This window comes from Moschus berezovskii, chromosome 7 (assembly GCF_049115385.1).
Source record: "Moschus berezovskii isolate FMDL1 chromosome 7, NW_MosBer_1.0, whole genome shotgun sequence".
In the NCBI taxonomy this organism is placed as follows: Eukaryota; Metazoa; Chordata; class Mammalia; order Artiodactyla; family Moschidae; genus Moschus; species Moschus berezovskii.
The window spans coordinates 2,055,059-2,127,147 of NC_142466.1; positions in this window are offsets into that span (position 1 = coordinate 2,055,059).

A 72,089-nucleotide genomic window follows, 5' to 3' on the forward strand; every position below is an offset into this window, starting at 1 on the left:
AGTTCCTGAGGTCCCCGTCGCAACTCGAGAAGTACCCCCAGCTTCCGCCACAACTCGTGAAACACCACAACATTATCCCATCAATGCGAGATGAGGAAGTTTTGCGCTGCAGAATCCAAAGTGAAATACCATTTTCCCTATTGAAAGGCAAAAGGGTACTTGACACCCTTTACGCGTTTCAGAAATTTCACTACCATCAGTCCCCATTGGAGAGGAGAACACACTTTATGGACTCAATTCTACATGAGGACCTTTTCCCATTTAATGGCTCAATAGTAAATTGCAAGTTTCCCTCCCAACACAAAAGGGGACCTGACTTCCCTGAAGCAACCCGAGCGAGTTCCTGAGGTCCCTGTCGCAACTCGAGAAGTACCCCCAGCTTCCCGCGGCAACTCGAGAAACACCACAAGATTATCCCCTCAAAGCGAGATGAGGAAATTTTGTGCTGCAGAATCTAAAGAGAAATACCACATTCCCTCTTGAAAGCAAAAGGGAACTTGCCAACCTTTATGCGACTCAGAAAGTTCCCTAACACTGCCGTCCCCATTGGACATAAGAATACACTTTATGGACTCAATTCTAGATGAGCCACTATTCCCATTTAACGGCTCGAGAGTAAACTGGAATTTCCCCTACCAACACAAAAGGGGACCTGACTTCCCTGAAGCAACCCGAGCGAGTTCCTGAGGTCCCCGTCGCAACTCGGAAAGTACCCCTAGCTTCCGGCTGAAACTCGAGAAACACCACAAAATTAACCCCTCAATGCGAGATGAGAAAATTTTGCGCTGCAGAATCTCAAGAGAAATACCACATTCCCTTTTGGAGGCAAAAGGGTAATTGACACAATTTATGCGACTCAGAAATTTAGCTTACATCAGTTTCCATTGGAGAGGAGAACAGACTTTATGGACTCAATTCGAGATGAGGCCCTATTCACATTTAATGGACCAAGAGTAAACCGGAATTTCCCCTTCCAAAAACAAAGGGGACCTGACTTCCCTGAAGCAACTCGAATGAGTTCCTGAGGTCCCAGTCGCAATTCGAGAAGTACCCACAGCTTCCTCCGCAGTCGAGAAAAACCATAAAATCATCCTCTCAATGTGAGATGAGGAAATTTTGCGCTTCTGAAAATCAAGACAAATACCACATTCCCTTTTAAAGGCAAAATGATACTTGACACCCTTTATGCGACTCAGTAAGTTCCCTCACACAGCCATCCACATTGGACAGGAGAACAAACTTTATGGAGTCAATTCGAGATGAGCCCCTATTCCCATTTAATAGCTCGAGAGTAAACCGGAAGTTTCCCTTCCAACACCAAAGGGGACCTGACCTCCCTGAAGCAACACGAGCGAGTTCCTGAGGTCCCCGTCACAACTCGAGAAGTACCCCCAGCTTCCCGCCACAACTCGTGAAACACCACAAAATTATCCCCTCAATGCGAGATGAGGAAATTTTGCGCTGCAGAATATCAAGAGAAATACCACATTCCCTCTTGAAAGGCAAAAGGGTACTTGATACCCTTTATGCTTCTCAGAAATTTAACTAACATAAGTCCCCATTGGACAGGAGATCACACTTTATGGAGTCAATTCGAGATGAGCCCCTATTCCCCTTTAACAGGTCGAGAGTAAACAGGAAGTTTCCCTTCCAACACCAAAGGGGACTTAAACTCCCTGAAGCAACCTGAGGGAGTTCCTGAGGTCCCCATCGCAACTCGAGAAGTACCGCCAGCTTCCCGCCGCAACTTGAGAAACACCACAAAATTATCCCCTCAATGAGAGATGAGGAAATTTTGCGCCTCAGTATCTCAAGAGAAATTTCAAATTCCCTCTTCAAAGGCAAAAGGGTACTTGAAACCCTTTATTCGACTCAGAAAGTTCCGTCACACACCCATCCCATTTGGACAGGAGAACACACTTTATGGACTCAATTCGGGATGAGGCCCTATTCCGATTTAACGGCTCGACGGTAAACCGGAAGTTCCCCTTTCAAGAAAAAGGGGCCCTGACTTCCCTGAAGTAACCCGAGTGAGTTCCTGAGGTCCCCGTCTCAACTCGAGAAGTACCCCCAGCTTCCGACCGCAACTCGGGAAACACCACAAAATTATCCCCTCAAAGCGAGATGAGGAAATTTGGCGCTGCAGAATCTCAAGAGAAATACCACATTTCCTCTTGAACGGCAAAAGATTACCTGACACCCTATATGAGACTCAGAAAGTTCCCTCACACAGCCGTCCACATTGGAAAGGAGAACACATTTTATGCACTCAATTCGAGATGAGGCCCTATTCCCATTTAACGGCTTGAGAGTATACCGGAAGTTCTCCTTCCAACACAAAAGGGGACCTGACTTCCCTGAAGCAACCCGAGCCAGTTCCTGAGGTCCCCGTCGCAACTCGAGAAGTACCCCCAGCTTCCCGTCGCAACTCGAGAAACACCACAAAATAATCCCCTCAATGTGAGATGAGGAAATTTTCTCTGCATTATCTGAAGAGTAATCCCACATTCCATCTTGACACGAAAAAGGGTCATTAACATCCTTTACGCGACTCAGAAAGTTTTCTCACACACCCGACCCCATTGGAGAGGAGAATACAGTATATGGAATTAATTCGAGATTAAGCCCTATTTCCTTTTAAAGGCTGAAGAGTAAAACGGAAGTTTCTCTTGAAACCAAAAGGTTCCTGAGTTCCCTGAATCAACCCGAGAGGGTTGATGAGGTCCCCATCGCAATTCGAGAATTACACCCAGCTTCCCGCCGCAACTCGAGAAACAGCACAAAATTATCCCCTCAATGCGAGGTGAGGAAATTTTGCGCTGCAGAATCTCAAGAAAATACCACATTACCTCTTGAAAGGCAAAAGGGTTCGGGACACCCTTTATGCGACTCAGAAAGTTCCCTCACACAGCCGTCCTCATTGGACAGGAGAACAGACCTTAGGAACTCAACACGCGAAGACGCCCTATTCCCATTAAAGGGCGCGAGAGTAATACGGAAGTTCCCGTTCCAGCACAAAAGGGGACCTAACTTCCCTGAAGCAACCAGAGCGAGTTCCTGAGGTCCCCGTCGCAACTCGAGAAGTACCCCCAGCTTCCCGCCGCAACTCGTGAAACACCACAAAATTATCCCCTCAATGGGAGATGAGGAAGTTTTGCGCTGCAGAATATCAAGTGAAATACCACATTCCCTATTGACAGGCAAAAGGGTACTTGACACCCTTTACGCATTTCAGAAATTTCACTACCATCAGTCCCCATTGGAGAGGAGAACACATTTTATGGACTCAATTCTACATGAGGACCTTTTCCCATTTAATGGCTCAATAGTAAATTGCAAGTTCCCCTCCCAACACAAAAGGGGACCTGACTTCCCTGAAGCAACCCGAGCGAGTTCCTGAGGTCCCTGTCGCAACTCGAGAAGTACCCCCAGCTTCCCACGGCAACTCGACAAACACCACAAGATTATCCCCTCAAAGCGAGATGAGGAAATATTGTGCTGCAGAATCTAAAGAGAAATACCACATTCCCTCTTGAAAGCAAAAGGGAACTTGACAACCTTTATGCGACTCAGAAAGTTCCCTCACACTGCCGTCCCCATTGGAAAGGAGAACACACTTTATGGACTCAATTCGAGATGAGGCCTATTCCCATTTATCAGCTCGAGAGTAATACGGAAGTTCCCCTTCCCGCACAAAAGGGGACCTGACTTCCCTGACATAACTCGAGTGAGTTCCTGAGGTCCCCGTCACAACTAGAGATGTACTCCCAGCTTCCCGCCGCTATTCCAGAAACACCACAAAATTATCCCCTCAATACGAGATGAGGTAATTTTGTGCTTTAGAATCTCCAGAGAAATCCCACATTCCAGCTTGAAAGGCAAAAGTGAACTTGACTCCCTTTATGTGACTCAGAATAGTCCCTCACATCTGTTCTCTGTGGAGAGAATACACTTTATAGACTCATTCGTAAAGAGGCAATATTCCCATTTAACGGTTCTTGAGCAATCCAAAAGTTCCCCTTCCAACAGAAAAGGGGACTTCACTTCCCTGAATCCACCCGAGTGATTTACTGAAGTCCCCATCGCAACTCGAGCGTACCCCCTGCTTCCTGCCATAACTCGAGAAACACCACAAAATTATCCCCTCAATGCGAGATGAGGAAATTTTGCGCTGTAGAATCTCAAGAGAAATCCTACATTCCCGCTTGAAAGGCAAAAGGGTGCTTGACACACTTTATGCCACTGAGAAATTCCCTAACATCCGTCCCCACTGGAGAGGAAAACCCACTTTATGGACTCAACTCGAGAAGAGGCAATATTCCAATTTAATGGCTCGAGAGTAATCCAGAAGTTCCCCTTCCAACACAAAAGGGAACGTGACTTCCCTAACGCAACCTGAGAGAGTTCCAAAGGTCCCCGTCGCACCTCGAGCGTACACCTTGCTTCCCGCCATAACTCGAGAAACACCACAAAATTATCCCCTCAATGCGAGATGAGGAAATTTTGCGCTGCAGAATCTCAAGAGAAATCCTACATTCCCGCTTGAAATGCAAAAGGGCATTTAACACACTACATGTCACTGAGAAAGTTACCTAACATATGTCCCCATGGAGAGGAGAACACACTTTATGGAATCAACTCGAGAAGAGGACCTATTCCCATTAAAATGCTCGACAGTAATCCGGAAATTCCCCTTCCAGCACAAAAGGAGACCTGACTTCCCTGAAGTAACTCGAGTGAGTTCCTGAGGTCCCCGTCACTTCTGGAGAAATACCCAAAGCTTCCCGCCACAATTTGAGAAACACCACAAAATTATCCCCTCAATGCGAGATGAGGAAATTTTGAGCTGCATAATCTCAAGAGAAATCCCTCATTCCCGCTTGAAAGGCAAAAGGATACTTGACACCCTTTATACGACTTAGAAAGTTCCCTCAAACAGCCGTCCCAATTGGAGAGGAAAACACATTTTTTGGACTCAAAACTAGGTGAGGTCCTATTCCCATTTAACGGCTCGAGACTAATCCAGAAATTCCCCTTCCAACACAAAAGGTGACCTGACTTCCCTGAAGCAACACGAGCGAGTTCCTGACGTCCCCGTCTCAACTCGAGAAATACCCCCAGCTTCACGCCGCAACTCGGGAAACACCACAAAATTATCCCCTCAATCCGAGATGAGGAAATTTTGCGCTGCAAAATCTCAAGACAAATTCCACATTCCCGCTTGAAATGCGAAAGGCTACTTGACACACTTTATGCGACTTACACAGATCCCTAACATCTGTCTCCATTGGAGTGGAGAACCCTCTTTATGGACTCAAATCAAGAAGAGGCTCTATTCCCATTTAAGGGCTCGAGAGTTAACCGGAATTTCCCTTTCATCACAAAAGGGGACCTGGAATACATGAAGCAACCCGAGCGAGTAACTGAAGTCCCAGTTGCAACTCGAGAAGTACACCCAGCTTCCCGCCGCAACACGAGAAACACCACAGAATTATCTCCACAGTGCGAGATGAGGAAATTTTGGGCTGCAGAATCTCAAGGAAATCCCACATTCCCACTTGAAAGGCAAAAGGTATTTGACACCCTTTATGTGACTCAGAAAGTTCCCTCACACAGCCGTCCTCATTGGAAAGGAGAATACACTTTATGGACTCAATTCGAGATGAGGCCCTAAGCCCATTTAACGGCTCGAGAATAAACCGGAAGTTGCCCTTCCAACACATAAGGGGAACTGACTTTCCTGAAGCAACCCCAGGGAGTACCTGAGGTCCCCGTCGCAACTCGAGAAGTACCACCAGCTTCTTGATGCAACTCGAGAAACACCACAAATTATCCCCTCAATGCGAGATGAGGAATTTTTCTCTGCATAATCTCAAGAGTAATCCCACATTCCCTCTTGAAAGGCAAAAGGGAACTTGACACCCTTTATGCGACTCAGAAAGTTCCCTCACACAGCCATCCCCATTGGAGAGGAGAACACACTTTATGGACTCAATTCGAGATGAGGCCCTATTCCCGATTAATGGCTAGAGAGTAAACCGGAATTTCCCCTTCCAACACAAAAGGGAAACTAACTTCCCTGATGCAAATTGAGCTAGTTCCTGAGGTCCTCGTCACAACTCAAGAAGTACCCCCTCTTCCTGCCACAACTCGAGAAACACCAGAAAATTATCCACTCAATGTGAGATGAGGAAACATTGTGCTGCAGAATCTCAAGAGAAATACCACATTCCCTCTTGAAAGGAAAAAGGGTACTTGACACCCTTTATGCGAATCAAAAAGTTTTCTCAAACAGCCGTGCCCAATGGACAAGAGAACACACTTTATGGATTCAATTCGAGATGAGCCCCTATTCCCATTTAACGGCTGAAGAGTAAACCGGAAGTTCCCCTTCCAACACCAGAGGGGACCTGACTTCCCATAAGCAACCCAAGCGAGTTTCTGAGGTAACAGTCACAACTCGAGAAGTACCCCCATCTTCCCGCCTCAACTCTAGAAACACCACAAAATTATCCCTTCAATGCGTGATGGGAAATTTTTGAGCTACAGAATCTGAAGAGAAATACCACATTCCCTCTAAAAAGGCAAAAGGGTACTTGACAGCCTTATGTGAGTCAGAAATTTCACTAACATCAGTCCCCATTGGAGAAGAGAACACACTTTTTAGACTCAATTCGAGATGAGCCTCTATTCCCATATAACGGCTCGAGAGGAACTCAGAAGTTCCCCTTCTAACACAAAATGGGATCTGATTTCCATCAAGCAACCAGAGCGAGTTCCTGAGGTCGCTGTGGCAACTCGAGAAGTAACCCCAGCTTCCCGCCACAACTCGAGAAATGCCACAAAATTATCCCCTCAATGCGAGATGAGGAAATTTTGCGAAGCAGAATCTCAAGAGAAATACCACATTCCCTCTTGAAAGGCAAAAGGGTACTTGACACCCTGTATGCGACTCAGAAAGTTCCCTCACACAGCCGTCCCTATTGGAGAGGAGAACACACTTTATGGACTCAATTCGAGATGAGCCCCTATTCACATTAAACGGATCGAGAGTAAACTGGAATTTCCCTTTCCAACACAAAAGGGGACCTGACTTCCCTGAAGCAACTCGAGGGAGTTCCTGAGATCCCTGTCGCAACTCGAGAAATACCCCTAGCTTCCCGCCGCAACTCGAGAAACACCACAAAATTATCCGCTCAATGCGAGATGGGGAAATTGAGCGCTGCAGAATCTCAAGAGAATTCCCACATTCCCGCTTCAAAGGAAAAAGTGTACTTGACACAATTTATGGGACTCAGAAAGTTCCCTCACACAGCTGTCCCCATTGGAGAGGAGAAAAACGTTATGGACTCAACTTGAGAATAGGCCCTATTCCCATTTAACTGATCGAGAGAAATCCTGAAATTTCCTTTCCAACACAAAAGCGGACCTGACTTCCCTGAAGAAACCCAAGCGAGTTCCTGAGGTCCCCGTCGCAACTCGAGAAGTACCCCCAGCTTCCTCCGCAACTCGAGAAACACCACACAATTATCCCCTCAAAACGAGATGAGGAAATTTTGCGCTACAGAATCTCAAGAGAAATACCACATTCCCTCTTGAAAGGCAAAAGGGTACTTGACACCGTTTATACGACTCAGAAATTTGACTAACATCAGTCCGCATTGGAGAGGAAACACACTCTATGGATTCAATTGGAGATGAGCCCCTATTCCCATTTAACGGCTCGAGAGTAAACCGCAAGTTCCCCTTCCAACCCCATAGGGGACCTGACTTCCCATAAGCAATCCAAGCGAGTTTCTGAGGTAACAGTCGCAACTTGAGAAGTACCCCCATCTTCCTGCCTCAACTCAAGAAACACCACAAAATTATCCCTTCAATGCGAGATGGGAAATTTTTGAGCTACAGAATCTGAAGAGAAATACCACATTCCCTCTAAAAAGGCAAAAGGGTACTTGACACCCTTTATGCGACTCAGAAATTTCACTAACATCAGTCCCCATTGGAGAGGAGAACACACTTTATAGACTCAATTCGAGATGAGCCCCTATTCCCATTTAACGGCTCGAGAGGAACCCAGAAGTTCCCCTTCCAACAAAAAATGCGACTTGATTTCCATCAAGCAACCAGAGCGAGTTCCTGAGGTCGCTGTGGCAACTCGAGAAGTAACCCCAGCTTCCCGCCGGAACTCGAGAAATGCCACAAAATTATCCCCTCAATGCGAGATGAGGAAATTTTGCGCTGCAGAATCTCCAGAGAAATACCACATTCCCTCTTGAAAGGCAAAAGGGTACCTGACACCCTTTATGGAACTCAGAAATTTCACTAACATCATTCCGCATTGGAGAGGAGAGCACACTTTATGGACTCAATTCTAGATGAGCCCCTATTCCCATTTAACTGCTCGAGAGTAAATCAGAAGTTCCCTTTCCAACACAAAAGGGGCCCTGAGTTCCCAGAAGGAACCCGAGCGACTTCCTGAGGTCCCCGTCACAAAACGAGAAACAGCCCCAGCTGACCGCCTCAACTCAAGAAACACAACAAAATTATCCCCTCAGTGCGAGATGAGGAAATTTTGCGCTGCAGAATGTCAAGAGAAATTCCACATTCCCTCTTGAACAGCAAAAGGGTACTTGACACCCTTTTTGTGATCTAGAAATTTCACTAACATCACTCCTCATTGGAGAGGAGAGCACATTTTATGGACTCAATTTGAGATGAGCCCATATTCCCATTTAAAGGCTCGAGAGTAAATCACAAGTTCCCCTTCCAACACCAAAGGGAACCTGACTTCCCTGAATCAACCCGAGCGAGTTCCTTAGGTCCCCGTCGCAACTACACAAGTACCCCCAGCTTCCCGCCGTAACTCGAGAGACACCACAAAATTAGCCCCTCAATGTGAGATGAGGAAATTTTGCACTGCAGAATCTCAAGAGAAATACCACATTCCCTCTTGAAAGGAAAGGGGACTTGACAACCTTTATGCGACTCAGAAATTTCACTAACTTCAGTCCCCAGTGGAGAGGAGAACACACTCTATGGACTCAATTCGAGATGAGCCCCTGTTAAAAATTTAACGGCTCGAAAGTAAACCGGAAGTTCCCCTTCCAACACCAAAGGGGACCTGAGTTCCCTGAAGCAACCCGAGCGAGTTCCTGAGGTCCTCGTCGCAACTCGAGAAGTACCCCTAGTTTCCCGCCGCAACATGAGAAACACCACAAAATTATCCCCTCAATGAGAGATGAGGAAAATTTGCGCTGCAGAATCTCAAGAGAAATACCACATTCCCTCTTGAAAGGCAAAAGGGTACTTGACACCCAACTCCCAGATGTTCAAGCAGGTTTTAGAAAAGGCAGAGGCACCAGAGATCAAATTGCCAACATCCGCTTGATCATGGAGAAAGCAAGAGAGTTTCAGAAAAACATCTATTTCTGCTTCATTGACTATGCCAAAGCCTTTGACTGTGTCGATCACAGTAAACTGTGGAACATTCAGAAAGAGATGGGAATCCCAGAACACCTGAGCTGCCTCTTGAGAAACCTGTATGCAGGTCAGGAAGCAACAGTTAGAACTGGACATGGAACAACAGACTGGTTCCAAATAGGAAAAGGTGTACGTCAAAGATGTATATTGTCACCTTGCTTATTGAACTTATATGCAGAGTACATCATGAGGAACGCTGGGCTGGAAGAAGCACAAGCTGGAATCAAGATTGCTGGGAGAAATATCAATAACCTCAGATATGCAGATGACACCACCCTTATGGCAGAAAGTGAAGAGGAACTCAAAAGCCTCTTGATGAAAGTGAAAGAGGAGAGTGAAAAGGTTGGCTTGAAGCTCATCATTCAGAAAACAAAGATCATGGCATCTGGCCGCATCACTTCATGGGAAATAGATGGAAAAACAGTGGAAACAGTGTCAGACTTTATTTTTTTGGGCTCCAAAATCACTGCAGGTGCTGATTGCAGCCATGAAATTAAAAGACGCTTGCTCCTTGGAAGGAAAGTTATGACCAACCTTGATAGTATATTAAAATGCAGAGACATTACTTTGCCAACCAAGTTCCGTCTAGTCAAGACAATGGTTTTTCCCGTGGTCATGTATGGATGTGAGTGTTGTACTGTGAAGAAAGCTGATCGCCGAAGAATCGATGCTTTTAAAATGTGGTGTTGGAGAAGACTCTTGAGAGTCCCTTATACTGCAAGGAGATCCAACCAGTCCATTCTAAAAAAGATCAATCCTGGATGTTCATTGGAGGGACTGATGCTAAAGCTGAAACTGCAATACGTTGGCCACTTCAGGCGACAAGGTGACGAACTGGAAAAGACTCTGATGCTGGGAAAAGTTGGGGGCTGGAAGAGAAGGGGACGGCAGAGAATGAGATGGCTGGATGGCATCACCGACTCTGTGGACATGAGTTTGAGTGAACTCCGGGAGTTGGTGATGAACAGGGAGGCCTGGCGTGCTGTGATTCATGGGGTCGTGGTGAGTTGGACACGACTGAGCGACTGAACTGAACTGAACAGATGCGACTCAGAAATTTCACTAACATCACTCGACATTGGAGAGGAGAGCACACTTTATGGACTCAATTCGAGATGAGCCCCTATTCCCATTTAACGGCTCGAGAGTCAAGCGGAATTTCTGCTTCCAACACCAAAGGGGACCTGACTTCCCTGAATGAACCCGAGGGAGTTCCTGAGGTCCCCGTTGCAACTCGAGATTACAACCAGGTTCCCGCCGCAACTCGAGAAAAAGCACAAAATTATCCTCTCAATGCGAGATGAGGACATTTTGCGCTGCAGAATCTGAAGAGAAATTCCACATTACCTCTTGAAAGGCAAAAGGGTACTTGACACCCTTTATGCGACTCAGAAATTTCACTAACATCAGTCCGCATTGGAGAGGAGAGCACATTTTATGGACTCATTTCGAGATGAGGCCCTATTCCGAAATAACGGCTAGAGAGTAAACCGGAATTTCCCCTTCCAACAAAAAAGGGGACCTGACTTCCCTGAAGCAACCCAAGCGAGTTAATGAGGTCCCCTTCGGAACTCGAGGAGTACCCCCAGCTTCAAGCCGAACTTGAGAAACACCACAAAATTATCCCCTCAATGCGAGATGAGGAAATTTTGCGAAGCAGAATCTCAAGAGAAAACCCAATATTTCCGCTTGAAAAGCAAAAGGTTACTTGACTCCTTTAGGTGACTCAGAATGGTCCCTAACATCCGCCCTCATTGGAGAGGAAACACACTTTATGGACTCAGAAGGAGAAAAGGCAATATTCCCATTTAAAGGCTCGAGATTAATCCGGAATTTCCCCTTCCAACACAAAATGGGACTTGACTTCCCTGAAGCAACCCGAGCAAGTTCCTGAGGTCCCTGTCGCAATTCGAGTAGTACTCCATGCTTCCCGCCGCACCTTGAGAAACACGACAAAATTATACTCTCAATGCGAGATGAGGTAATTTTGCACTGTAGAAACTCAAGAGAAATGCCACATTCCCGCTTGAAAGGCAAAAGAGTACTTGACACTCTTTATGCCACTCAGAAAGTTCCCTAACATCCGTCCCCATTGGAGAGCAGAACACATTTTATCGACTCAAATCAAGAAGAGGCCCTATTCTCTTTAAAGGGCTCGAGAGTAAACCGGAAGTTCCCCTTCCAAAACAAAAGGGGACCTGACTTCCCTGAAGTAACTCAAGTGCCTTCCTGAGGTCCCTGTCGCAACTGGAGATGTACGGCCAGCTTCCCGCCTCCATTCGAGAAACACCACAAAATTATCCCCTCAATGCTGGATGAGGAAATTTTGCGCTGCAGAATCTCAAGAGAAATCCCACATTCCTGCTTGAAAGGCAAAAGGGTACTTGGCACACATTATGCCACTCAGAAAGTTCCCTAACATACATCCCCATTGGAGAGGAGAACACACTTGAGGGACTCAGCTCGAGAAGAGGCCCTATTCCCATTAAAGGATAGAGAGTAATCCGGAAGTTCCCCTTTCCAAAACAAAAGTGAATTGACTTCCCTTCAGCAAACTGAGCATTTTCCTGAGGTTCCCATTGCAACTAGAGAAGTACCCCCTATTTCCCGCTGCAACTCGAGAAACACCACCAAATTATCCCCTCAGTGCGAGATGAGGTAATTTTGCGCTGCAGAATCTCAAGAGAAATCCCACATTCCCGCTTAAAAGACAAAAGGGTACTTGACACACTTTATGCCACTCAAAAAGTTCCCTAACATCTTTCCCCATTGCAGAGAAGAACACACTTTACCGACTCAACTCCAGAAGAGGCCCTATTTGCTTTAAAGGGCTCAAGAGTAATCCGGAAGCTCCCCTTGCAACATAAAGGGGACCTGACTTTCCTGAAGTTACTTGAGGGAGTTCCTGAGGTCCCCGTGGCAACTCGAGAAGTACCCCCAGCTTCCCGCCGCAACTCGAGAAACACTACAAAATTATCCCCTCACTGCGAGAGGAGGAAATTTTGCAATGCAGATTCTCAAGAGAAATACCACATTCCCTCTTGAAACGCAAAAGTGTACATGTCACCCTTTATTCAACTCAGAAAGTTCTCTCACACAGGCATCCCAATTGGAGAGGAGAACACATTTTATGGACTCAATTCGGGATGAGCCCCTTTTCCCAATTCACGGCTCGAGAGTAAACCGGAAGTTCCCCTTCCAACACCAAAGGGGACCTGACTTCCCTAAAGCACCCGAGCGAGTTCCTGAGGTCCCCGTGGCAACTCGAGAAGTACCCCCAGCTTCCCGCCACAACTCGAGTAACACCACAAAATTATCCCCTCAATGCGAGATGAGGAAATTTTGTGATGCAGAATCTCAAGAGAAATACTACATTCCCTCTTGAAAGGCAAAAAGGTACTTGACACCCTTTATATGACACAGAAAGTTCCCTCACACAGCCGTCCCTATTGGAGAGGAGAACACACTTTATGGACTCAATTCGAGATGAGCCCCTATTCACGTTAAACGGATCGAGAGTAAACTGGAATTTCCCTTTCCAACACAAAAGGGGACCTGACTTCCCTGAAGCAACTCGAGGGAGTTCCTGAGATCCCTGTCGCAACTCGAGAAATACCCCTAGCTTCCCGCCGCAACTCGAGAAACACCACAAAATTATCCCCTCAATGCGAGATGAGGAAATTTTGCGCTGCAGAATCTCAAGAGAAATACCACATTCCCTCTTGAAAGGCAAAACGGTACTTGACACCCTTTATGCGACTCACAAAGTTCCCTCACACAGCCTTTTCCACTGGACAGGAGAACACACTTTATGGACTCAATTCGCGATGAGTTCCTATTCCCACTGAACGGCTCGAGAGTAAACCGAAAGTTCCCCTTCCAACACAAAAGTGGACCTGAATTTCCTGAAGGAACCTGAGCGAGTCCCTGAGGTCCCCGTCGCAACTCAAAAGTACCCCTAGCTTCCCGCCGCAACTAGAGAAACACCACAAAATTATCCCATCAATGCGAGATGAGGATGTTTTGCGCTGCAGAATCTCAAGAGAAATTCCACATTCCATATTGAAAGGCAAACGGTACTTGACATCCTTTATGCGACTCAGAAATTTAACTAACATCAGTCCGCATTGGAGAGGAGAGCACACTTTATGGATCAATTCGTGATGAGCCTCAATTCCAATTTAACGGCTCGAGAGTAAGTCGGAATTTCCCTTACAACATAAAAGGGGACCTGACTTCCCTAAAGCAATAGGAACCAGTTCCTGAGGTCCACAACGGAACTCGAGAAGTACCCCAAGCTTACCGCCGCAACTCGGGAAACACCACAAAATTATCCCTTCAATGCGAGATGAGGAAATTTTACGCTGCAGAATCTCAAGAGAAATACGACATTCCCTCTTAAAAGGCAAAAGGGTACTTGACAAACTTTATGCCACTCAGAAAGTTCCCTCACACAGACTTCCCAGTAGCGAGGAGTTCACACTATATGGACTCAATTTGAGATGACCCCTATTCCCATTTAACGGCTCGAGAGGAAACCGGAATTTCCCTTTCTAACACCAAAGGGACCTGACTTCGCTGAAGCAACCCGAGCGAGTTCCTGAGATCCCCATTGCAACTCGAGAAGTACCCCCAGCTTCCCGCCCCAACTCGAGAAACACCACAAAATTATCCCCTCAATGCGAGATGAGGAAATTTTGTGCTGCAAAATCTCAAGAGAAATTCCATATTCCCTCTCGAAAGAAAAAAGGATACTTGACACCCTTGATGCGACTCAGAAATTTAACTAACGTCAATCCGCATTGGGAGGAGAGCACACTTTATGGACTCAAATCGAGATAAGGCCCTATTCCGAAATAACGGCTCGAGAGTAACCCGGAAGTTCCCCTTCCAACACAAAAGGGGACCTGACTTCCCTGAAGCAACCCGAGTGAGTTCCTGAGCTTCCCGCCGCAACTCAAGAAGTACCCCCAGCTTCCCACCGCAACTGGAGAAACACCACAAAATTGTCCGCTCAATGTGTAATGAGGAAATTTTCGGTTGCAGAATCTCAAGAGAAATACCACATTTCCTCTTGTTAGGCAAAAGGGTTCTTGACACCCTTTATGCGACTCAGAATGTTCCCTCACACAGCCATTCCCATTTGACAGGAGAACACACTTTATGGACTCAATTCGAGATGAGCCCCTGTGCACATTTCAGTGCTTGAGAGGAAACCGGAAGTTACCCTTCCAACACCAAAGGAGACCTGACTACCCTGAAGCAACCCCAGAGAGTTCCTGAGGTCCCCGTCGCAAATGGAGAAGCACCCCCAGCTTCCCGCCGGAATTCGAGAAAGACCCAAAATTATCCCCTCAATGAGAGATGAGGAAATTTTGCGATGCAGCATCTCAAGAGAAATACCACATTCCCTCTTGAAAGGCAAAAAGGTACTTGACACCCTTTATTCGACTCAGAAAGTTCCCTCATACAGCCGTCCCCTTTTAGAGGAGAACACACTTTATCGACTCAATTCTAGATGAGCCCCTGTGCACATTTAAGGGCTCGAGATTAACCCGGAAGTTCCCCTTTCAACAGCAAAGGAGACCTGACTTCCCTGAAGCCACCCCAGCGAGTTCCTGAGGTCCCCATCGCAACTCGAGAAGCACCCCCAGCTACCCGCCGCAACTCGAGAAACACACCAAAATTATCCCCTCAATGCGAGATGAGGAAATTTTGTGATGCAGCATCTCAAGCGAAACACCACATTTCCTCTTGAATGGCAAAAAGGTACTTGACAACCTTTATTCAACTCAGAATGTTCCCTCACACAGCCGGCCCCTTAGAGGAAAACACACTTTATGGACTCAATTGGAGATGAGCCCCTGTGCATATGAAAGGGCTGGAGAGGAACCCGGAAGTTCCCCATCCTACAATAAATGGGAACTTTCTTCCCTGAAGCAACCCAAGTGAGTTCCTGAGGTCCACGTCACAACTCCTGAAGCACCCCCAGCTTCCTGCCGCAACTCGAGAAACACCCCCAAATAATCCCCTCAATGCGAGATGAGGAAATTTAGCGATGCAGCATCTCAAGAGAAATACCACATTCCCTCTTGAAAGGAAAAAAGGTACTTAACACCCTTTATTCGACTCAGAAAGTTCCCTCACACAGTGGTCCCCTTATAAAGAAGAACACACTTTTTGGACTCAATTCGAGATGAGCCCCTTTGCACATATAAGGGCTCGAGAGGAACCCGGAAGTTCCACTTCCAAAACCAGAGGAGACCTGAATTCCCAGAAGCAACCCCAGCGAGTTCCTGAGGTCCCCATCGCAACTCTTAAAGCACCCCCAGCTTCCCGCCGCAACTCGAGAAACACTCCAAAATTATCCCCTCAATGCGAGATGAGGAAATTTTGCGATGCACCTTCTCAAGAGAAATACCACATTCCATCTTGAAAGGCAAAAAGATACTTGACACCCTTTATTCGACTCAGAAAGTTCCCTCACACAGCCGTCCCCTTTGGAGAGAACACACTTTATGGACTCAAATCGAGATGAGCCGCTGTGGACATTTAAGGGCTCGAGAGGAACCCGGATGTTCCCCTCCTAAAGCAAAGGGGACCTGAATTCCCTGAAGCAACCCCTGCGAGTTCCTGGGGTCCCCGTCGCAACTCGATTAGCACCCCCAGCTTCCTGCCGCAACTCGAGAAACACACCAAAATTATCCCCTCAATGCGAGATGAGGAAATTTTGCCATGCAGCATCTCAAGAGAAATATCACATTCCCTCTGGAAAGGCAAAAAGGTACTTGACACCCTTTATTCGACACAGAAAGTTCCCTCACACAGCCGTCCCCTTTTAGAGGAGAACACACTTTACGGACTCAATTCGAGATGAGCACCTGTGCACATTTAAGGGCTCCAGAGAAACCCGGAAGTTCAACTTCCAACACCAAAGGGGACCTGACTTCCCTGAAGCAACCCCAGCGAGTTCCTGAGGTCCCCGTCGCAACAAGAGAAGCATCCCTAGCTTCCCGCCGCAACTCGAGAAACACCCGAAAATTTTCCCATCAATGGGAGATGAGGAAATTTTGCGATGCAGCATCTCAGGAGAAATACCACATTCCCTCTTGAAAGGCAAAAAGTTACTTAACACCCTTTATTCCACTCAGAAAGTTCCCTCACACAGCCGTCCCCTTTTAGAGGAGAACACACTTTATGGACTCAATTCGAGATGAGACCCTGTGCACATTTAAGGGCTCGAGAGGAACCCGGAAGTTCCCCTTCGAACACTAAAGGGCACCTGACTTCCTTGAAGCAACCACAGCGAGTTCCTGACGTCGCTGTCACAACTCTTGAAGCACCCCCAGCTTCCAGCCGCAACTCGGGAAACACCCCAAAATTATTCCCTCAATGCGAGATGAGGAAATTTTGCGATGCAGCATCTCAAGAGAAATACCACATTCCCTCCTTAAAGGTAAAAAGGTACTTGACACCATTTATTCGACTCAGAAAGTTCCCTCACAGAGCCGTCCCATTTGGAGAGAACACACTTTTTGGACTCAAGTCAAGATGAGCCCCTGTGCACATTTAACGCCTGGAGAGTGACCCGGAAGTTCCCCGTCCAACAACAAAGGGGATCTGATTTCCCTGAAGCAACCCCAGCGAGTTCCTGAGGTCCCCGTTTCAACTCGAGAAGCACTCCCAGCTTCCCGGCGCAACTTGAGAAACACCCCAAAATTATCCCCTCAATGCGAGATGAGGAAATTTCGCGATGCAACATCTCAAGAGAAATACCACATTCCCTCTTGAAAGGCAAAAAGGTACTTGACACCCTTTATTCGACTCAGAAAGTTCCCTCACACAGCCGACCCCTTTGGAGAGAACACACTTTATGACTCAATTCGAGATGAGCCCCTGTGCACATTTAAGGGCTCGAGAGGAACCCGGAAGTTCCCCTTCCAACAGCAGAGGGGAACTGACTTCCCTGAAGCAACCCCAGCGAGTTCCTGAGGTCCCCGTCGCAACTCGAGAAGCACCCCCGTCTTCCCGCCGCAACTCGAGAAACACAACCAAAATTATCCCCTCAATGCGAGATGAGGAAATTTTGCGATGCAGCATCTCAAGAGAAATACAACATTCCCTCTTGAAAGGCAAAAAGGTACTTGACACCCTTTATTCGACTCAGAAATTTCCCTCACACAGCCGTCCCCTTGGAGAGGAGAACACACTTTATGGACTCAATTCGATTGAGCCCCTGTTCACATTGAATTGCTCGAGAGGAAACCCGAAGTTCCCCTTCCAAAACCAAAGGGGACCTGACTTCCCTGAAGCAACCCCAGCGAATTCCTGAGGTCCCCGTCGCAACTGGAGAAGCCCCCCCAGCCTCCCGCCGGAACTCGAGAAACACTCCAAAATTATCCCCTCAATGCGAGATGAGGAAAGTTTGCGATACAGCATCTCAAGAGAAAAAGCACATTCCCTCTTGAAAGGCAAAACGGTACTTGACACCCTTTATTCGACTCAGAATGTTCCCTCACAAATCCATTCCCTTTTAGAGGAGAACACAGTTTATGGACTCAATTCGAGATGAGCACCTGTGCACATTTAAAGGCTCAAGAGTAACCCGGAAATTCCACTTCCAACACCAAAGGGGACCTGACTTCACTAACGCAACCCCAGGGAGTTCCTGAGTTTCCCGTCGCAACTGGAGAAGAAACCCAGCTTCCCGCTGCAACTCGAGAAACACCCCAAACTTATCCCCTCAATGCGAGATGAGGAAATTTGGCGATGCAGAATCTCAAGAGAAATACCACATTCAATCTTGAAAGGCAAAAAGGTACTTGACACCCTTTATTCGACTCGGAAAATTCCCTCACACCGCCGTTCACTTTGGAGAGGAGAACACACTTTATGGACTCAATTCGAGATGAGCCCCAGTGCACATTTAAGGGCTCGAGAGGAACCCGGAAGTTCCCCTTTCAATACCAAATGGGACCTGACATCCTGAAACAACCCCAGCGAGTTCCTGAGGTTCCTGTCGAAATTCGAGAAGCACCCCCAGCTTTGCGCCGCAACTCGAAAAACACTCCAAAATTATCCTATTAATGCGAGATGAGGAAATACTGAGATGCAGCATCTCAAGAGAAAGACCACATTCCCTCTTGAAAGGCAAAAAGATACTTGACACCCTTATTCGTCTCGGAATGTTCACTCACATAGCTGTCCCCTTTGGAGAGGAGAACACAATTTATGGACTCAATTCGAGATGAGCCCCTGTGCATATTGAAGGGCTCGAGAGAAAACCGGAAGTTCCCCTTACAACACCAAAGGGGACCTGACTTCCCTGAAGCAACCCCAGCGAGTTCCTGAGGTCCCCGTCGCAACTCGAGAAGCAGCCCCAGCTTCCTACCGAAACTCGAGAAACACGCCAAGATTATCACCTCCATGCGAGATGAAGAAATTTTGCGATTCACCATCTCAAGTGAAATATCACATTCCCTCTAGAAAGGCAAAAAGGTACTTGACACCCTTTATTCGACTCAGAAAGTTCCCTCACACAGCCGTCTCCTTATAGAGGAGAACACACTTTATGGACTCAATTCGAGATGAGCCCCTGTGCACATTTAAGGGCTCCAGAGGAACCCGGAAGTTCCCCTTCCAACACCAAAGGGGACCAGAGTTCCCTGAAGCAACCCCAGCGAGTTCCTGAAGTTCCCGTCACAACTCGAGAAGCACCCACAGCTTTCCGACGCAACTCCAGAAACACCCCAAAATTATCCCCTCAATGCGAGATGAGGAAATTGTGCGATGCAGCATCTCAAGAGAAATACCACATTCCCTCTTGAAAGGCAAAAAGGTACTTAAAACCCTTTATTCGACTCAGAAAGTTCCCTCACACAGCGGTCCCTTTTAGAGGAGAACACACTCTATGGACTCAAATCGAGATGAGCCCCTGTGCACATTTAAGGGCTCGAGAGGAACCCGGAAGTTCCCCTTCCAACAGCAAAGGGGACCTGACTTCCCTGAAGCAACCCCAGCGAGTTTCTGAGGTCCCCGTCACAACACGAGAAGCACCCCCAGCTTCCCGCTGCAACTCGAGAAACACCCCAAAATTATCCACTGAATGCGAGATGAGGAAATTTTCCGATGCAGAATCTCAAGAGAAATACCATATTCCCTCTTGAAAGGCAAAAGGGTACTTGACACCCTTTATTCGAATCAGAAAATTCCCTCACACAGTCGTCTCCTTTGGAGAGAACACACTTTATGGACTCCATTCGAGATGAGCCCCTGTGCACATTTAAGGGCTCGAGAGGAACCCGGAAGTTCCCCTTCCAACACAAAAGGGGACCTGACTTCCATGAAGCACCCCGAGCGAGTTCCTGAGATCCCCGTCGCAACTCGAGAAGCACTCCTAGCTTCTGGCCGCACCTCGAGAAACAAACCAAAACTACTCCCTCAATGCGAGATGAGGAAATTTTGCGATGCAGCATCTCAAGAGAAATACCACATTCCCTCTTGAAAGGCAAAAAGGTACTTGACACCCTTTATTCGACTCAGAAATTTCCCTCACACAGCCGTCCCCTTTGGAGAGAACACAGTTTATGGACTCAATTGGAGATGAGCCCCTGTGCACATTTAAGGGCTCAGGTGGAACCCGGAAGTTCACCTTCCAACACCAAAGGGGACCTGACTTCCCTGAAGTAACCCCAGCGAGTTCCTGAGGTCCCAGTTGCAACTCGAGAAGCACCCCCACCTTACCGCCGTAACTCGAAAAACACACCAAAATTATCCCATCAATGCGAGATGAGGAAATTTTGCGATGCAGCATCTCAAGAGAAATACCACATTCCCTCTTGAAAGGCAAAAAGGTACTTGACACCATTTATTCGACTCAGAAAGTTCCCTCACACAGCCGTCCCATTTTAGAGGAGATCACACTTTATGGACTCAATCCGAGATGAGCCCCTGTGCACATTTAAGGGCTCATGAGGAACCCGGAAGTTCCCCTTCCAACACCAAAGGGGACCTGACTTTCCTGAAGCAACCCCAGCGAGTTTCTTAGGTCCCCGTCGCAACTCTTGAAGCACCCCCACCTTCCCGCCGCAACTCGAAAAACACCCCAAAATTATCCCCTCAATTCGAGATGAGGAAATTTTGCCATGCAGCATCTCAGGAGAAATACCACATTCCCTCTTGAAACGCAAAAAGGTACTTGACACCCTTTATTCGACTCAGAACGTTCCCTCACACAGCAGTCCCTTTTAGAGGAGAACAAACTCTATGGACTCAATTCGAGATGAGCCCCTGTGCACATTTAAGGGCTCGAGAGGAACCAGGAAGTTCCCCTTCCAACAGCTAAGGGCACCTGACTTCCCTGAAGGAACCCCAGCGAGTCCTGAGGTGCCCTTCGAAACTCGAGAATCACCCCCAGCTTTCCGCCGCAACTCGAGAAACACCCCAAAATTATCCACTCAATGCGAAATGAGGCAATTTTGCGATGCAGCATCTCAAGAGAAATACCACATTCCCTCTTGAAAGGCAAAAAGTTACTTGACACCCTTTATTCGACTCAGAAATTTCCCTCACACAGCTGTCCCCTTTTGAGAGAACACACTTTATGGACTCAATTCGAGATGAGCCCCTATGCACATTTAAAGCTTCGAGAAGAACCCGGAAGTTACCCTTTCAACACCAAAGGGGAACTGACATCCTGAAACAACCCCAGCGAGTTCCTGAGGTCCCTGTCGCAATTCGAGAAGCACCCCCAGTTGTGCACCGCAACTCGAGAAACACTCCAAAATTATCCTCTAAATGCGAGATGAGGAAATACTGCGATGCAGCATCTCAAGAGAAAGACCACATTCCCTCTTGAAAGGCAAAAAGATACTTGACACCCTTATTCGTCTCAGAATGTTCACTCACATAGCTGTCCCCTTTGGAGAGGAGAACACAATTTATGGACTCAATTCGAGATGAGCCCCTGTGCATATTGAAGGGCTCCAGAGAAAACCGGAAGTTCCCCCTTACAACACCAAAGGGGACCTGACTTCCCTGAAGCAACCCCAGCGAGTTCCTGAGGTCCCCGTCGCAACTCGAGAAGCAGCCCCAGCTTCCTACCGAAACTCGAGAAACACGCCAAGATTATCACCTCCATGCGAGATGAAGAAATTTTGCGATGCAGCATCTCAAGTGAAATACCACATTCCCTCTAGAAAGGCAAAAAGGTACTTGACACCCTTTATTCGACTCAGAAAGTTCCCTCACACAGCTGTCCCCTTTGGAGAGAACACACTTTATGGATTCAATTGGAGATGAGACCCTGTGCATATGAAAGGGCTGGAGAGGATCCCGGAAGTTCCCCTTCCTACAATAAATGGGAACTTTCTTCCCTGAAGCAAACCAAGTGAGTTCCTGAGGTCCACGTCACAACTCTTGAAGCACCCCCAGCTCCCTGCCGCAACTCGAGAAACACCCCCAAATAATCCCCTCAATGCGAGATGAGGAAATTTAGCGATGCAGCATCTCAAGAGAAATACCACATTCCCTCTTGAAAGGCAAAAAGGTACTTAACACCCTTTATTCGACTCAGAAAGTTCCCTCACACAGTGGTCCCCTTATAAAGAAGAACACACTTTTTGGACTCAATTCGAGATGAGCCCCTTTGCACATATAAGGGCTCGAGAGGAACCCGGAAGTTCCACTTCCAAAACCAGAGGAGACCTGAATTCCCTGAAGCAACCCCAGCGAGATCCTGAGGTCCCCATGGCATCTCTTGAAGCACCCCCAGCTTCCCGCCGCAACTCGAGAAACACTCCAAAATTATCCCCTCAATGCGAGATGAGGAAATTTTGCGATGCACCTTCTCAAGAGAAATACCACATTCCATCTTGAAAGGCAAAAAGGTACTTGACACCCTTTATTCGACTCAGAAAGTTCGCTCACACAGCCGTCCCCTTTGGAGAGAACACACTTTATGGACTCAATTCGAGATGAGCCCCAGTGCATATTTAAGGGCTCGAGAGGAACCCGGAAGTTCCCCTTTCAATACCAAAGGGGACCTGACATCCTGAAACAACCCCAGCGAGTTCCGGAGGTCCCTGTCGCAATTCGAGAAGCACCCCCAGCTTTGCGCCGCAACTCGAGAAACACTCCAAAATTATCCTCTAAATGCGAGATGAGGAAATACTGCGATGCAGCATCTCAAGAGAAAGACCACATTCCCTCTTGAAAGGAAAAAAGATACTTGACACCCTTATTCGTCTTGGAATGTTCACTCACATAGCTGTCCCCTTTGGAGAGGAGAACACAATTTATGGACTCAAATCGAGATGAACCCCTGTGCATATTGAAGGGCTCGAGAGAAAACCGGAAGTTCCCCCTTACAACACCAAAGGGGACCTGACTTCCCTGAAGCAACCCCAGCGAGTTCCTGAGGTCCCCGTCGCAACTCGAGAAGCAGCCCCAGCTTCCTACCGAAACTCGAGAAACACGCCAAGATTATCACCTCCATGCGAGATGAAGAAATTTTGCGATGCAGCATCTCAAGTGAAACACCACATTCCCTCTAGAAAGGCAAAAAGGTACTTGACACCCTTTATTCGACTCAGAAAGTTCCCTCACACAGCCGTCTCCTTATAGAGGAGAACACACTTTATGGACTCAATTCGAGATGAGCCCCTGTGCACATTTAAGGGCTCGAGAGGAACCAGGAAGTTCCCCTTCCATCAGCTAAGGGCACCTGACTTCCCTGAAGGAACCCCAGCGAGTCCTGAGTTGCCCTTCGAAACTCGAGAATCACCCCCAGCTTTCCGCCGCAACTCGAGAAACACCCCAAAATTATCCCCTCAATGCGATATGAGGAAATTTTGCGATGCAGCATCTCAAGAGAAATACCACATTCCTTCTTGAAAGGCAAAAAGGTACTTGACACCCTTTATTCGACTCTGAAAGTTCCCTCACACAGCAGTCCCCTTTTAGAGGAGAACACAATTTATGGACTCAATTCGAGATGAGACTCTGTGCACATTTAGGGCTCGAGAGGAACCCGGATGTTCCCCTTCAAACACCAAAGGGGACCTGACTTCCCTGAAGCAGATCCAGCAATTTCCTGAGGTCCCCGTCCCAACTCGAAAAGCAGCCCCAGCTTCCCGCCGCAACTCGAGAAACACCCCAAAATTATCCACTCAATGCGAGATGAGGAAATTTTGCGATGCAGCATCTCAAGAGAAATACCACATTCCGTCTTGAAAGGCAAAAAGTTACTTGACACCCTTTATTCGACTCAGAAATTTCCCTCACACAGCTGTCCCCTTTGGAGAGAACACACTTTATGGACTCAATTCGAGATGAGCCCCTATGCACATTTAAAGCTTCGAGAAGAACCCGGAAGTTACCCTTTCAACACCAAAGAGGAACTGACTTCCCTGAAGGAACCTCAGGGAGTTCCGGAGGTCCCCGTCGCAACACTTGAAGCAGCCCCACCTTCTCGCCGCAACTCGAAAAACACCCCAAAATTATCCCCTCAATGCGAGATGAGGAAATTTTGCGATGCAGCATCTCAAGAGAAATACCACATTCAATCTTGAAAGGCAAAAAGGTACTTGACACCCTTTATTCGAATCGGAAAATTCCCTCACACCGCCGTTCCCTTTGGAGAGGAGAACACACTTTATGGACTGAATTCGAGATGAGCCCCAGTGCACATTTAAGGGCTCGAGAGGAACCCGGAAGTTCCCCTTTCAATACCAAAGGGGACCTGACATCCTGAAACAACCCCAGCGAGTTCCTGAGGTCCCTGTCGCAATTCGAGAAGCACCCCCAGCTTTGCGCCGCAACTCAAGAAACACTCCAAAATTATCCTCTAAATGCGAGATGAGGAAATACTGCGATGCAGCATCTCAAGAGAAAGACCACATTCCCTCTTGAAAGGCAAAAAGATACTAGACACCCTTATTCGTCTTGGAATGTTCACTCACATAGCTGTCCCCTTTGGAGAGGAGAACACAATTTATGGACTCAATTCGAGATGAGCCCCTGTGCATATTGAAGGGCTCGAGAGAAAACCGGAAGTTCCCCTTACAACACCAAAGGGGACCTGACTTCCCTGAAGCAACCCCAGCGAGTTCCTGAGGTCCCCGTCGCAACTCGAGAAGCAGCCCCAGCTTCCTACCGAAACTCGAGAAACACGCCAAGATTATCACCTCCATGCGAGATGAAGAAATTTTGCGATGCAGCATCTCAAGTGAAATACCACATTCCCTCTAGAAAGGCAAAAACGTACTTGACACCCTTTATTCGACTCAGAAAGTTCCCTCACACAGCCGTCTCCTTATAGAGGAGAACACACTTTATGGACTCAATTCGAGATGAGCCCCTGTGCACATTTAAGGGCTCCAGAGGAACCCGGAAGTTCCCCTTCCAACACCAAAGGGGATCTGACTTCCCTGAAGCAACCCCAGCGATTTCCTGAAGTTCCCGTCACAACTCCAGAAGCACACACAGCTTTCCGCCACAACTCCAGAAACACCCCAAAATTATCCCCTCAATGCGAGATGAGGAACTTTTGCGATGCAGCATCTCAAGAGAAATACAACATTCCCTCTTGAAAGGCAAAAGGTACTTAAAACCCTTTATTCGACTCAGAAAGTTCCCTCACACGTCAGTCCACTTTGGAGAGAACACACTTTATGGACTCAATTCGAGATGAGCCCCTATGCACATTTAAAGTTTCGAGAAGAACCCGGAAGTTACCCTTCCAACACCGAAGGGGAACTGACTTCCCTGAAGCAACCCCAGGGAGTTCCGGAGGTCCCCGTCGCAACACTTGAAGCACCCCCACCTTCCCGCCGCAACTCGAAAAACACCCCAAAATTATCCCCTCAAAGCGAGATGAGGAAATTTTGCGATGCAGCATTTCAGGAGAAATACCACATTCCCTCTTGAAAGGCAAAAAGGTACTTGACACCCTTTATTCGACTCAGAAAGACCCTCACACAGCCGTCCCATTTTAGAGGAGAACACACTTTATGTACTCAATTTGAGATGAGCCCCTGTGCACATTTAAGGGCTCGAGAGGAACCAAGAAGTTCCCCTTCCAACAGCTAAGGGCACCTGACTTCCCTGAAGGAACCCCAGCGAGTTCCTGAGGTCCCCGTCGCAACTCGAGAAGCAGCCCCAGCTTCCTACCGAAACTCGAGAAACACGCCAAGATTATCACCTCCATGCGAGATGAAGAAATTTTGCGATGCAGCATCTCAAGTGAAATACCACATTCCCTCTAGAAAGGCAAAAACGTACTTGACACCCTTTATTCGACTCAGAAAGTTCCCTCACACAGCCGTCTCCTTATAGAGGAGAACACACTTTATGGACTCAATTCGAGATGAGCCCCTGTGCACATTTAAGGGCTCCAGAGGAACCCGGAAGTTCCCCTTCCAACACCAAAGGGGATCTGACTTCCCTGAAGCAACCCCAGCGATTTCCTGAAGTTCCCGTCACAACTCCAGAAGCACACACAGCTTTCCGCCACAACTCCAGAAACACCCCAAAATTATCCCCTCAATGCGAGATGAGGAACTTTTGCGATGCAGCATCTCAAGAGAAATACAACATTCCCTCTTGAAAGGCAAAAGGTACTTAAAACCCTTTATTCGACTCAGAAAGTTCCCTCACACGTCAGTCCACTTTGGAGAGAACACACTTTATGGACTCAATTCGAGATGAGCCCCTATGCACATTTAAAGTTTCGAGAAGAACCCGGAAGTTACCCTTCCAACACCGAAGGGGAACTGACTTCCCTGAAGCAACCCCAGGGAGTTCCCGAGGTCCCCGTCGCAACAATTGAAGCACCCCCACCTTCCCGCCGCAACTCGAAAAACACCCCAAAATTATCCCCTCAAAGCGAGATGAGGAAATTTTGCGATGCAGCATTTCAGGAGAAATACCACATTCCCTCTTGAAAGGCAAAAAGGTACTTGACACCCTTTATTCGACTCAGAAAGACCCTCACACAGCCGTCCCATTTTAGAGGAGAACACACTTTATGTACTCAATTTGAGATGAGCCCCTGTGCACATTTAAGGGCTCGAGAGGATCCAAGAAGTTCCCCTTCCAACAGCTAAGGGCACCTGACTTCCCTGAAGGAACCCCAGCGAGTTTCTGAGGTCCCCGTCGCAACTCGAGAAGCACCCCCAGCTTTCCGCGGCAACTCCAGAAACACCCCAAAATTATCCCCTCAATGCGAGATGAGGAAATTTTGCGATTCAGCATCTCAAGAGAAATACCACATTCCCTCTTCAAAGGCAAAAATATACTTGACACATTTCATTCGACTCAGAAAGTTCCCTCACACAGCCTTCCCCTTTGGAGAGAACACACTTTATGGACTCAATTCGAGATGAGCCCCTGTGCACATTTAAGGGCTCGCGAGGAACCCGGAAGTTTCCCTTCGAACAGCAAAGGGGACCTGACTTTCCTGAAGCAACCCCAGCGAGTTTCTGAGGTCCCCGTCGCAACTCGAGAAGCACCCCATGCTTCCCGCCGCAACTCGAGAAACACCCCAATATTATCCCCTGAATGCGAGATGAGGAAATTTTCCGATGCAGCATCTCAAGAGAAATACCACATTCCCTCTTGAAAGGCAAAAAGGTACTTAACACACTTTATTCGACTCAGAAGGTTCCCTCACACAGCCGTCCCTTTTAGAGGAGAACACACTCTATGGACTCAATTCGAGATGAGCCCCTATGCACATTTAAGTGCTCGAGAGGACCCCGGAAGTTCCCCTTCCAACACAAAAGGGGACCTGACTCCCATGAAGCATCCCGAGTGAGTTCCTGAGGTCCCCATCGCAACTCGAAAAGCACCCCCAGCTTCTCGCTGCACCTAGAGAAACAAACCAAAACTACTCCCTCAACGCGAGATGAGGAAATTTTGCGATGCAGCATCTCAAGAGAAATACCACATTCCCTCTTGAAAGGCAAAAAGGTACTTGACACCCTTTATTCGACTCAGAAATTTCCCTCACACAGCCGTCCCCTTTGGAGTGAACACACTATATGGACTCAATTGGAGAGGAGCCCCTGTGCATATTTAAGGTCTCGAGTGGAACCCGGAACTTCCCCTTCCAACACCAAAGGGGACCTGACTTCCGTGAAGTAACCCCAGCGAGTTCCTGAGGTCCCAGTTGCAACTCCAGAAGCACCCACACCTTCCCGCCGTAACTCGAAAAACACACCCGAATTATCCCATCACTGCGAGCTGAGGAAATTTTGCGATGCAGCATCTCAAGAGAAATACCACATTCCCTCTTGAAAGGCAAAAAGGTACTTGACACCATTTATTCGACTCAGAAAGTTCCCTCAGACAGACGTCCCATTTTAGAGGAGAACACACTTTATGGACTCAATCCGAGATGAGCCCCTGTGCACATTTAAGGGCTCATGAGGAACCCGGAAGTTACCCTTCCAAAACCAAAGAGTACCTGACTTCCCTGAAGCAACACCAGGGTGTTCCTGAGGTCCCCATCGCAACACGAGAGGCTTCCCCAGCTTCCGGCTGCAACACGAGAAACATCCGAAAATTATCACCTCAATGCGAGATGAGGAAATTTTGCCATGCAGCATCTCAAGAGAAATACCACATTCCCTCTTGAAAGGCAAAAAGGTACTTGACACCCTTTCTTCGACTCAGACAGTTCCCTCACACAGCCGTCCCCTTTTAGAGGAGAACACACTTTATCGACTCAATTTGAGATGAGCCCCTGTGCACATTTAAGGGCTCGAGAGGAACCCGGAATTTCTCCTTCCAACATCAATGGGGACCTGACTTTCCTGAAGCAACCCCAGCGAGTTCCTTAGGTCCCCGTCGAAACTCTTGAAGCACCTCCAGCTTCCCGCTGCAACTCTAGTAACATTCCAAAACTATTCCCTCAATGGGAGATGAGGAAATTTTGCGATGCAGCATTTCAAGAGAAATACCACATTCCCTTTTGAAAGGCAAAAGGTACTTGACACCCTTTATTCGACTCAGAAAGTTCCCTCACACAGCGGTCCCCTATTAGAGGAGAACACACTTTATGGACTCAATTCGAGATGAGCCCCTGTGCACATTTAAGGTCTTGAGAGGAACCCGGAAGTTCCCCTTCCAACACCCAAGGGGACCTGACTTCCCTAAAGCAGACTCAGCGATTTCCTGAGGTCCCCGTCGCAACTCGAGAAGCACCCCCAGCTTCCCGCCGCAACTCGAGAAACACCCCAAAATTATCCACTCAATGCGAGATGAGGAAATTTTGCAATGCAGCATCTCAAGAGAAATACCACATTCCCTCTTGAAAGGCAAAAAGTTACTTGACACCCTTTATTCGACTCAGAAAATTCCCTCACACAGCAGTCACCTTTGGAGAGAACACACTTTATGGACTCAATTTGAGTGGAGCCCCTGTGCACATTTAAAGCTTCGAGAGGAACCCGGAAGTTACCCTTCCAACACCAAAGGGGAACTGACTTCCCTGAAGCAACCCCAGGGAGTTCCGGAGGTCCCCGTCGCAACACTTGAAGCACCACCACCTTCCCGCCGCAACTCGAAAAACACCCCCAAATTATCCCCTCAAAGCGAGATGAGGAAATTTTGCGATGCAGCATCTCAGGAGAAATACCACATTCCCTCTTGAAAGGCAAAAAGGTACTTGACACCCTTTATTCAATTCAGAAAGTTCCCTCACACAGCCGTCCCATTTTAGAGGAGAACACACTTTATGGACTCAATTCGAGATGAGCACCTGTGCACATTTAAGGGCTCGAGAGGAACCCGGAAGTTCCCCTTCCACCACCAAAGGGGTCCTGACTTCCCTGAAGCAACCCCAGCGAGTTCCTGTGGTCCCCGTCGCAATACGAGAGGCATCCCCAGCTTCCGGCCGAAATACGAGAAACACCCGAAAATTATCACGTCAACGCGAGATGAGCAAATTTTGCGATGCAGCATTTCAAGAAAAATACCACATTCCCTCATGAAAGGCAAAAAGATACTTGACACCCTTTATTCGATATAGAAAATTCCCTCACACAGCCGTCCCCTTTTAGAGGAAAACACACTTTATGGACGCAATTCGAGATGAGCCCCTGTACACATTTAAGGGCTCCAGAGGAACCCGGAAGTTCCCCTTCCAACACCAATGGGGACCTGACTTCCTTGAAGCAACCACAGCGAGTTCGTGAGGTCCCCGTTGCAACCCGGGAAGCACCCGCAGCTTCCCGCGCAACTCGAGAAACACACCTAAATTTTCCCCTCCATGCGAGATGAGGAAATTTTGCGATGCAGCATCTCAAGAGAAATACCACATTCCCCCGTGAAAGGCAAAAAGGTATTTGACACCCTTTATTCGACTCAGAAAGTTCCCTCACACACCCGTCCCCTTTGGAGAGGAGAACACACTTTATGGACTCAATTCGAGATGAGCCCCTGTGCACATTAATGGGCTCGAGAGAAAACTGGAAGTTCCCCTTCCAACAACAAAGGGGACCTGATTTCCCTGAAGCAACCCCAGCGAGTTCCTGAGGTCCCCGTCGCAACTGGAGAAGCACCCCTAGCTTCCCGACGGAACTCGACAAACACCACAAAATTATCCCCTCCATGCGAGGTGAGGAAATTTTGCGATGAAGCATCTCAAGAGTAGTACCACATTCCCTCTTAATAGGCAAAACGATACTCGAAACCCTTTATTCGACTCAGAGTTCCCCCACACAGCAGTCCCCTTTGGAGAGGAGAACACATGTTATGGGCTCAATTCGAGATGAGCCTCTGTGCACATTTAAGGGCTCGAGAGGAACCCGGAAGTTCCCCTTCCAACACCAAAGGGGACCGGACTTCCCTGAAGCTACCCCAGCGAGTTCCTGAGGTCCCCGTCGCAACTCGAGAAGCAACCCCAGCTTCCCGCCGCAACGCGAGAAATACCCCAAAATTATCCCCTCAATTCGAGATGAGGAAATTTTGCGATGCAGCATCTCAAGAGAAATACCATATTCCCTCTTGAAAGGGAAAAAGGTAATTGACACCGTTTATTCGACTCAGAATGTTCCCTCACACAGCCGTCCCCTTGTAGAGAAGAACACACTTTATGGACTCAATAGGAGATGAGCCCCTGTGCACATTAAAGGGCTCGAGAGGAACCCGAATTTCACCTTCCAAAACCAAAGGGGACCTGACTGATCTGAAGCAACCACAGCGAGTTCCTGAGGTCCCCGTCGCAACTCGAGAAGCACCCCCAGGTTCCCGCCGCAACTCGAGAAACACCCCAAGATTATCCCCTCAATGCGAGATGAGGAAATTATGCGATGCAGCCTCTCAAGAGAAATACCACATTCCCTCTTGAAAGGCAAAAAGGTATTGACACCCTTTATTCGACACAGAAAGTCCCCTCACACAGCCGTCCCCTTTTAGAGGAGAACACACTTTATGGACTCAATTCCAGATGAGCCCCTGTGCACATTTAAGGGCTCGAGAGGAACGCGGAAGTTCCCATTCCAACACCAAAGGGAGCCTGACTTCCCTGAAGCAACCCCAGCGCGTACCTGAGATCCCCGTCGCAACTCTTTAAACACCCCCAGCCTCCCGCATCTCAAGAGAAATACCACATTCCCTCTTGAAAGACAAAAAGGTACTTGACACCCTTTACTCGACTCAGAAAGTTCCCTCACACAGCCGTCCCCTTTGGAGAGAACACACATTATGGACTCAATTCGAGATGACCCCTGTGCACATTGAAGGGCTCGAGAGGAACCCGGAAGTTCCCCTTCCAACAGCAAAGAGGACCTGACTTCCCTGAAGCAACCCCAGCGAATTCCTGAGGTCCCCGTCGCAGGTCGAGAAGCACCCCCAGCTTCCCGTCGCAACTCGGGAAACACCCCAAAATAATCCTCTCAATGCGAGATTAGGAAATTTTGCAATGCAGCATCTCAAGAGAAATACCACATTCCCTCTTGAAAGGCAAAAATGGCCTTGACACCCTTTATTCGACTTAGAAAGTTCCCTCACACAGCCGTCCCTTTTGGAGGGAACACACTTTATGGACTCAATTTGAGATGAGCCCCTGTGCACATTTAAGGCCTCGAGAGGAACCGGGAAGTTCCCTTTCCAATAGCAAAGGGGACCTGACTTACCTGAAGCAACCCCAGCGAGTTCCTGATGTTCCCGTCGCAACTCTTGAAACACACCCAGCTTTCCGCCACAACTAGAGAAACACACCAAAATTATCCCCTCAATGCGAGATGAGGAAATTTTGGGATGCAGCATCTCAAGAGAAATTCCACATTCCCTCTTGAAAGGCAAAAAGGTACTTGACACCCTTTATTCAACTCAGAAAGTTTCCTCACACAGACGTCCCATTTTAGAGGAGAACACACTTTATGGACGCAATTCGAGATGAGCCCCTGTGCACATTTAAGGGATCGAGAGGAACCCGGAAGTCCCCCTTCCAACACCAAAGGGGACATGACTTCCCTGCTGCAACCAAGCCAGTTTCTGAGGTCCCCGTCGCAACTCGAGAAGCACCCCCAGCTTCCCGCCGCAACTCGAAAAACTCCCATAAATTATCCCCTCAATGAGAGATGAGGAAATTTTGCGATGCAGCAACTAAAGAGAAATACCACATTGCATTTTGAAAGGCAAAAAGGTACTTGACACCCTTTATTCGACTAGAAAGTTCCCTCACACAGCAGTCCCCTTTGGAGAGGAGAACATACTTTCTGAACTCAATTCGAGATGAGCCCCTGTGCACATTTAAGGGCTCGAGAGGAACCCGGAATTTCCCTTTCCAACACCAAAGGGGACCTGACTTCCCTGAAGCAACCCCAGGCGAGTTCCTGAGGTACCCGTCGCAACTCGAGAAGCACCCCCAGCTTCCCGCCGCAAATCGAGAAACTCTCCAATATTATCCCCTCAATGCGAGATGAGGAAATTTTGCGATGCAGCATCTCAAGAGAAATACCACATTCCCTCTTAAAAGTCAAAATGGTACTTGACACCCTTTATTCGACTGAGAAATTTCCCTCACACAGCCGTCCCCTTTGGGGAGAACACAGGTTATGGAATCAATTCGAGATGAGCCCCTGTGCACATTTAAGGGATCGAGAGGAACCCAGAATTTACCCTTCCAACAGCAAAGAAGACCTGACTTCCCTGAAGCAACCCCAACTAGTTCCTTAGGTCCCCGTCGCACCTCGAGAAGCACCCCCAGATTCCAGCCGCAACTCGAGAAACACCACTAAATTATTCCCTCAATGCGAGATGAAGAAATTTTGTACTGCAGAATTTCAAGAGAAATACCACATTCCTTCTTGCAAGGCAAAAGGGTACAGGACACCTTTTATGCGACTGAGAACGTTCCCTCACACAGCCGTCACCACAGGATAGGAGAACACACTTTATGGACTCAAGTCGATTTGAGCCCCTGTTCATATTTAAGGGCTCGAGAGGAAACCGGAAGTTCCCCTTCAAACTACAATGGAGCCTGACTTCCCTGAAGCAACCAGAGCGACTTCCTGGGGTCCCCGCCGCAACTCGAGAAACACCCCAAAATTATCCCTTCAATGCGAGATGAGGAAATTATGCGATGCAGTATCTCAAGAGAAATTCCACATTCCCTCTTTAAGGCAAAAATTACTTGACACCCTTTATTCGACTCAGAAAGTCCCTCACACAGCCGACCCCTTTAGAGAGGAGAACACACTTTGTGGACTCAAATCGAGATGAGCCCCTGTGCACATTTAAGGGCTCGAGAGGAAACCGGAAGTTCCCCTTCCAACACCACAGGGGACCTGACTTCCCTGAAGCAACCCCAGCGAGTTCCTGAGGTCCCCGTCGCAGCTCGAGAAGCACTCTCAGCTTCCCACCGCAACTCGAGAAACACCCCAAAATTATCCCCTCAATGCGAGATGAGGAAATTTTGCGATGCAGCTTCTCAAGAGAAATAACACATTCCCTCTTGAAAGGCAAAAAGTTACTTGACACCCTTTATTCGACTCAGAAAGTTCCCTCATACAACCGTCTCCATTGGGAGGAGAACACACTTTATGGACTCTATTCGAGAAGAGGCCCTATTCATATTAAAGCGTTCAAGAGTAATACGGAAGTTTTCCTTCCAGCACAAAATAGGACTAGACTTACCTGAAGTAACTCGAGTGTGTTCCAGAGGTACTCGTCGGAACTGCAGAAGTTCCCCCAGCTTCCCAATCCAATTCTTGAAACACCAAAAAATTATCCCCTCCGTGCGTGATGAGTAATTTTGCGCTGCAGAATATCAAGAGAAATCCCACATTTCCTCTTGAAAGGCAAAAGGGTACTAGACACAGTTTATGCCACTCAGAAAGTTCCCTAACATCCGTCCCCATTGGAGAGGAGAACACAATTTATGGACTCAAATCGAGAGGAGGCCCTATTTCCATTAAAGGGCTTGAGAACAATCCAGAAGTTCCCCTTCCAGCACAAAAGGGGACCTGACTTCCCTGAAGTAATCCGAGTGTGTTCCAGAGGTCCTCGTCGCAACTGGAGAATCACACCCAGCTTCCCAACCCAATTCGTGTAACAGCACATAATTATCCCCTCCATGCGAGATGAGGAAATTTTGCACTGCAGAATCTCAAGAGAAATCCCACATTCCCGCTTGAAAAGCAAAAGGGTACTTGACTCCCTTTAGGCGAATCAGAATGGTCCCTAACATCCGTCCACAGTGGAGAGGAGAACACACTTTACGGACTCAAATCGAGAAGAGGCAATATTCCCATTGAACGGCTCGAGAGTAATCCGGAAGTTCCCCTTCCAGCATAAACGGGGACCTGACTTCCCTGAAGTAACTAGAGTGAGTTCCTGAGGTCCCCTTCGCACCTCGAGGAATACCCCCAGCTTCCCGCGGCAATTCGAGAAACTCCACAAAGTTATCCCCTCAATGCGAGATGAAGAAATTTTGCGCTGCAGAATTTCAAGAGAAATCCCACATTCCCGCCTGAAAGGGAAAAGGGTATTTGACACACTTTATTCAGTTCAGTTCAGTTCAGTCGCTCAGTCGTGTCCGACTCTCCTCGACCCCATGAATCACTGTACACTAGGCCTCCCTGTCCTACACCAACTCTCGGAGTTCACTCAAACTCATGGTCACAGAGTCGGTGATGCTATCCAGCCATCTCATTCTCTGTCGTCCCCTTCTCCTCCAGCCCCCAACCTCTCCTAGCATCAGAATCTTTTCCAGTGAGTCAAGTCATCGCATGAGCTGGCCGAAGTATTGCAGTTTCAGCTTTAGCATCAGTCCTTCCAATGAACAGCGACGATTGATCTCCCTTAGAATGTACTGGTTGGATCTTCTTGCAGTCCAAGGGACTCTCAAGAGTCTTCTCCAATACCACAGTTTAAAAGCATCAGTTCTTCGGCGATCAGCTTACTTCACAGTCCAACTCTCACATCCATACATGACCATGGGAAAAACCATAGCTTTGACTAGATGGAGCTTTTTTCGCAAAGTGATGTCTCTGCTTTTTAATATACTATCAAGGTTGATCATAACTTTCCTTCCAAGGAGTAAGCGCCTTTTAATTTCATGGCTTCAATCAGCATCTGCAGTGATTTTTGAGCGCCCAAAAATAAAATTGTGACACTGTTTCCACTGTTCTTCCATCTATTTTCCGTGAAGTGTTGGGACTAGATTCCATCACCTTTATTTTCTGAATGTTGAGCTTCAAGCCAACCTTTTCACTCTCCTCTTTCACTTTCATCAAGAGGCTTTTGAGTTCCTCCTCACTTTCTGCCCTAAAGGTGGTGTCATCTGCATATCTGTGGTTATTGATATTTCTCCCAGCAATCTTGATTCCAGTTGTTCTTCTTCCAGCCCAGCATTTCTCATGATGCACTCTTCATATAAGTTAAATAAGCAAGATTACAATATACAGCCTTGACGTACTCCTTTTCCTATTTGGAACCAGTCTGTTGTTCCATGCACAGTTCTGACTGTTGCTTCCTGACCTGCATACAGGTTTCTAAAGAGGCAGATCAGGTGCTCTGGTATTCCCATCTCTTTCAGAATCTTCCCCAGTTTATTGTGATCCACACAGTCAAAGGCTTTGGCATAGTTAATGAAGCAGAAATAGATGTTTTTCTGGAACTCTCTCGCTTTCTCCATGATCCAGCGGATGTTGGCAATTTGATCTCTGGTGCCTCTGCCTTTTCTAAAACCTGCTTGAACATCTGGGAGTTCACGGATCACATATTGCTGAAGCCTGGCTTGGAGAATTTTGAGCATGACTGTACTAGCGTGTGAGATGAGTGCAATTGTGCGGTAGCTTGAGCATTCTTTGGCATTGCCTTTCTTTGGGATTAGAATGAAGACTGACCTTTTCCAGTCCTGTGGCCACTGCTGAGTTTTCCAAATTTGTTGGCATATTGAGTGCAGCACTTTCACAGAATCATCTTTCAAAATTTGAAATAGCTCAACTGGAATTCCATCACTTCCACTAGCTTTGTTCGTAGTGTTGCTTTCTAAGGCACACTTGAATTCACATTCCAAGATGTCTGGCTCTAGGCCAGTGATCACATTTTCGTGACTATCCTGGTCGTGAAGATCTTTTTTGTACAGTTCTTCTGTGTATTCTTGCCACCTCTTCTTAATATCTTCTGCTTCCGTTAGGTCCATACCATTTCTGTCCTTTATCGAGCCCATCTTTGCATGAAATGTTCCCTTGGAATCTCTAATGTTCTTGAAGAGATCTCTTGTTTTTCCTATTCTGTTGTTTTCCTCTATTTCTTTGCATTGATCACTGAGGAAGGCTTTCTTATCTCTCCTTGCTATTCTTTGGAACTCTGCATTCTAATGCTTATATCTTTCCCTTTCTCCTTTGCTTTTCGCTTCTCTTCTTTCCACAGCTATTTGTAAGGCCACCTCAGACAGCCATTTTGCTTTTTTTGCATTTCTTTTCCATTTGGATACTCTTGGTCCCTGTCTCATGTACAATGTCACGAACCTCCATCCAGAGTTCATCAGGCACTGAATCTATCAGATCTAGTTCCTTAAATCTATTTCTCACTTCCACTGTATAATCATAAGGGATTTGATTGAGGTCATATCTGAATGGTCTAGGGGTTTTCCCTACTTTCTTCAATTTAAGCCTGAATTTGGCAATAAGGAGTTCATGATCTGAGCCACAGTCAGCTCCTGGTCTTGTTTTTGCTAACTGTATACAGCTTCTCCATCTTTGGCTGCAAAGAATATAATCAATCTGATTTCGGTGATGACCATCTGGTGATGTCCACGTGCAGAGTCTTCTCTTGTGTTGTTGGAAGAGGGAGTTTGCTATGACCAGTGCGTTCTCTTGACAAAACTCTATTAGCCTTTTCCTGCTTCATTCCGTGCTCCAAGGCCAAATTTGCCTGTTACTCCAGGTGTTTCTTGACTTCCTACTTTTGCATTCCAGTACCCTAGAATGAAAAGGACATCTTTTTTTGGGTGTTAGTTCTAAAAGGTTTTGTAGGTCTTCATAGAACCGTTCAACTTGGGCTTCTTCAGCGTTAGTGGTTGGGGCATAGGCCTGGATTACTGTAATGTTGAATGGTTTGCCTTGGAAACGAACAGAAATCATTCTGTCGTTTTTAAGATTTCATCCAAGTACTGCATTTCGGAGTCTCTTGTTGACCATGATGGCTACTCCATTTCTTCTAAGGGATTTCTGCCCACAGTAGTATATATATAATGGTCATCTGAGTTAAATTCACACTTTCCAGTCCATTTTAATTCACTGAATCCTAGAATGTCTATGTTCACTTTTGCCATCTCCTGCTTGACCTCTTCCAATTTGCCTTGATTCCTGGACCTTACATTCCAGGTTCGTATGCAATATTGCTCTTTACAGCACCAGACCTTGCTTCTATCACCGGTCACATCCACAACTGGGTACTGGTTTTGCTTTTGCTCCATCCCTTCATTCCTTCTAGAGTTATTTCTCCACTGATCTCCAGTAGCATATTGGGCACCTACAGACCTGGGGAATTCCTCATTCAGTATCCTGTCATTTTGCCCTTTGATACTGTTCATGGGGTTCTCAATGCAAATATACTGAAGTGGTTTGCCATTCCCTTCTCCAGTGGACCACATTCGGCTGTGGTCCATGTGATCAGATCGAGTAGATTCCTGTGATTATGATTTCAATGTGTCTTTCATCTGAAGCCCCCTCGCAATACCTAGCATCTGATTTGAGTTTCTCTTACCTTGGGTGTGGGATATCTCTTCACAGCTGCTCCAAGAAAGCACAGCTGCTGCACCTTACCTTGGATGAGGGGTATGTCCTCAAGGCCGCCCCTCCTGACCTTGAACGTGAGTACCTCCTCTCGGCCCTCCCCCGCACAGCCACAGCATATTGGAGGTGGGGTACCTCCTCTCGTCTGCCTGCCCTGGCCTCAGGCATGGGGTAGCTCCTCACCGCTGTGCATCTTTGCATGGTCGGTTGCGCCAGGCCCGGCTTCTCTTGAGTCTACGCGGGCAGGGCCTGCGTATCCCGCGTCTGGTGGGCGGGGCCGGGGTCTCTCCCATCTGGGCGGGCGGGGCCATGGTCTCTCGCGTCGGTGCGGGCAGGGCAAGTGTCTCTCGCATCTGCGCAGGCGGGGCCGGATTCTCCTGCGTCTGCGCCAGCGGCGCCAGCAACAATAGCGTCTGAGCGGGCGGGGCCAAGGTCTCTCGAGTCTGAGCGGGCGGGGCCTGGGTCTCTCCAGTCTGCGCGGGCGGGGCCGGGTTCTCTCCCGTCTGCGCGGGTGGGGAAGGCCTCTCTCGCGTCTGAGCCGGCAAGGCCCCTGTCTCTGGCGTCTCAGCCGCCTGGGCCGGCATCTCTCGTGTCTGTGTGGGTGGGGCTGGTATTTCTCCCGTTTGCACAGCCGGGTGAGACTCAAAAAATTCCCTCAAACAATCGTCCCCATTGGACAGGAGAACACACTTTACGGACTTAACTCGAGAAGAGGCCCTATTCCCATTTAAAGGCTCAACAGTAATCCCGAAATTCCCCTTCCAACACAAAAGGGTTCCTGACTTCCCTGAAGCAGCCAGAGAGAATTCCTGAGGTCCTCTTTACTACCTGAGAAGTTCAACCAGGTTCCCGCTGCAACTCTAGAAACACCACAAAATTATCCCCTCAATGCGAGATCAGGAAATTATTCTGCTGCACAATTCAAGAGAAATCCCACGTTCCGCTGGAAAGGCAAAACTGTATTTGACACCCTTTATGCGACTCAGAAAATTCCCTCACACAGCCATCCCCATTGGAGAGGAGAACACAATTTATGGACTCAACTTGGGAAGAGGCCCTATTCCCATTTAACGGCTCGAGAGTAATCCCGAAATTCCCGTTCCAGGAGAAAAGGGTGACTAACTTCCCTGAAGCAACACAAGCGAGTTCCTGAGGTCCCCGTCGCAACTCGAGAAGTACCCCCAGCTTCCCGCCTCAAAAGGGGAAACACCAAAAAATTATCCGCTCAATGTGAGATGAGGAAATTTTGCACTGCACAATTAAATAGAAATCCCACATTCCCGCTTGAAAGGCAAAAGGGCACTTGACACACTTTATGCAATTCAGATAGTTTCCTAACACCCGTATTTATTGGAGCGGAGAACACACTTTATGGACTCAAATCTAGAAGAGCACCTATTCACATTTAGGGCTCGAGAGTAATCTGGAAGTTCTACTTCCAAAAAAAGGGGACCTGACTTCCCTGAAGCAACACGAACGAGTTCCTGAGGTCCACGTTGCAACTCGAGAAGTACCCCCAGATCCAAGCCGAAACTCGAGACACAACAAAATTATCCCCTCAATGCGAGATGAGGAAATTTTTCACTCCGAAATCTCAAGAGAAGTCCCACATACCCGCTTGAAAGGCAAAAGGTCACTTGACACACTTTATGTGACCCAGAAAGTTCTCTCACAGAGCCGTACCCATTGGAGAGGAAAAAACACCTTTTGGTCTCAACTCCAGATGAATCCCTATTCCCAATTAACGCCTTGAAAGTAAACAGGAAGTTCCCCTTCCAACACAAAAGGGAACCTGACTTCCCTGAAGCAACCCGAGCCACTTCCTGAGGTCCCCGTTGCAACTCAAGAAGCACCCCCAGCATCCCGCCGCAACTCGACAAACACCACAGAATTATCCCCTCAATGGGAGATGAGGAAATTGTGCACTGCAGAATCTCAAGAGAAATACCACATTCCGGCTTGAAAGGCAAAAGGGTACTTGACACCCTATATGCGACTCAGAAAGTACCCTCACACAGCCGTCCCCATTGGAGAGGAGAACACACTTTATGGACTCAATTCGAGATGAAGCCCTATTCCCATTTAATGGCTGGAGAGTAAACCGGAAGTGCCCTTTCCAACACAAAAGGGGACCTGCCTTACCTGAAGAAACCCAAGCAAGTTCTTGAGGTCCACATGGCAACTCGAGAAGTACCCCAAGCTTCCTGCCGCAACTAGAGAAACACCACAAAATTATCCCCTCAATGGGAGAAGAGGAAATTGTGCGCTGCAGAATCTCAAGAGAAATACCACTATTCCCTCTTGAAAGGCAAAAAGTACTTGATACCCTTTATGCGACTCAGAAATTTCACTAACATCAGTCCCCATTGGAGAGGTGAACAAACTTTATGTACTCAATTCAAAATGAGGCACTATTGCCAATTAACTGCTGGAGAGTAAATCGGAAGTTTCCCTTCCAACACAAAAGTGGACCTGACTTTCTAGAAGCAACTCGAGCAAATTCCTGGGGTCCCCGTCGCAACACGAGAAGTAATCCAAAATTCCCGCCGCAACTTGACATACACCACAAAATTATATCCTCAATGCGAGATGAGGATATTTTGCGCTGCAGAATCTCAAGAGAAATATCACATTCCCTCTTGAAAGGCAAAAGGGTTCTTGACTCCCTTTATGCGACTCAGAATGTTCCCTAACATCCATCCTCAGTGGAGAGGAGAACACTCTTCATGCAGTCAAATCGAGAAGAGGCAATATTCCCATTTAAAGGCTCAAGAGTAATCAAGAAGTTCCGCTTCCAACACAAAAGGGGACTTGTCTTCCCTGGAGGAACCCGAGAGAGTTCCTGAGGTTCCCATTTCAACTCCAGAAATATCCCCTACTTCCAACCACAACTCGAGAAACAACACAGTATTATCCCCTCAATGCGACATGAGGTAATTTTGCACTGCAGAATCTCAAGAGAAATCCCACATTAACGCTTGAAAGGCAAAAGGGAACTTGGCATACTTTATGCTCCTCAGAAAGTTCCCTAAAATCCATCCCCATTGCAGAGGCATGCACAATTTATGGACTCAACTCCAGAAGAAGCCCTATTCCCATTAAAGGGCTTGAGACTAATCCGGAAGTTCCCCTTCCAGCACAAAAGGGGACCTGACTTCCCTGAAGTAACTGGAGGGAGTTCCTGAGGTCCCTGTCGCAACTCCAGAAGTACCCCCATCTTCCCGCCTCAATTCGAGACACACCACAAAATTATCCCCTCAATGCGAGATGAGGAAAATTTGCGCTGCAGAATCTCAAGAGAAATCCCACATATCCGCTTGAAAGGCAAAAGGGTACTTGACTCCCTTTATGCGATTCAGAATATTCCCTAACATCCATCCTCAGTGGAGAGGAGAACATATTTTATGGACTCAAATGGAGAAGAGGCAATATTCCCTTTTAATGGCTCGAGAGTATTCCGGAAGTTCCCCTTCCAACACAAAAGGGGATTGACTTCCCTGAAGCAACCCTAGCGAGTTCCTGAGGTCCCCGCCGCAACTCGAGAAGTACCCCCAGCTTCCCGCCGCAATTCGAGAAACACCAGAAAATTATCCCCTCAATGAGAGATGAGGTTTTTGCGCTGCAGAATCTCAAGAGAAATCCCACATTCCCGCTTGAAAGGCAAAAGCGTACTTGACACACTCTATGCCACTCAGAAAGTTCAATAATATCCGTCCCCATTGGAGAAGATAACACACTTTAGGGACTCAACTGGAAAAGAGGCCCTATTCCCATTAAAGGGTTCAAAAGTATTCCGGAAGTTCCCCTTCCAGCACAAATGGGACCTGATTCCCTGAAGTAACTCGAGTAAGTTTCTGAGGTCCCCATCGCAACTGGAGAAACACCACAAAATTTTCCCCACAATGTGAGATGAGGAAATTTTGCGCTGCCGAATCTCAAGTGAAATCCCAGATATGCGCTTGAAAGGCAAAAGGGTACTTGACTCCCTTTAGCCGACTCAGAATGGTCCCTAACATTCGTCCTCAGTGGAGAGGATAACACACTTTATGGACTCAACTCCAGAAGAGGCCCTATTCCCATTAAAGGGCTCAAGAGTAATTCGGAATTTCTCCTTCCAGGAAAAAAGGGGCCTGATTCCCTGAAGTAACTCGAGAAAGTTCCTGAGGTCCCCTTCACAACTCGAGAAACACAACAAAATTATCCCCTCAATGCGAGATGAGGAAATTTTGCGCTGCAGAATCTCAAGAGATATCCCACATTCCTGCTTGAAAGGCATAATGGTACCTGACTCCCTTTAGGCGACTCAGAATGTTCCCTAACCTCCGTCCTCAGTGAAGAGGAAAACACACTTCATGGACTCAAATCGAAAAGAGGCTATATTCCCATTTAAAGGCTCGAGAGTAATCAAGAAGTTCCGCTTCCAACACAAAAAAGGACTTGACTTCCCTGAAGCAACCTGAGGGAGTTCCTGAGGGTCCCGTCTCAACTCCAGAAGTACCCCCTGCTTCCCGCCCCAACTCGAGAAAGGACACAATATTATCCCCTCAGTGCGAGATGAGGTAATTTTCTGCTGCAGAATCTCAAGAGAAATCCCGCATTCCCGCTTGAAAGCAAAAGGGAACTGGAAACACTTTATGCCACTCAGAATGTTCCCTAATATCCGTCGCCATTGGAGAGGCATACGCACTTTATGGACTCAACTCCAGAAGAGGCCCTATTCCCATTAAAGGGCTCGAGACTAATCCGGAAGTTCCCCTTCCAGCACAAAAGGGGACCTGACTTCCCTGAAGATACTCGAGTGAGTTCCTGAGGTCGCCATCTAAACTCAAGAATTACCCCCAGCGTCCCGCTGCAAATCGAGAAACACCACAAAATATTCCCCTCAATGAGAGATGAGGAAATTTTGTGATGCAGAATCTCAAGAGAAATCCTACATTCTGGCTTGAAAGGCAAAAGGGTACTGACTCCGTTTATGCAACTCAGAATGTTCCCTAACATCCTTCCTCAGTGGAGAGGAAAACACACTTTATGGACTCAAATGGAGAAGAGGCATTTTTCCCATTTAACAGCTCGAGAGTAATCCGGAAGTTCCCCTTCCAACACAAAAAAGGATTTGACTTCCCTGAAGCAACCCAAGCGAGTTCCTGAGGTCCCCACCGCACCTGGAGAAGTACCCCCAGCTTCCCACCGCAACTCGAGAAACACCACAAAATTATCCCCTCAATGGGAGATGAGGAAAATTTGCGCTGCAGAATCTCAAGAGAAATCCCACATTTCCGATTGAAAGTCAATAGGGTACTTGACTCCCTTTAGGCGACTCAGAATGTTCCCTAACATCCATCCTCAGTGGAGAGGAGAACATATTTTATGGACTCAAATGGAGAGGAGGCAATATTCCCTTTTAATGTCTCGACAGTAATCTGGAAGTTCCCCTTCCAAAACAAAAGGGGACTTGACTTCCCTGAAGCAACCCGAGCGAGTTACTGAGGTCCCCACCATAGCTAGAGAAGTGCCCCCTGCTTCCCACCACAACTGGAGAAACACCACAAAATTACCCCTCAATGTGAGATGAGGTTATTTTGCGCTGCGGAATCTCAAGAGATATCCCACATTCCCGCTTGAAAGGCAAAAGCATACTTGACACACTTTATGCCACTCAGAAAGTTCAATAATATCCGTCCCCATTGGAGAGAATAACACACTTTATGGACTCAACTACAAAAGAGGCCCTATTCCCATTAAAAGGCTCGAGAGTAATCCGGAAGTTCCCCTTCCAGCACAAATGGGACCCAATTCCCTGAAGTAACTTGAGTAAGTTTCTGAGGTCCCCAACGAAACTCGAGAAACACCACATATTTATCCCCACAATGTGAGATGAGGAAATTTTGCGCTGCAGAAACTCAAGAGAAATCCCACATTCCCGCTTGAAAGGTAAAAGGGTATTTGACACAGTTTAGGCGACTCAGAATGGTCCCTAACATCCGTCCTCAGTGGAGAGGAGAACACATTTTATGGACTGAAATAAAGAAGAGCTAATATTCCCATTTAACGGCTCCAGAGTAATCCGGAAGTTCCCCTTCCAAAACCAAAGGGGACTTGACTTCACTAAAGCAAGTGAGTGAGTTCCTCAGGTCCCCGTCTCAACTCGAGAAGTAATCACTGCTTCCGCCGGCAACTTGACCAACACCACAAAATTATTCCCTCAATTCAAATTGAGGTCATTTTGTGCTGCAGATCTGAAGAGAATTCCCACATTCCCGCTTGAAAGGCAAAAGGGTATTTGACACCATTTATTCGACTCAGAATATTCCCTAACATCCATCCTCAGTGGAGAGGAAAACACACTTCATGGACTCAAATCGAAAAGAGGCAATATTCCCATTTAAAGGCTAGAGAGTAATCAAGAAGTTCCCCTTCCAACACAAAAAGGATTTGACTTCCCTGAAGCAACGCGAGCGAGATACTGAGGTCCCCGCCGCAAGTCGAGAAGTACCCCCAGCTTCCCGCCGCAACTCGAGAAACACCCCAAAATTAACCCCTCAATGCGAGATGAGGAAATTTTGCGATGCAGAATCTCAAGAGAAATTCCACATTCCCACTTGAAAGGGAAAAAGGTACTTGACAACCTTTATTCGACTCAGAAGGTCCCTCAAACAGCCGTTCCCTTTGGAGAGGAGAACACACTTTTTGGACACAATTCGACATGAGCCCCTGTGCACATTTAAGGGCTAGAGAGGAAACGGGAAGTTCACCTTCCAACACCAAAGATGACCTGACTTCCCTGAAGCAACACCAGCCAGTTCCTGAGATACCCGTATCAACTCGAGACGCACCCCCAGGTTCCCACCGCCTTTAGAGAAACACCAAAATTATCCCCTCCATGCGAGATGAGGAAATTTTGCGATGCAGCATCTCAAGAGAAATACCACATTCCCTCTTGAAAGGTAAAACGGTACTTGACACCCTTTATTCGACTCAGAAAGTTCCCTCACACAGCCGTCCACTTTGAGAGGAGAAGACACTTTATGGACTCAATTCGAGTGAGCCCCTGTTCACATTAAAGGGATCCAGAGGAAACGGAAAGTTCCCCTTCCAAAAGCAAAGGGGACCTGAGTTCCCTGAAGCAAACACAGGGAGTTCCTGACGTGCCCGTCTCAACTCGAGAAGCACCCCCAGCTTCCCGCCGCAACTCGAGAAACACACCAAAATTATCCCCTCAATGCGAGAAGAGGAAATTTTGCCATGCAGAATCTCAAGAGAAATACCACATTCCCTCTGGAAAGGCAAAAAGGTACTTGACACACTTTAATCGACTCAGAAAGTTCCCTCAAACAGACGTCCATTTGGAGAGGAGACATTTTTTGGACTCAATTCGAGATGAGACCCTGGTCACATTTAAGGGCTCTAGAGGAAACTGGAAGTTCCACTTTAAATACCATAGGGGACCTGACTTCCCTGAAACAACCCCAGCGAGTTGCTGAGGTCCCCGGCGCAACTCGAGAAGCACCCCCAGCTTCCCGCCGAAACTCGAGAAACACCCCAAAATTATCCCCTAAATGCGAGATGAGGAAATTTTGCGATGCAGCATCACAAGAGAAATACCACATTCCCTCTGGAAAGGCAAAAAGGTACTTGACACCCTTTATTCGACTCAGAAAGTTTTCTCACACAACCGTCCCCTTTGGAGAGGAGAACACACTTTATGGACTCAATTCGAGATGAGCCCCTGTGAACATTTAAGGACTCGAGAGGAACCCGGAAGTTCCCATTCCAACACCAAAGGGGATCTGACTTCCCTGAAGCAACCCCAGCGAGTTCTTGAGGTCCCCGTCGAACCTCCAGAAGCACCCCCAGCTTCCCGCCGCAACTCGAGAAACACCCCAAATTTATCCCCTCAATGCGAGATGAGGAAATTTTGCGATGCAGCATCTCAAGAGAAATACCACATTCCCTCTTGACAGGCAAAAAGGTACTTGACACCCTTTATTCGACTCAAAAAGTTCCCTCACACAGCCGTCCCCTTTTAGAGGCAAACACACTATATGGACTCAATTCGAGATGAGCCCCTGTGCACATTTAAGGGCTGGAGAGGATCCCGGAAGTTCCCCTTCCAACAGCTAAGGGCAGCTGACTTCACTGAGGCAACTTAAGCGAGTTTCTGAGGTCCCCGTTGCAACTCAAAAAGCACCCCCAGCTTCCCGACGCAACTCCGGAAACACCCAAATTTATCCCCTGAATACGAGATGAGGAAATTTTGTCATGCAGCATCTCAAGAGAAATACCACATTCCCTCTTGAAAGGCAAAAAGGTTCTTGACACCGTTTATTCGACTCAGAAAGGTCCCTCACACAGCCGTCCCCTTTGGAGAGAACACACTTTATGGACTCAATTCAAGATGAGCCCCTGTGCACATTTAAGGGCTTGAGAGGAACCAGGAAGTTGCCCTTCCAAAAGCTAACGGCACCTGACTTCCCTGAATCAACCACAGCGAGTTCGTGAGATCCCTGTCGCAACTCGAGAAGCACCACCATCTTCCCGCCGCAACTCGAGAAACACCCAAAAATTATCCCCTCAATGCGAGATGAGGAAATTTTGCGATGCAGCATCTCAAGAGAAATACCACATTCCCTCTTGAAAGGCAAAAAGGTACTTGACACCCTTTATTCGACTCAGAAAGTTTTCTCACACAACCGTCCCCTTTGGAGAGGAGAACACACTTTATGGACTCAATTCGAGATGAGCCCCTGTGAACATTTAAGGACTCGAGAGGAACCCGGAAGTTCCCCTTCCAACACCAAAGGGGATCTGACTTCCCTGAAGCAACCCCAGCGAGTTCTTGAGGTCCCCGTCGAACCTCCAGAAGCACCCCCAGCTTCCCGCCGCAAATCGAGAAACATCCCAAATTTATCCCCTCAATGCGAGATGAGGAAATTTTGCGATGCAGCATCTCAAGAGAAATACCACATTCCCTCTTGACAGGCAAAAAGGTACTTGACACCCTTTATTCGACTCAAAAAGTTCTCACACAGCCGTCCCCTTTTAGAGGCAAACACACTATATGGACTCAATTCGAGATGAGCCCCTGTGCACATTTAAGGGCTGGAGAGGATCCCAGAAGTTCCCCTTCCAACAGCTAAGGGCAGCTGACTTCCCTGAGGCAACTTAAGCGAGTTTCTGAGGTCCCCGTTGCAACTCAAAAAGCACCCCCAGCTTCCCGCCGCAACTCCGGAAACACCCAAAATTATCCCCTGAATACGAGATGAGGAAATTTTGTCATGCAGCATCTCAAGAGAAATACCACATTCCCTCTTGAAAGGCAAAAAGGTTCTTGACACCGTTTATTCGACTCAGAAAGGTCCCTCACACAGCCGTCCCCTTTGGAGAGAACACACTTTATGGACTCAATTCAAGATGAGCCCCTGTGCACATTTAAGGGCTTGAGAGGAACCAGGAAGTTGCCCTTCCAAAAGCTAACGGCACCTGACTTCCCTGAAGCAACCACAGCGAGTTCGTGAGATCCCTGTCGCAACTCGAGAAGCACCACCATCTTCCCGCCGCAACTCGAGAAACACCCCAAAATTATCCCCTCAATGCGAGATGAGGAAATTTTGCGATGCAACATCTCAAGAGAAATACCACATTCCCTCTTGAAAGGCAAAAAGGTACTTGACACCCTTTATTCGACTCAGAAAGTTCCCTCACACAGCAGTCCCCTTTGGAGAGAACACACTTTATAGACTCAATTCGAGATGAGATCCTGTGCACATAAAATGGCTCGAGAGGAACCCGGAAGTTCCCATTCCAACAGCAAAGGGGACCTGACTTATATGAAGCAACCCCAGCGAGTTCCTGAGGTCCCCGTCGCAACTCGAGAAGCACCCCCAGCTTCCCGCCGCAACTCGAGAAGCACCCCAAAATTATCCCCTCAATGCGAGATAAGGATATATTGCGATGCAGCATCTCAAGAGGAATACCACATTCCCTTTTGAAAGGCAAAAAGATACTTGACACCCTTTATTCGACTCAGAAAGTTCCCTCACACAGCCGTCCCCTTTTAGAGGAGAACACTCCTTATGGACTCAATTCGAGATGAGCCCCTGTGCACATTTAAGGGCTCTAGAGGAACCCGGAAGTTCCCATTCCAACAGCTAAGGGCACCTGACTTCCCTGAGGCAACCCTAGCGAGTTCCTGAAGTCCCCATCGCAACTCGAGAAGCACCACCAGCTTCCCGCCGCAACTTCTGAAACACCTGAAAATTATCCCCTCAATGCAAGATGAGGAAATTTTGTGATGCAGCATCTCAAGAGAAATACCACATTCCCTCTTGAAAGGCAAAAAGTTACTTGACACCATTTATTCGACTCAGAAAGTTCTCTCACACAGCCGTCCCCTTTTAGAGGAGAACACACTTTACGAACTCAATTCGAGAGGAGCCCCTGTGCGCTTTTAAGGGCTCGAGAGGAAACCGGAAGTTCCCCTTCCAACACCAAAGGGGACCTGACTTCCCTGAAGCAACCCCAGCGAGTTCCTGAGGTCCCCGTCGCAACTCGAGAAACACCCCCAGCTTCCAGCCGCAACTTGAGAAACGCCCCAAAATTATCCCCTCCATGCGATATGAGGAAATTTGGCGATGCAGCATCTCAAGAGAAATACCACATTCCCTCTTGAAAGGCAAAAACGTACTTGACAACCGTTATTCGACTCAGAAATTTCCCTCACACAGCCGTCCCCTTTGGAGAGGAGAACACACTTTATGGACTCAATTCGAGAGGAGACCCTGTGCACATTGAAGGGCTCGAGAGGAAACCGTAAGTTCCCCTTCCAACACCAAAGGGGACCTGACTTCCCTGCAGCAACCCCAGCGAGTTCCTGAGTTCCCCTCGCAACTCGAAAAGCACCCCCAGCTTCCCGCCGCAACTCGAGAAACACCCCAAAATTATCCCCTCCATGCGAGATGAGGAAATTTTGCGATGCAGCATCTCAAGAGAAATACCACATTCCTTCTTGAAAGGGAAAAGGGTACTTGACACCCTTTAATCTACTCAGAAAGTTCCCTCACACAGCCGGCCCCTTTGGAGAGGAGAACACACTTTCTGGACTCAATTCGATAGGAGCCCCTGTGCACATTGAAGGGCTCGAGAGGAAACCATAAGTTCCCCTTCCAACACCAAAGGGGACCTGACTTCCCTGAAGCAACCCCAGCGAGTTCCTGAGGTCCCCGTCGCAACTCGAGAAGCACCCCCAGCTTCCCGCCGCAACTCGAGAAACACCCCGAAATTATCCCCTCCATGCGAGATGAGGAAATTTTGCCATGCAGCATCTCAAGAGAAATACCACATTCCCTCTGGAAAGGCAAAAAGGTACTTGACACCCTTTATTCGACTCAGAAAGTTCCCTCACACAGCCTTCCCCTTTGGGGAGGAGAACACACTTTACGGACTCAGTTTGAGAGGAGCCCCTGTGCACATGGAAGGGCTCGAGAGGAAACCGAAAGTTCCCCTTCCAACACCAAAGGGGACCTGACTTCCCTGAAGCAACCCCAGCGAGTTCCTGAGGTCCACGTCGCAACACGATAAGCACCCCCAGCTTCCCGCCACAACACGAGAAACACCCCAAAATTATCCCCTCCATGCGAGATGAGGAAATTTTGCCATGCAGCATCTGAAGAGAAATACCACATTCCCTCTTGAAAGGCAAAAAGTTACTTGACAGCCTTTATTCGACTCAGAAAGTTCCCTCACACAGCCATCCCCGTTGGAGAGGAGAACATAATTTACGGACTCAATTCGGGAGGAGCCCCAGTGCGCTTTTAAGGGCTCGAGAGGAAACCGGAAGTTCCCCTTCCAACACCAAAGGGGACCTGACTTCCCTGAAGCAACCCCAGCGAGTTCCTCAGGTCCCTGTCGCAACTCGAGAAGCACCCCCAGCTTCAAGCCGCAACTCGAGAAACACCCCAAAATTATCCCCTCCATGCGAGATGAGGAAATTTGGCGATGCAGAATCTCAAGAAAAATACCACATTCCCTCTGGAAAGGCAAAAAGGTACTTGACACCCTTTATTCGACTCAGAAAGTTCCCTCACACAGCCGTCCCCTTTGGAGAGGAGAATACACTTTACGGACTCAATTCGAGAGGAGCCCCTGTGCACATTGCAGGGCTCGAGAGGAAACCGGAAGTTCCCCTTCCAACAACAAAGGGGACCTGACTTCCCTGAAGCAACCCCAGCGAGTTCCTGAGGTCCCCGTCGCAACTCGAGATGCACCCTCAGCTAACCGACGCAACTCGAGAAACACCCCAAAATTATCCCCTCCATGCGAGATGAGGAAATTTTGCGATGCAGCATCTCAAGAGAAATACCACATTCCCTCTTGAAAGGCAAAAAGGTACTTGACACCCTTTATTCCACTCAGAAAATTCCCTCAAACAGCCGTCCCCTTTGGAGAGGAGAACACACTTTACGGACCCAATTCGAGAGGGGCCCCTGTGCACATTGAAGGGCTCGAGAGGAAACCGGAATTTCCCCTTCAAACACCAAAGGGGACCTGACTTCCCTGAAGCAACCCCAGCGAGTTCCTGAGGTCCCCGTCGCAACTAGAGAAGCAACACCAGCTTTCTGCCGCAACTCGAGAAACACCTCAAAATTATCCCCTCCATGCGAGATGCGGAAATTTGGCGATGCAGCATCTCAAGAGAAATACCACATTCCCTCTTGAAAGGCAAAAAGGTACTTAACACCCTTTATTCGACTCAGAAAGTTCCCTCACACAGCCGTCCCTTTTGGAGAGGAGAACACACTTTACGGACTCAATTCGAGAGGAGGCCCTATTCCCATTCAAGGGCTTGAGAGTAATCCGGATGTTTCCCTCCCAGCACAAAAGGGGACCTGACTTCCCTGATGTAACTCGAGTGATTTTCTGAGGTCCCCGTCGCAACTCCAGAAGTAACCGCAGCTTCCCGCCGCAATTTGAGAAACACCACAAAATATTCATCCTCAATGCGAGATGAGGAAATTTTGCGCTACATAATCTCAAGAGAAATCCCACATTCCATTTTGAAAGGCAAAAGGGTACTTGACTCCCTTTATACGACTCAGAATATTCCGTAACATCCATCCTCAGTGGAGAGGAGAACATATTTTATCTACTCAAATGGAGAAGAGGCAATATTCCCTTTTAAGGGCTCGAGAGTAATCCGGAAGTTCCCCTTCCAGCAAAAAAGGGGACTTGACTTCCCCGAAGCAACCCGAGCGAGTTCCTGAGGTCCCCGCCGCAACTCGAGAATTACCCCCTGCTTCCCACCGCAACTCGAGAAACACCACAAATTTTCCCCTCAATGCGAGATGAGGAAATATTGTGCTGCAGAATCTCAAGAGATATCCCACAATCCCGCTTGAAAAGCAAAAGGGTACTTGACTCCCTTTAGGCGACTCAGAATGTTCCCTAAGATCCTTCCTCAGTGGAGAGGAAAACACACTTTATGGACTCAAATCGAGAAGATGTATTATTCCCATTTAACAGCACGTGAGTAATCCGGAAGTTCCCCTTCACACATAAAAGGGGACTTGACATTCCTGAAGCAACCCGAGCGAGTTCCTGAGGTTCCCCTGCTCAACTCGAGAATTAACCCATGCTTCCCGCCGCAACTCGAGAAACAACACAATATTATCCCCTCAATGCGAGATGAGGAAATTTTGCGCTGCAGAATCACAAGAGAAATCCCACATTCCCGTTTGAAAGGCAAAAGGGTTCTAGACTCCCTTTATGCGACTCAGAATGTTCCCTAACATCCTTCCTCAGTGGAGAGGAAAACACATTTCATGGAGTCAAATCGAAAAGAGGCAATATTCCCATTTAAAGGCTAGAGAGTAATCAAGAAATTCCCCTTCCAACACAAAAAGCACTTGACTTCCCTGAAGCAAACCGAGCGAGTTCCTGAGGTTCCCGGCTCAACTGGAGAAGTACCCCTTGCTTCCCGCCGAAACTCGAGAAACAACACAATATTATCCCTTCAATGCGAGATGAGGAGATTTTACACTGCAGAATCTCAAGAGAAATCCCACAATTCCGCTTGAAAGGCAAAAGGGTACTTGACTCCCTTCAGGCGACTCAGAATGTTCCCTAACATCCTTCCTTAGTGGAGAGGAAAACAAACTTATGGACTCAAATCGAGAACATGTATTATTCACATTTAACAGCACGAGAGTAACCCGGAAGTTCCCCTTCCAGAACAAAAGGTGAACTGACTTCCCTGTAGTAACTCCAGTGAATTCCTGAGGTTCCCTTCGCAACTCCAGAAGTACCCCCAAAGTTCCCGCCGCAATTCGAGAAACAACACAAAATTATCCCCTCAATGCGAGATGAGGAAATTTTACGCTGCAGAATCTCAAGAGAAATCCCACATTCCCGCTTGAAAGGCAAAAGGGAACTTGACACACTTTATGCCCCTCAGAAGGTTTCCTAACATCCGTCCCAATTGGAGGGGCATAGACACTTTATGGACTCAACTCCAGAAGAGCCCCTATTCCCATTAAAGAGCTCGAGACTAATCCAGAAGTTCCCCTTCCAGCACAAAATGGGACCTGATTTCCCTGAAGTAACTCGAGTGAGTTCCTGAGGTCCCGGCCGCAACTCTAGAAGTACACCCTGTTTCCTGCCACAATTCGATAAACACCACAATATTATCCTGTCAATGCGAGATGAGGAAATTTTGCACTGCAGAATCTTAAGAGAAATCCCACATTCCCGCTTGAAAGGCAAAAGGGTACTTGACTGCCTTTAGGAGACTCAGAATGTTCCGTAACATCCGTCCCCATTGGAGAGGTAAACACACTTTATGGACTCATATCGAGAAGAGGCATTATTTCCATTTAACAGCTGGAGAGTAATCCGGAACTTCTCCTTCCAACACAAAAGGGGACTTGACTTCCCTGAAGCAACCCGAGCGAGTTCCTGAGGTCCCCATCGCAACTAGAGAAGTAGCCCCTGGTTCCCGCCACAACTCCAGAAACACCACAAAATTATCGTCTCAATGCGAGATGAGGAAATTTTGTGCTGCAGAATCTCAAGAGAAATCCCACATTCGCGCTTGAAATGCAAAAGGGTACTTGAATCCCTTTTAGCGATTCAGAATGTTCCCTAACATCCATCCTCAGTGAAGAGGAGAACATATTTTATGGACTCAAATGGAGAGGAGGCAATATTCCCTTTTAACGACTCGAAAATAATCCGGAAGTTCCCCTTCCAAAAAAAAAAAAAAAAAAGGTGACTTGACTTCTCTGAAGCAACCCGAGCGAGTTCCTGAGGTCCCCTCCATAGCTAGAAAAGTGCCCCCTGCTGCCCACCACAACTGGAGAAACACCACAAAATCATCCACTCAATGCGAGATGAGGAAATTTTGCGCTGCAGAATCTCAAAAGAAAATCCACATTACCACTGAAAGGCAAAAGCGTACTTGACACACTTTATGCCACTCAGAAAGTTCCCTACCATCCGTCCGCATTGGAGAGAACAACAGATTTTATGGACTCAATTCGAGAAGAGGCCCTATTCCCATTCAAGGGCTTGAGAGTAATCCGGATGTTTCCCTCCCAGCACAAAAGGGGACCTGACTTCCCTGATGTAACTCGAGTGATTTTCTGAGGTCCCCGTCGCAACTCCAGAAGTAACCGCAGCTTCCCGCTGCAATTTGAGAAACACCACAAAATTATCCCCTCAAAGCGAGATGAGGAAATTTTGCGCTACAGAATCTCAAGAGAAATCCCACATTCCCTTTTGAAAGGCAAAAGGGTACTTGACTCCCTTTAGGCGACTCAGAATGTTCCCTACCATCCTTCCTCAGTGGAGAGGAAAACACACTTTATGGACTCAAATCGAGAAGATGTATTATTCCCATTTAACAGCACGTGAGTAATCCGGAAGTTCCCCTTCACACATAAAAGGGGACTTGACATTCTTGAAGCAACCCGAGCGAGTTCCTGAGGTTCCCCTGCTCAACTCGAGAATTAACCCATGCTTCCCGCCACAACTCGAGAAACAACACAATATTATCCCCTCAATGCGAGATGAGGAAATTTTACGCTGCAGAATCACAAGAGAAAACCCACAATCCCGCTTGAAAGGCAAAAGGCTTCTTGACTCCCTTTAGGCGACACAGAATATTCCCTAACATCCTTCCTCAGTGGAGAGGAAAACACACTTTGTGGACTCAAATCGAGAAGATGTATTATTCCCATTTAACAGCACGAGAGTAATCCGGAAGTTCCCCTTCAAACAAAAAAGGGGACTTGACATTCTTGAAGCAACCCGAGCGACTTCCTGAGGTCCCCGTCACAACTAGAGAATTACACCCTGATTCCGGCCACAACTCCAGAAACACCACAAAATTATCCCCTCAATGCGAGATGAGGAAATTTTGCGCTGCAGAATCTCAAGAGAAATCCCACATTCCCGTTTGAAAGGCAAAAGGGTTCTAGACTCCCTTTATGCGACTAAGAATGTTCCCTAACATCCTTCCTCAGTGGAGAGGAAAACACATTTCATGGAGTCAAATCGAAAAGAGGTAATATTCCCATTTAAAGGCTAGAGAGTAATCAAGAAATTCCACTTCCAACACAAAAAGCACTTGACTTCCCTGAAGCAAACCGAGCGAGTTCCTGAGGTTCCCGGCTCAACTGGAGAAGTACCCCTTGCTTCCCGCCGCAACTCGAGAAACAACACAATATTATCCCCTCAATACGAGATGAGGAGATTTTACACTGCAGAATCTCAAGAGAAATCCCACAATTCCGCTTGAAAGGCAAAAGGGTACTTGACTCCCTTCAGGCGACTCAGAATGTTCCCTAACATCCTTCCTTAGTGGAGAGGAAAACAAACTTATGGACTCAAATCGAGTACATGTATTATTCACATTTAACAGCACGAGAGTAACCCGGAAGTTCCCCTTCCAGAACAAAAGGTGAACTGACTTCCCTGTAGTAACTCCAGTGAATTCCTGAGGTTCCCTTCGCAACTCCAGAAGTACCCCCAAAGTTCCCGCCGCAATTCGAGAAACAAGACAAAATTATCCCCTCAATGCGAGATGAGGAAATTTTACGCTGCAGAATCTCAAGAGAAATCCCACATTCCCGCTTGAAAGGCAAAAGGGTACTTGACTGCCTTTAGGAGACTCAGAATGTTCCCTAACATCCGTCCCCATTGGAGAGGAAAACACACTTTATGGACTCACATCGAGAAGAGGCATTATTTCCATTTAACAGCTGGAGAGTAATCCGGAACTTCTCCTTCCAACACAAAAGGGGACTTGACTTCCCTGAAGCAACCCGAGCGAGTTCCTGAGGTCCCCATCGCAACTAGAGAAGTAGCCCCTGGTTCCCGCCACAACTCCAGAAACACCACAAAATTATCGTCTCAATGCGAGATGAGGAAATTTTGTGCTGCAGAATCTCAAGAGAAATCCCACATTCGCGCTTGAAATGCAAAAGGGTACTTGAATCCCTTTTAGCTACAGAATGTTCCCTAACATCCATCCTCAGTGGAGAGGCGAACATATTTTATGGACTCAAATGGAGAGGAGGCAATATTCCCTTTTAACGACTCGACAGTAATCCGGAAGTTCCCCTTCCAAAAAGAAAAAAAAAAAGGTGACTTGACTTCTCTGAAGCAACCCGAGCGAGTTCCTGAGGTCCCCTCCATAGCTAGAAAAGTGCCCCCTGCTGCCCACCACAACTGGAGAAACACCACAAAATCATCCACTCAATGCGAGATGAGGAAATTTTGCGCTGCAGAATCTCAAAAGAAAATCCACATTACCACTGAAAGGCAAAAGCGTACTTGACACACTTTATGCCACTCAGAAAGTTCCCTACCATCCGTCCCCATTGGAGAGAACAGCAGATTTTATGGACTCAATTCGAGAAGAGGCCCTATTCCCATTCAAGGGCTTGAGAGTAATCCGGATGTTTCCCTCCCAGCACAAAAGGGGACCTGACTTCCGGGATGTAACTCGAGTGAGATTCTGAGGTCCCCGTCGCAACTCCCCAAGTAACCGCAGCTTCCCGCTGCAATTTGAGAAACACCACAAAATTATCCCCTCAAAGCGAGATGAGGAAATTTTGCGCTACAGAATCTCAAGAGAAATCCCACATTCCCTTTTGAAAGGCAAAAGGGTACTTGACTCCCTTTATACGACTCAGATATTCCGTAACATCCATCCTCAGTGGAGAGGAGAACATATTTTATCTACTCAAATGGAGAAGAGGCAATATTCCCTTTTAAGGGCTCGAGAGTAATCCGGAAGTTCCCCTTCTAGCACAAAAGGGGACTTGACTTCCCCGAAGCAACCCGAGCGAGTTCTTGACGTCACCGCTGCAACTCGAGAATTACCCCCTCCTTCCCACCGCAACTCGAGAAACACCACAAATTTTCCCCTCAATGCGAGATGAGGAAATTTTACGCTGCAGAATCACAAAAGAAAACCCACAATCCCGCTTGAAAGGCAAAAGGGTTCTTGACTCCCTTTAGGCGACACAGAATATTCCCTAACATCCTTCCTCAGTGGAGAGGAAAACACACTTTATGGACTCAAATCGAGAAGATGTATTATTCCCATTTAACAGCACGAGAGTAATCCGGAAGTTCCCCTTCAAACACAAAAGGGGACTTCACTTCCCTGAAGCAACCCGAGCGAGTTCCTGAGGTCCCCGTCGCAACTAGAGAATTACCCCCTGATTCCGGCCACAACTCCAGAAACACCACAAAATTATCCCCTCAATGCGAGATGAGGAAATTTTGTGCTGCAGAATCACAAGAGAAATCCCACATTCCCGTTTGAAAGGCAAAAGGGTTCTAGACTCCCTTTTTGCGACTCAGAATGTTCCCTAACATCCTTCCTCAGTGGAGAGGAAAACACACTTCATGGAGTCAAATCGAAAAGAGGCAATATTCCCATTTAAAGGCTAGAGAGTAATCAAGAAATTCCCCTTCCAACACAAAAAGCACTTGACTTCCCTGAAGCAAACCGAGCGAGTTCCTGAGGTTCCCGGCTCAACTGGAGAAGTACCCCTTGCTTCCCGCCGCAACTCGAGAAATAACACAATATTATCCCCTCAATGCGAGATGAGGAGATTTTACACTGCAGAATCTCAAGAGACATCCCACAATTCCGCTTGAAAGGCAAAAGGGTACTTGACTCCCTTCAGGCGACTCAGAATGTTCCCTAACATCCTTCCTTAGTGGAGAGGAAAACAAACTTATGGACTCAAATCGAGAACATGTATTATTCACATTTAACAGCACGAGAGTAACACGGAAGTTCCCCTTTCAGAACAAAAGGTGAACTGACTTCCCTGAAGTAACTCCAATGAATTCCTGAGGTTCCCGTCGCAACTCCGGAAGTACCCCCAAGCTTCCCGCCGCATTTCGAGAAACAACACAAAATTATCCCCTCAATGCGAGATGAAGAAATTTTATGCTGCATAATCTCAAGAGAAATCCCACATTCCCGCTTGAAAGGCAAAAGGGTACTTGACTGCCTTTAGGCAACTCAGAATGTTCCCTAACATCCGTCCCCATTGGAGAGGAAAACACTTTATGGACTCACATCGAGAAGAGGCATTATTTCCATTTAACAGCTGGAGAGTAATCCGGAACTTCTCCTTCCAACACAAAAGGGGACTTGACTTCCCTGAAGCAACCCGAGCGAGTTCCTGAGGTCCCCATCGCAACTAGAGAAGTAGCCCCTGGTTCCCGCCACAACTCCAGAAACACCACAAAATTATCGCCTCAATGCGAGATGAGGAAATTTTGTGCTGCAAAATCTCAAGAGAAATCCCACATTCGCGCTTGAAAGGCAAAAGCGTACTTGACACACTTTATGCCACTCAAAAAGTTCCCTAACATCCGTCCCCATTCCAGAGGAGAATACACTTTATGGACTCAACTCGAGAAGAGGCCCTATTCCCATTAAAGAGCTCGAGAGGTAACCGGAATTTCCCCTTCCAGCACAAAAGGGGACCTGACTTCCCTGAAGTAATTCGAGTGAGTCGTTGTGGTTCCCGTGGCAACTTCAGAAGTACCCCCAGCTACCCGTCAAATTCGAGAAACCTCACAAAATTATCCCCTCAAATCGTGGAGGAAATTTTGCGCTGCAGAATATCAAGAGATATCCCACATTCCCGCTTGAAAGGCAAAAGGGTACTTGACTCCCTTTATGCGACTCAGAATGTTCCCTAACATCCATCCTCAGTGGAGAGGAAAACACATTTCATGGAGTCAAATCGAGAAGAGGCAATATTCCCATTTAACGGCTCAAGAGTAACCCGGGAATTCCCCTTCCAGCACAGAAGGGGACCTGACTTCCCTGAAGAAACTCGAGTGAGTTCCTGAAGTTCCCGTGGCACCTCGAGATGTACCCCCAGCTTCGCGCTGCAATTCAAGAAACACCACAAAATTATCCCCTCAATGCGAGATGAGGAAATTTTGCGCTGCAGAATTTCAAGAGAAATCCCACATTCCCACTTGAAAGGAAAAAGAGTACTTGGCTCCCTTGAGGCGACTCCGAATGGTTCCTAACATACCTCCTCAGTGGAGAGGAGAACGCACTTTATGGACTCAAATCGAGAAGAGGCAATATTCCCATTTAACAGCTCGAGAGTAATGCGGAAGTTCCCCTTCCAACACAAAAGGGGACTTGACTTCCCTGAAGAAACCCGAGCCAGTCCTGAGTTCCCAGTCGAAACTCCAGAAGTAAACCCTGCTTCTCGCAGCAACTCGAGAAACACCACAGAATTATGCTCTCAATGCGAGATGAGGTAAATTTTTGCTGCAGAATCTCAAGAGAAATCCCACATTCCCGTTTGAAAGGCACAAGGGTACTTGACTCCCTTTTGGCGACTCAGAATGGCCCCTAAAACCGTCCTCATTGGATTGGAGAACACACTTTATGGACTCAAGTCGAGAAGAGGCAATATTCCTATTTAATGGCTCCAGAGTAATCCGGAAGTTCCCCTTTCAACACAAAAGGGGACTTGACTTCCCTGAAGCAACCCGAGCGAGTTCCTGAGGACCTCACCGCAACTGGAGGAGTACCCCCAGCTTCCCGCCAAAATTCGAGAAACACCACAAAATTATCCGCTCATTGCGAGATGAGGAAATTTTGCACTGCAGAATCTCAAGAGAAATCCCACATTCCCAATTGAAAGGCCAAAGGGAACTTGACACACTTTATGGCCCTCAGAGAGTTCCCTAACTTCCGTCCCCATTGGAGAGGCATACAAAGTTTATGGACTCAACTCATGAAGAGGCCCTATTCCCATTAAAGGGCTCGAGACTAATCCGGAAGTTCCCCTCCCAGCACAAAAGGGGACCAGACTTCCCTGAAGTAACTCGAGTGAGTTCCTGAGGTCCCCATTTAAATCAAGAAGTACCGCCAGCGTCCCGCCGAAATTCGAGAAACAGCACAAAATACTCCCCTCAATGCGAGATGAGGAAATTTTGCGCAGCAGAATTTCAAGAGAAATCTCACATTCCGGCTTGAAAGGCAAAAGGGTCCGGGCTCCGTTTATGCGACTCAGAATGTTCCCTAACATCTTTCCTCAGTGGAGAGGAAAACACACTTTATGGACTCAAATCGAGAAGAGGCAATATTCCCATTTAACAGCTCGAGACTAATGCGGAAGTTCCCCTTCCAACACCAAAGGGGACCTGAATTCCCTGGAGCAACCCGAGCGATTTCCTGAGTTCCCCGTCGAAACTCGAGAAGTAAACCCTGCTTCCGGCAGCAACTCGAGAAACACCACAGAATTATGCTCTCAATGCGAGATGAGGTAAATTTTTGCTGCAGAATCGCAAGAGAAATCCCACATTCCCGCTTGAAAGGCACAAGTGTACTTGGCTCCCTTGAGGCGACTCCGAATGGTCCCTAACATCCCTCCTCAGTGGAGAGGAGAACACACTTTATGGACTCAAATCGAGAAGAGGCAATATTCCCATTTAACAGCTCTCAATGCGAGATGAGGTAAATTTTTGCTGCAGAATCGCAAGAGAAATCCCACATTCCCGCTTGAATGGCACAAGGGTACTTGACTCCCTTTAGGCGACTCAGAATGGCCCCTAAAACCGTCCTCATTGGAGAGGAGAACACACTTAACGGACTCAAGCGGAGAAGAGCCAATATTCCTATTTAAGGGCTCGAGAGTAATCCGGAAGTGCCCCTTTCAACACAAAAGGGGACATGACTTCCCTGAAGCAACCCGAGCGAGTTCCTCTGGTCCCCGCCACAACTGGAGATGTACCCCCAGCTTCCCGCCAAAATTCGAGAAACACCACAAAATTATCCCCTCAAAGCGAGATGAGGAAATTTTGCGCTGCAGAATCTCAAGAGAAATCCCACATTCCCGCTTGAAAGGCAAAAGGGTACTTGACTCCCTTTAGGCGACTCAGAATGTTCCCTAACATCCTTCCTCATTGGAGAGGAAAACTCACTTTATGGACCTAAATTGAAAAGAGGCATTATTCCCATTTAACAGCTCCAGAGTAATCCGGAATTTCCCCTTCCAACACAAAGGGGGACGTGACTTCCCTGAAGCAACCCGAGCGAGTTACTGAGTTCCCCGTCGCAACTCGAGAAGAACAACATGCTTCCTGCCTCAACTCGAGAAACACCACAAAATTATGCTCTCAATGTGAGATGAGGTAATTTTGCGCTGCAGAATCTCAAGAGAAATCCCACTTTCCCGCTTGAAAGACAAAAGGGTACTTGACACACTTAACACCACTCAGAAAGTTCCATAACATCCGTTCCCAATGGAGAGAACAACAGATATTATGGACTCAACTCGAGAAGAGGCCCTATTCCGATTAAAAGGCTCCAAAGTAATCCGGAAGTTCCCCTTCCAGCAGAAAAGGGGACCGGACTTCCCTGAAGTAACTCGAGTGAGTTCCTGAGGTCCCAACGTAACTCCAGAAGTAACCCCAGCTTCCCGCTGCAATTCAAGAAACACCACAAAATTATCCCGTCAATTCGAGATGAGGAAATTTTGCTCTACAGAATCTCAAGAGAAATCCCACATTCCCGTTTGAAAGGCAAAAGGGTACTTGACTCCCTTTATACGACTCAGAATATTTCATAACATCCATCCTCAGTGGAGAGGAGAACATATTTTATCTACTCAAATGGAGAAGAGGCAATATTCCCTTTTAAGGGCTCGAGAGTAATCCGGAAGTTCCCCTTCCAGCACAAAAGGGGACTTGAGTTTCCTGAAGCAACCCGAGCGAGTTCCTGAGGTCCCCGCCGCAACTCTAGAATTACCCCCTGCTGCCCGCCCCAACTCGAGAAACACCACAAATTATCCCCTCAATGCCTGATGAGGAAAATTTTCGCTGCAGAATCTCAAGAGAAATCCCACATTCCCGCTTGAAAGGCAAAAGGGTACTTGACTAAGTTTATGCGACTCAGAATGTTCCCTAACATTAGTCCTCAGTGGAGAGGAGTACACATTTCATGGACTAAAATCGAGAAGAGGCAATATTCCCATTTAAATCCTAGTGAGTAATCAAGAAGTTCCCCTTCAAACACAAAAGAGGACTTGACTTCCCTGAAGTAACCCGAGCGAGTTCCTGAGGACCTCGCCACAACTGGAGGAGTACCCTCAGCTTCCCGCCAAAATTCGAGAAACACCACAAAATTATCCCCTCAATGCGAGATGAGGAAATTTTGCAATGCAGAATCTCAGGAGAAATCCCACATTCCCAATTGAAAGGCAAAAGGGAACTTGACACACTTTATGGCCCTCAGAGAGTTCCCTAACATCCGTCCCCATTTGAGAGGCATACAAAGTTTATGGACTCAACTCCAGAAGAGGCCCTATTCCCATTAAAGGGCTCGAGACTAATCCGGAAGTTCCCCTCCCAGCACAAAAGGGGACCAGACTTCCCTGAAGTAACTCGAGTGAGTTCCTGAGGTCCCCTCCATAGCTAGAAAAGTGCCCCCTGCTGCCCACCACAACTGGAGAAACACCACAAAATCATCCACTCAATGCGAGATGAGGAAATTTTGCGCTGCAGAAACTCAAAAGAAAATCCACATTACCATTGAAAGGCAAAAGCGTACTTGACACACTTTATGCCACTCAGAAAGTTCCCTACCATCTGTCCCCATTGGAGAGAACAACAGATTTTATGGACTCAATTCGAGAAGAGGCCCTAATCCCATTCAAGGGCTTGAGAGTAATCCGGATGTTTCCCTCCCAGCACAAAAGGGGACCTGACTTCCCTGATGTAACTCGAGTGAGATTCTGAGGTCCCCGTCGCAACTCCAGAAGTAACCGCAGCTTCCCGCCGCAATTTGAGAAACACCACAAAATTATCCCCTCAATGCGAGATGAGGAAATTTTGCGCTACAGAATCTCAAGAGAAATCCCACATTCCCTTTTGAAATCAAAAGGGTACTTGACTCCCTTTAGGCGACTCAAAATGTTCCCTAACATCCTTCCTCAGTGGAGAGGAAAACACACCTCATGGACTCAAATCGAAAAGAGGCAATATTCCCATTTAAAGGCTCAAGAGTAATCAAGAGTTCCCCTTCCAACACAAAAGGGGACTTGACTTCCCTGGAGCAACCCGAGAGAGCTCCTGAGGTTCCCGTTTCAACTCCAGAAGTGTCACCTACTTCCAACCACAACTCGAGAAACAACACAGTATTATCCCCTCAATGCGACATGAGGTAATTTTGCGCTGCAGAATCTCAAGAGAAATCCCACATTAATGCTTGAAAGGCAAAAGGGAACTTGGCATAATTTATGCTCCTCAGAAAGTTCCCTAAAATCCATCCACATTGCAGAGGCATAGACAATTTATGGACTCAACTCCAGAAGAGCCCCATTCCCTTAAAGGCCTCGAGAGTAATCTGGAAGTTCCCCGTCCAGCACTAAAGGGGACCTGACTTCCCTAATGTAACTCCAGTGAGTTCCTGAAGTCCCCGTTGAAACTCGAGAAGTACCCACGGCATCCCGCCGAAATTCGGGAAACACCAAAAAATTATCCCCTCAATGGGAGATGAGGAAACTTTGCGCTGAAGAATCTGAAGACAAATCCCACATTCCCAATTGAAAGGCAAAAGCGTACTTGACTCCCTTTATGTCACTCAGAAAGTTCCCAAACATCCTTCCCCATTGGAGTGGAGAACACACTTTATGGACTCAACTCCAGAAGAGGCCCTATTCCCATTAAAGGGCTCGAGACTAATCCGGAAGTTCCCCTTCCAGCACAAAAGGGGACCTGACTTCCCTGAAGAAACTCGAGTGAGTTCCTGAGGGCCCCATCTAAACTCAAGAACTACCCCCAGCCTCCCGCCGCAATTCGAGAAACAACCACAAAATATTCCCCTCACTGCGAGATGAGGAAATTGTGCGCTGCAGAATCTCAAGAGAAATCCTACATTCCGGCTTGAAAGGCAAAAGGCTACTGACTCCGTTTATGCGACTCAGAATGTACCCTAACATCCTTCCTCAGTGGAGAGGAAAACACACTTTATGGACTCAAATCGAGAAGAGGCATTTTTCCCATTTAACAGCTCGAGAGTAATCCGGAGGTTCCCCTTCCAACACAAAAAAGGACTTGACTTCCCTGAAGCAACCCGAGCGAGTTCCTGAGGTCCCCGCTGCAACTCGAGAAACACCACAAAATTATCCCCTCAATGGGAGATGAGGAAATTTTGCGCTGCAGAATCTCAAGAGAAATCCCACATTTCCGCTTGAAACGCAGAAGGGTACTTGACTCCCTTTAGGCGACTCAGAATGTTCCCTAACATCCATCCTCAGTGGAGAGGAGAACATAATTTATGGACTTAAATGGAGAGGAGGCAATATTCCCTTTTAATGTCTGGACAGTAATCCGGAAGTTCCCCTTCCAACACAAAAGGCGACTTGACTTCCCTGAAGCAACCCGAGCGAGTTCCTGAGGTCCCCGCCATAGCTAGAGAACTGCCCCCTGCTTCCCAGCACAGCTGGAGAAACACCACAAAATTATCACCTCAATGCGAGATGAGGAAATTTTGCGCTGCAGAATCTCAAAAGAAAATCCACATTACCATTGAAAGGCAAAAGCTTACTTGACACACTTTATGTCACTCAGAATGTTCCCTAAGCTCCGTCTCCCTTGGAGAGGAAATCACACTTTAGGTTATCAACAGGAGAAGAGGCCCTATTCCCATTACAGGGCTCTAAAGTATTCCGGAAGTTCCCCTTCCAGTACAAATGGCACCTGATTCCCTGAAGTAACTCGGGTAAGTTTCTGAGGTATTCGCAACTCGAGAAACACCACAAAATTATCCTCGCAATGTGAGATGAGGAAATTTTGTGCTGCAGAATCTCAAGTGAAATCCCACATGTCCGCTTGAAAGGCAAAAGGTTACTTGACTCCCTTTAGGCGACTCAGAATGGTCACTAACATTTGTCCTCAGTGGAGAGGAAAACACATTTTATGGACTCAACTCCAGAAGAGGCCATATTCCCATTAAAGGGCTCAGAGTAATCCGGAAGTTCTCCTTCCAGGAAAAAAGGGTCCTGATTTCCTGAAGTAACTCGGGTAAATTTCTGAGGTCCCCTTCGCAACTCGAGAAACACCACAAAATATTCCCCTCACTGCGAGATGAGGAAATTTTGCGCTGCAGAATCTCAAGAGAAATCCTACATTCCGGCTTGAAAGGCAAAAGGATACTGACTCCGTTTATGCGACTGAGAATGTTCCCTAACATCCTTCCTCAGTGGAGAGGAAAACACACCTCATGGACTCAAATCGAAAAGAGGCAATATTCCCATTTAAAGGCTCAAGAGTAATCAAGAAGTTCCCCTTCCAACACAAAAGGGAACTTGACTTCCCTGGAGCAAACCGAGAGAGTTCCTTAGGTTCCCGTTTCAACTCCAGAAGTATCCCCTACTTCCCACCACAACTCGAGAAACAACACAATATTATCCCCTCAATACGACATCAGGTAATTTTGCGCTGCAGAATGTCAAGGGAAATCCCACATTCCCGCTTGAAAGGCAAAAGGGAACTTGGCATACTTTCTGCCCCTCAGAAAGTTCCCTAAAATCCGTCCCCATTGCAGAGGCGTACTCAATTTATGGACTCAACTCCAGAAGAGCCCCTATTCCCATTAAAGGGCTCGAGAGTAGTCTGGAAGTTCCCCGTCAGGCACAATGGGGGAACTGACTTCCCTGAAGTAACTCCAGTGAGTTCCTGAGGTCCCCTTTGAAACTCGAGAATTACCCCCAGCTTCCCGCCGAAATTCGGGAAACACCACAAAATTATCCCCTCAATGCGAGAGGAGGAAACTTTGTGCTGCAGAATCTGAAGAGAAATCCCACATTCCCAAGTGAAAGGCAAAAGCGTACTTGACTCCCTTTATGTCACTCAGAAAGTTCCCTAACATCCTACCCCATTGGAGAGGAGAACACACTTTATGGACTCAACTCCAGAAGAGGCCCTATTCCATTTAAAGGGCTCCAGAGTAATCCGGAAGCTCCCCTTCAAGAACAAAAGGGGACCTGACTTCCCTGAAGTAACTAGAGTGAGTTCCTGAGGTCCCCGTCGCAACTCCAGAAGTACCCCCATCTTCCCGCCTCAATTCGAGAAACACCACAAAATTATCCCCTCAATGCGAGATGAGGAAAATTTGCGCTGCAGAATCTCAAGAGAAATACACATTCCCATTTGAAAGGCAAAAGGGTACTTGACTCCCTTTATGCGATTCAGAATATTCCCTAACATCCATCCTCAGTGGAGAGGAGAACATATTTTATGGACTCAAATGGAGAAGAGGCAATATTCCCTTTTAACATCTCGAGAGTATTCCGGAAGTTCCCCTTCCAACACAAAAGTGGACTTGACTTCCCTGAAGCAACCCGAGCGAGTTCCTGAGGTCCCCGCCGCAACTCGAGAAGTACCCCCAGCTTCCCGCCGCAATTTCAGAAACACCACAAAATTATCCCCTCAATGAGAGATTAGGTTTTTTTGCGCTGCAGAATCTCAAGAGAAATCCCACATTCCCGCTTGAAAGGCAAAAGCGTACTTGACACACTTTATGCCACTCAGAAATTTCAATAATATCCGTCCCATTGGAGAAGATAACACACTTTAGGGACTCAACTGGAGAAGAGGCCCTATTCCCATTAAAGGGCTCGAGAGTAATCCGGAAGTTCCCCTTCCAGCACAATGGTACCTGATTCCCTGAAGTACCTCGAGTAAGTTTCTGAGGTCCCCATCGCAACTCGAGAAACACCACAAAATTTTCCCCACAATATGAGATGAGGAAATTTTGCGCTGCCGAATCTCAAGTGAAATCCCAGATATCCGCTTGAAAGGCAAAAGTGTACTTGACTCCCTTTAGCCGACTCAGAATGGTCCCTAACATTCGTCCTCAGTGGAGAGGATAACACACTTTATGGACTCAACTCCAGAAGAGGCCCTATTCCCATTAAAGGGCTCAAGAGTTATCCGGAAGTTCTCCTTCCGGAAAAAAAGGGGCCTGATTCCCTGAAGTAACTCGAGAAAGTTCCTGAGATCCCCTTCGCAACTCGAGAAACACAACAAAATTATCCCCTCAATGTGAGATGAGGAAATTTTTCGCTGCAGAGTCTCAAGAGATATCCCACATTCCCGCTTGAAAGGCATAAAGGTACTTTACTCCCTTTAGGTAACTCAGAATGTTCCCTAACATCCGTCCTCAGTGGAGAGGAAAACACACTTCATGGACTCAAATCGAAAAGAGGCTATATTCCCATTTAAAGGCTCGAGAGTAATCAAGAAGTTCCGCTTCCAACACAAAAAAGGACTTGACTTCCCTGAAGAAACCTGAGTGAGTTCCTGAGCGTCCCGTCTCAACTCCAGAAGTATCCCCTGCTTCTGGCCCCAACTCGAGAAACGACACAATATTATCCCCTCAGTGCGAGATGAGGTAACTTTCTGCTGCAGAATCTCAAGAGAAATCCCGCATTCCCGCTTGAAAGCAAAAGGGAACTTGACACACTTTATGCCACTCAGAATGTTCCCTACTATCCGTCCCCATTGGAGAGGCATACACACTTTATGGACTCAAATCCAGAAGAGGCCCTATTCCCATTTAAGGGCTCGAGAGTAATCCGGAAGTTCCCATTCCAGCACAAATGGGACCCGATTCCCTGAAGTACCTCGAGTAAGTTTCTGAGGTCCCCATCGCAACTCGAGAAACACCACATAATTATCCCACAATGTGAGATGAGGAAATGTTGCACTGCAGAATCTCAAGAGAAATCCCACATTCCCGCTTGAAAGGTAAAAGGGTATGTGATACCGTTTAGGCGACTCAGAATGATCCCTAACATCCGTCCTCAGTGGAGAGGAGAACACAATTTATGGACTGAAATCGAGATGAACTAATATTCCCATTTAACGGCTCGAGAGTAATCCGGAAGTTCCCCTTCCAACACCAAAGGGGACTTGACTTCACTGAAGCAAGTGAGTGAGTTCCTGAGGTACCCATCGCAACTCGAGAAGTAATCACTGCTTCCGCCGGCAACTTGACCAACACCACAAAATTATCCCCTCAATTCGAGATGAGGTCATTTTGGGCTGCAGATCTGAAGAGAATTCCCACATTCCCGCTTGAAAGGCAAAAGGGTACTTGACACTCTTTATGCGACTCAGAAAGTTTTCTCACACAGCCGTCCCCATGGAGAGGAGAACACACTTTATGGACTTAATTCGAGTTGAGGCCCTATTCCCATTTAATGTCTTGAGAGTAAACCGGGAGTTCCGTTCCAACAAAAAAGGGGACCTGCCTTTCCTGAAGAAACCCGAGAGATTTCCTGAGGTCCCAGTCGCAACTCGAGAAACACCACAAAATTATCCCCTCAATGCGAGATGAGGAAATTTTACGTTGCAGAATCTCAAGAGAAATACCACATTCACTCTTGAAAGGCAAAAGGGTACTTGACTCCCTTTATGTGACTCAGAAATTTCACTAATGTCAGTTCCCATTGGAGAGGAGAACACACCTTATGGACTCAATTTGAGATGAGGTCCTATCCCCAATTAATGGCTCGAGAGTAAACTGGAAGTCCCCCTTCCAACTCAAAAGGGGACCTACCCTCCCTGAATCATGCTGAACGAGTTTCTGAGGTCCCCGTCACAACTCGAGAAGTACCCCCTGCTTCCCGCCGAAACTCGAGAAACACCACAAAATTATCCCCTCAATGCGAGATGAGGTAATTTTGCGCTACAGAATCTTAAGACAATTCCCGCATTCCCGCTTGAAAGGCAAAAGGGTACTTGACACACTTTATGCCACTCAGAAAGTTCCCTAACATCTGTCCCCATTGGACAGGAGAACACACCTTATGGACTCAAATAGAGAATAGGCCCTATTCCCGTTAAAGGGGTCGGGAGTAATGCGGAAGTTCCCCTTCAAGCACAAAAGGGGACCTGACTTCCCTGAAGCAACTCGAGTGAGTTCCTGAGGTCCCCTCGCAACTGGAGAAGTACCCCCAGCTTCCCGCCGCAATTCGAGATACAGCATAAAATTATCCACTCAATGAGAGATGAAATTTTGTGCTACAGAATCTAAAGAGAAATCCCACATTCCCGCTTGAAAGGCAAAAGGGTACTTGACTCCCCTTAGGCGACGCAGGATGGACCCTAAAAACCGTCCTTATTGAAGAGGAGAACACATTTTATGGACTCGAGAAGAGGCCCTATTCCCACTAAAGTGCTCGAGAGTAATCCGGAAGTTCCCTTACAGCAAAAAAGGGGACCTGACTTCCCTGAAGTAACTAGAGTGAGTTCCTGAGGTTCCGTCGCAACTGGAGAAGTACCCCCACGGTTCCCGTTGCAATTCCAGAAACACCACAAAATTATCCCCTCAAGACGAGATGAGGAAATTTTGTCCTGCAAAATCCCACGAGAAATCCCACATTCCCGCTTGAAAGGCAAAAGGGTACTTGACTCTCTGTAGACGACTAAGAATGGCCCCTAAAACCGTCCTCATTTGAGAGGAGAACACACTTTATGGACTCAAATCGAGAAGAGGCAATATTCTTATTTCACGGCTCGAGAGATATCCGGAAGTTCCCCTATCAACACAAAAGGGGACTTGACTTCCCTGAAGCAACCCCAACGAGTTCCTGAGGTCCCCGACACAACTCGAGAAGCACCCCCAGCTTCCCGCCGCAACTCGAGAAACACCCCAAAATTATCCCCTCCATGCGAGATGAGGAAATTTGGTGATGCAGCATCTCAAGAGAAATACCACATTCCCTCTGGAAAGGAACAAAGGTAATAGACACCCTTTATTCGACTCAGAAGGTTCCTTCACACACCCGTCCCCTTTGGAGAGGAGAACACATTTTACGGACTCAATTCGAGAGGAGCCCCTGTGCACATTGAATGGCTCGAGAGGAAACCGGATGTTCCCCTTCCAACAACAAAGGTAAACTGACTTCCCTGAATCAACCCCAGCGATTCCTGAGGTCCCCGTCGCAACTCGAGAAGCACCCCAGCTTCCCGCCGCACCTCGAGAAACAACCCAAAATTATCCCCTCCATGCGAGATGAGGAAATTTGTCGATGGAGCATCTCAAGAGAAATACCACATTCCCTCTGGAAAGGCAAAGAGGTACTTGACCCCCTTTATTCGACTCAGAAAGTTCCCTAACACACCGTCCCCTTTGGAGAGGAGGACACACTTTACGGACTCAATTCGAGAGGAGCCCCTGTGCACATTGAAGGGCTCGAGGGGAAACCGGAAGTTCCCCTTCCAACACCAAAGGGGCCCTGACATCCCTGAAGCAACCCCAGCGAGTTCCTGATGTCCCCGTCGCAACTCGAGAAGCACCCCCTGATTCCACCCGCAACTCGAGAAACACCCCAAAATTATCCGATCCCTGCGAGATGAGGAAATTTGGCGATGCAGCATCTCAAGAGAAATACCACATTCCATCTGGAATGGCAAAACGGTACTTGACACCCTTTATTCGCCTCAGAAAGTTCCCTCACACATCCGTCCACTTTGGAGAGGAGAACACACTTTCCGGACTCAATTCGAGAGGAGCCCCTGTGCACATTGAAGGGCTCAAGAGGAAACCGGAAGTTCCCCGTCCAACACCAAAGGGGACCTGACATCCCTGAAGCAACCCCATCGAGTTCCTGAGGTCCCCATCGCAACTCGAGAAGCACACCCATCTTCCCGCCGCAACTCGAGAAACACCCAAAAATTATCCCCTCCATGCAAGATGAGGAAATTTGGCGATGCAGCATCTCAAGAGAAATACCACATTTCCTCTGGAAAGGCAAAAAGTTACTTGACACCCTTCATTCGACTCAGAAAGTTCCCTCACACAGCTGTCCCCTATGGAGAGGAGAACACACTTCACGGACTCAATTTGAGAGTAGCCCCTGTGCACATTGAAGGGCTCGAGAGGAAACCGGAAGTTCCCCTTCCAACACCGAAGGGGACCTGACTTCCCTGAAGCAACCCCGAGTTCCTGAGGTCCCCGTCGCAACTCGAGAAGCACCCCCAGCTTCCCGCCGCAACTCGAGAAACACCCCAAAATTATCCCCTCCATGCGAGATGAGGAAATTTGGCGATGCAGCATCTCAAGAGAATTACCACATTCCGTCTGGAAAGGCAAAAAGGTACTTGACACCCTTTATTCGACTCAGAAAGTTCCCTCACACAGCCGTCCCATTTGGAGAGGAGAACACACTGTATGGACTCAATTCGAGAGGAGCCCCTGTGCACATTGAAGGGCTCGAGAGGAAACCGGAAGTTCCCCTTCCAACAACAAAGGGGACCTGAATTCCCTGAAGCAACCCCAGCGAGTTCCTGAGATCCCCGTCGCAACTCGAGAAGCACCCCCAGCTTCCCTCCGCAACTCGAGAAACACCCCAAAATTATCCCCTCCATGCGAGATGAGGAAATTTGGAGATGCAGCATCTCACGAGAAATACCACAATCCCTCTGGAAAGGGAAAAAGATACTTGACATCCTTTATTCGACTCAGAAAGTTCCCTCACACAGCCGTCCCCTTTGGAGAGGAGAACACACTTTACGGACTCAATTCGAGAGGAGCCCCTGTGCACATTGAAGGGCTCGTGAAGAAACCGGAAGTTACCCTTCCAACACCATAGGGGGCCTGACTTCCCTGAAGCAACCCCAGCGAGGTCCTGTGGTCCCCGTCGCAACTCGAGAAGCACCCCCAGCATCACGCCGCACCTCGAGAAACACACCAAAATTATCCCGTCCATGCGAGATGAGGAAATTTGGCGATACAGCATCTCAAGAGAAATACCACATTCCCTCTGTAAAGGCAAAAAGGTACTTGACACCCTTTATTCGACTCAGAAAGTTCCCTCACACAGCCGTCCCCTTTGGGGAGGAGAACACACTTTACGGACTCAATTCCAGAGGAGCCCCTGTGCACATTGAAGGGCTCGAGAGGAAACCGGAAGTTCCCCTTCCAACACCAAAGGGGACCTGACTTCCCTGAAGCAACCCCGAGTTCCTGAAGTCCCCGTCGCAACTCGAGAAGCACCCCCAGCTTCCCGCCGCAACTCGAGAAACACCCCAAAATTATCCCCTCCATGCGAGATGAGGAAATTTGGCGATGCAGCATCTCAAGGGAAATCCCACATTCCCGCTTGAAAGGCAAAAGGGTACCTGACTCCGTTTATGCGACTCAGAATGTTCCCTAACATTAGTCCTCAGTGGAGAGGAGTACACATTTCATTGACTAAAATCGAGAAAAGGCAATATTCCCATTTAAAGCCTAGTGAGTAATCAAGAAGTTCCCCTTCAAACACAGAAGAGGACTTAACTTTCCTGAAATAACCCGAGCGAGTACCTGAGGACCTCGCCGCAAATGGAGGAGTACCCCCAGCTTCCCGCCAAAATTCGAGAAACACGACAAAATTATCCCCTCAATGCGAGATGAGGAAATTTTGCGCTGCAGAATCTCTAGAGAAATCCCACATTCCCAATTGAAAGGCAAAAGGGAACTTGACACACTTTATGGCCCTCAGAGAGTTCCCTAACATCCTTCCCCATTGGAGAGAACAACAGATTTTATGGACTCAGCTCGTGAAGAGGCCCTATTCCCATTAAAGGGCTCGAGACTAATCCGGAAGTTCCCCTCCCAGCACAAAAGGGGACCAGACTTCCCTGAAGTAACTCTAGTGAGTTCCTGAGGTCCCCATTCAAACTCAAGGGTACCGCCAGCGTCCCGCCGCAATTCGAGAAACACCACAAAATATTCCCCTCAATGCGAGATGAGGAAACTTTGCGCAGCAGAATCTCAAGAGAAATCCCACATTCCGGCTTGAAAGGCAA